The 69004-nt window shown below is 53.1% G+C and overlaps 3 protein-coding genes and 2 non-coding genes across 7 annotated transcripts in view; 3 read left to right on the top strand and 2 right to left on the bottom strand.

Annotated features, from left to right (window-relative positions):
* The first annotated feature begins 19058 nt into the window (after positions 1-19058).
* On the top strand, positions 19059-21203 carry LRRN2 (leucine rich repeat neuronal 2). The gene has a single exon (XM_074163364.1). It carries the CDS (start codon positions 19059-19061, stop codon positions 21201-21203), a length of 2145 nt encoding a protein of 714 aa, XP_074019465.1.
* Positions 21204-30072: 8869 nt separating this feature from the next.
* Positions 30073-55470, bottom strand: MDM4 (MDM4 regulator of p53). Of its 2 annotated transcripts, XM_074163112.1 has the most exons (11): positions 55321-55470; positions 49482-49588; positions 46679-46753; positions 45095-45228; positions 43817-43866; positions 40872-40933; positions 40008-40104; positions 38490-38650; positions 37844-37978; positions 37007-37087; positions 30073-35493 (listed from the first exon to the last, which is right to left on the bottom strand). In XM_074163112.1, exons 2-11 carry the CDS (start codon positions 49554-49556, stop codon positions 34939-34941), a joined length of 1425 nt encoding a protein of 474 aa, XP_074019213.1. In that variant the 5' UTR covers positions 49557-49588; positions 55321-55470; the 3' UTR covers positions 30073-34938. The 2 variants fall into 2 exon arrangements, with proteins under 2 accessions (XP_074019213.1, XP_074019214.1); XM_074163113.1 differs by lacking the exons at positions 37844-37978; positions 38490-38650; positions 40008-40104; ... (2 more) ...; positions 45095-45228; positions 55321-55470 and having other exon boundaries at positions 49482-49556.
* Positions 55471-55933: 463 nt separating this feature from the next.
* Positions 55934-56006, top strand: TRNAK-UUU (transfer RNA lysine (anticodon UUU)). The gene has a single exon. It is a non-coding gene; the product is annotated as a tRNA-Lys (tRNA).
* Positions 56007-56209: 203 nt separating this feature from the next.
* On the bottom strand, positions 56210-56282 carry TRNAK-UUU (transfer RNA lysine (anticodon UUU)). Its single transcript has one exon. It is a non-coding gene; the product is annotated as a tRNA-Lys (tRNA).
* A 10553-nt stretch (positions 56283-66835) lies between these two features.
* The window catches only part of PIK3C2B (phosphatidylinositol-4-phosphate 3-kinase catalytic subunit type 2 beta), a 16492-nt gene continuing 14323 nt past the window's right edge, over positions 66836-69004 (top strand). For both annotated transcript variants that reach the window (XM_074163512.1, XM_074163513.1), the window contains exon 1: positions 66836-67747. In XM_074163512.1, coding sequence (XP_074019613.1) covers positions 66836-67747 — 912 coding nt within the window. The remainder of the gene's footprint in view (positions 67748-69004) is intronic.

A 69004-nucleotide genomic window follows, 5' to 3' on the forward strand; every position in this document is an offset into this window, starting at 1 on the left:
AGATACGAGCATCCCTCTTCACTCCCAGCTCCGATGCAGCACTGGCTTGATTTTTCAAAAGGACTCAGCGTCCAGAGTTTCAGAGCTGTCTGCATCATTTAGACGGGCGCAGGGGAGATGAGCCCTTTGAAAATCTTGTCCCAAATGGTTAACGGGGAGCCGTTTTCCCCCACAGGCTGGCGGCCTTTCCTCCCTCCCTAACGATCCAGGGGGTCTTTCCCTGTATCTGCAACGTTACGAGGGAGGGAAACGGTATGTCACGGACATATATATCATAATTTCCTGGCATGCACCTGTCTCTCCGAGCGCACAAACTGCTGTGAGGCACAAACACACACTTGTGCGGATTATGAGCCGCTATTGCTGTCATGTTGTCGCAGCTCAACAGGCGCGTAGAGCCACAGGAGTTATCGCATCCCGGTGCCCGGCTGCTGTCAGCCCCTGGCAGCCGCCCCGCTCCTCGCTCCGTGCCGACAGCATCCCTGGGGCTCCAGGGGAGATGTCTGCGTCTCAGATCTGCAGGGAGGGGAGGGTGGGGAGGGGACAGGACACCCCCCCACAAGGCTCGCAGGGACCCAGCGTGGAGCCTCTCTGCAGGGAGAGGAGCTGCAGGCTGTGGGAGATGCTTTAGATGTGAATTGCCGGGGTGGCACCGGGCTTGCCGAGATGCCAGCCCTGCCTTGCTGCTGAGAGAGCGCGGTGGCAGCACGGGAGGGAAATCAGGCTGAGCTCTCCCTCACAGCTAATTAGCAGCCTGGGGAGATGGAGAGGGAAAAGGTCCATCCGCTGGGGCACTGCCTGATGGAGAGGGGATCGCAGAGTCCCAACAGGTGCCTTCCCACGGGAGAGCCCACGCTGCGATCCGGCCTGCGTCCCCCAGACACGGGGCCGATGCCAGCCCAGGCTCCATAGCCCCCGGCAGAGCTGGCTCCCACGCAGCGAGCGTCGTGGCCGGGGAGCCTGCCAGAAACCCAGGAGGTGGGAGAGCCAGAGAGAAGGCAGGAGCTGGAGGTCTCTGTTTCCGCTGAAATCTGGCACCTTCCCCCTCTCTGGCAGCCCCGTTAGAAGCTATAATTATATCCGAGTGCTCACAACACCCTTTTCCTGAGCACCCTGGGGATAACAATCAAGAAGGATGCTCTGAAGGGGGAGGCTTGATTGATGGGAGCTGGGCTTGACGCTCCAGGCTCGGCGCCGGATGGGTGATGGAGCAGCGGTGACAAGTCCCAGCGTGAAGGGAGCTCCCTCCCGGCTGGGTGGGGAGAGAGGGGGGGTTGCAGGCAGGTCCTCCACCCGAGGACAACGGGTGCTCCCGTTGTGGAGGCAGCAGGTCCCAGTGCTGCCATCCCATACAGTCAGGAGGTCCGGTCCTTAACGCAGGGTGCTCTGCTCCAGGAGCTAAAGCTGGAGGCAGCGAGGGGCTTTGGGGGTTCTGCCAGTTCCCCCCGGAGCTCTACAGCCTGGCTGGAGACCCCCAGCAATGCTGCCTGCTCTCCTACCAGCCTCAGGGATGATGTCCTGCAGGCAGCATCGCCAGCAGGAGCTCTGCTTCTTCAGCAGGGTTCAAAGCCAACCCACCTGGGACTGCGAACAATTAATTTTCCCAATCTGCACAACGATCAGCTTCTGAGGAGAACAATTAGCCGGTCACAAATTGTAATTGTCATCTCACTTCTGATTTTAATTTGGCCTAATGAAGGCTAAGTGATTCCGTCTCGCTCCTCCTCTCCTGGCCCCACAGCCCCTCCGGCATCCCCGGCTGCAGCGGGGCCACCGGGGGAGGCAGATCCCGGCCCGCAGCCTTGGCCCTCCCCAGGATGGGGAGTGCTGGGAGAGGCTGGGGAAAACCATTAATCCCCATTGCAGGCTGCTTGTTTTCAGATATCATGGCCAATAAAAGTTTTATTTAAGGGAATTGGCTGCCTGTGTCCATGCATTCTGGTTTGTCACAGCCTGTTAGCCTCTCGCGCTTGCCCTTTGAAGCAAGGGCTGTCATTTAATCTTCATCTAAAATAATGCACTGATTTTTTTCCCCTCCTTTTCTGATTTTAACACGCTGCTGTTTCTCTGTTTCTGTCTGTGCCCTGCCCATCCCCACCTTCCTGATGCATTATCATCTGCAGCACCCTTTGGATCTAGCTATGTTTTCTAATGAATTCACGGTCTCACTGAATTGCCTTTCACTTTAATACTTAATTTAGATGGAAGAAGGTGGCTGTCAGGTCTCGAATACCAAGTCAGTCCATGCTGTAGCTTTGGCTGGAAGTTGCATGGTGCCCGATGGGTTCGGGATGAGCAAAGCAGTCTGAGTTTGGTGAACTTTGAGTAATCACTTTGCTTTCTGAGCCTGGCAGCCTCCCTTCTCCTCCAAAGGAAGGGCAATGAAGCTGGTAACGGATCTGGAGCACAAGGAAAAGGGTCTGGAGAACTTCCGAGGAGTGGTTGAGGGAGCTGGGGTTGTTCAGCCTGGAGAAAAGGAGGCTGAGGGGAGACCTTCTCGCTCTCTACAACTCCCTGAAAAGAGGGTGTAGCCGGGGGGCAGTTGGTCTCTTCTCCCAAGTAACAGGCGATGGAGCAAGAGGAAATGGCCTCAAGTTGCACCAGGGGAGGTTTAGGATGGATATTTGGAAAAATTCCTTCATGGAAATGGTTATCAAGCCTTAGAACAGGCTGCCCAGGGAAGTGGTGGAGTCACCATCCCTGGAGGTATCTAAAAGCTGGGCAGACACGGTGCTGAGGGACATGGGTCAGGAATGGTTTGGGCAGTGTTGCGTTGACAGTTGGACTTGATGATCTGAGAGGTCCCTTCCCACACAGACCAGTCTATGAGTCTATGAGTCCCTGATCTGTTCGCACGTCACATCATCCATCTCCGAGAAGGCTGACCCCGGCCCCCTCCCGCTCTGCAGCTTCTGCGCATCCTTTAACGGGGGCGAAGCGGCAGCAAAGCGCTGCTGAGCCAGGGAGCGGGCACTCTGCCACACGCTGACTCTCCCCAGCCCCAAGTGCCATAACTTTAACCCGAGCACTAAGGCGAGGGCTCCTTCATCCTGAGAGAGAGACCGAGCCTCTTCTGGGGTGAAGCATTTGCAGCTCTTTAATAGCACCAATTAAAACTGCGGAGGGAATGAGGCGTTGGCAGGCGGTAATCACCCGGACTGGAATATAGCCTGAGCATGACTTTTAATAGCTTCACTTTAAAGGGAAAAACATACTTTCCGTGACCCTTGGATGAACAGAAACCTGGTTTCTGAGCTTCTCTGGAGCCTGGGAGGTTGAGTCTCAGCATGGCCTGGAGCCCTGTGCTGGGACAGGGCTGCCCCACGGCATCCAGTAGCCCCCCTGCCCTGGCCCATTAAAAGCAGCAAGCGGCAAGTTGTGAGGAGGAGCAGGGCGAAGGGGAGAGGAGAAATGGGTAATATTAGCCAGATGAAGATCAAATGGCAGCGACAGAAGCTGATTTCTCAGGGAAAAAATGTTATCTCCAGTTTGTGGCAGGGCAGGGGGAGTTGCAATGAACTTGTGATTAAGATGAAATGTCTTTCGGGGCCAGTTAAAGTGAGTGAAATCGTTCCCTGCTCACCCCCTTCTGCAGCCCGACAGCGTCCCGCAGGCACCCTGGACAACTTGCCAGGGCAGCCTGGCAGACCCTGCCTGGTGCTGCCACCAGCTCAATGTGCTTCCCCGTTTCTTTGTGCCACCTGGGGAGGATTTAGGGGTTGTCCTGCCCCAGCCGTGCCCCCGACTCGCTCCGCAGCCCTCGCCCGGAGTTACGGCTAATGTGCCCTGCAGACATCCTGGGCTCAGTTCTGGCTGATGCGGTTAGCCGTTAGCACAATTGAGGTCAAAGCTCATCTTGTCTGAAGCTAAAAACAATTAAAATCACTCCTGGAAGGCCCTAAGCACGGACTCGGCTGTTGGCAGCGCAGCGTCCCTTTGGCCACAGCTCCCTCCTTGCCCCGTGGCACCTTGTCGGGGCTGTAGGGAGCTCGTTTCCCTGCTCAGCCCCGAGTATCCAGCAGGATCCAGCCCTCCTTACATTCCCAGTTGGACCAGCCCAGCTTCAGGGACCACCAAGTGTCCCCTAAGCTGAGCGAAGCAGCCTTGCGGCGATGCCCACCCAGCCCCAGCGCAGCCTTCTCGGGTGCCATCATCTCTGGCTGCTGCTGTCACCAGGAAGGTGACGGTTGCTGAAGCCTCCAGCTGGGGTTGGCAGCAATCACCTAATGATGGGGTCTCGTTAGGGCCAGGAGAACCCCATTAGAGCCATCCGGAGCTGCCTATTTAATTGGGCAGGGGGTGATAAGTGGTGCTGCTTTGCTGGGGAGGTTGGAGGTGCAGGAGTTGGGCTCTGTGCTCATTAACCCCTGCTCTGAAGGGGCTCATCACGCGTATTTTGTAGCCAGTGGGGTGGTCTCGGTGGCTGTGGATGAGCCTTTCCTGTGCTATTCCTGCCATGGTTTGATTTCCGAGAGCCTCAGGGATGTCAACCTACACCTTTGTGCAACTTTGGAGAAGCCTGGCCCAAAATTTGGCCCCTCAATGGTGTGTTTGAGCTTTTCCTTCCTCTCCCTGCCGTGGCTGGTGTAAATACCCTGGAGGTGGCTGCAGAGGAGGCTTTGGAAAGGTAAAGTCCTTTATGTTGTTGTGCATTATTTAGAAGAACAACTTGGCGTGTTGCTGCCACTGTAGGTTTTTTTTGCTTGAAAATGGCTCTGGAATTTCTTTTTGCTCTTAATACATGTATACATCCTGTGTCAGGTTTATCTTTTTCCACAGCCCTTCTAAACCTGTAATGACACATCTGAAAGTTCCTCCAAAAACAGCCCCTCTCCCTCCTTCTGCGACACGAATGGATGAAGATCTGCTCAGAGCTCAGTCATGCGGAGAGTTGCTTCGGTGGTGGTTGGTTTTTTTTTTGAAAACAATATTTTTTGTCAGTTCCTCTGAAGACAAGTTGATGATGGGCTGTCTCTCCCCACCCCGTGACTCCCTGCCCAGCTCCTGGATGCTCTGGCTGCAGCAGCACCCACCCAGGGGGGATGCACCCACCTTGAGGGGATTCACCTACTCAGGGGATGCACCCACTAACTCTATATGTGCTCCTGGGGGTCCTGCAGCCACAGTCCTGCTGGCTGCAAGGCGAAGGGGCTGGCTGGGAGTGGGCTTGCAGCCCAGCACTGCGCTAGCCACCCCTGGCATGGGGGATACTGCATGTCCAGGCTCTCGGTGCTGGGGTTGGGAGCTGCCCCATCGCCTGCAGGAAGGCTCTCCCCATGGCAAAGCATCACGTCCAGCCCTGGAATCTCTTTCCTTCACCCCTCTGCACTCCCGAGGAAATGCCTCCCTGGGCTCCCGAGCCTGTGGGCAGGATTTCATCGGCTCCCAGCCACAGGAGCCAGGGCAATATCGCTGACATAGCCCTGGGTTTTCAACAGGGACTCTGTATCCTTTGCAAATTTTCCTCTCCAGAAGAGCAATTATACACTGTGATATTATTTTAAGCAATTCGAGTGTATGCACAGTGCCCAGTGGAAAAGGCAAGGAGACACAGCAACAGGCTCCAGCGTGGCAGTGGCGGCACAGACCTGGGCACCAACAGCGCTGGTCTGATGTACAACATCTGCACAGAGACTTCCAGTGGACAACACCTTGACGTGAGCATCAGAGGAGACACAACCGGGTGTCCCATGGACACACGTTGGGATGCTGAGCAGCTCTGGCACCCCGAAGGAGCCGGCTGCGGTCCATGCCTCCCGTGCCTGGCAAGGTTAACCACCCACCGAACCCTTCCGTGGCCGCTTATTTTCATAAAACTTGTATCTGCCTCATTATCTTTGAAATCGGAGAGTTTAAAAGCCATTTGAAGGAAAGGCGATGGGCACACATGCCCCCACGTGCTGGCTGCGTGACCCTCCTCCCCCCTCCGCTAGCAATTTTGGGCAGCCCCTAGGGTGGCCGCATCCTGCCCCGCTGCGCGGATGAGGGTGCTGGGGCCGTCTGTCCCCCTGCACCCTGGCTGTGGGTTGGGTCTGGGAGGGACATTCAGGCTGTGACTGAGCCTCGGCAAAGTCTCTGTGCGTGTCCTTCCTTGCCGATGCTCTACACCAAATTGTCCTGCTGCCAAGCTGGGAATCCTTAAATAGGTGGGACAGAGGCGGCAAATGTTTTCCATTTCTCTTCCTGCTCCTATCTGGGATTTTTATTATTATTATTATTTTATTTTAGATCCCCTTTGAATGACAACTTTATCAAAACAGCTCATTTGGAAATGTCAGGTCCATTCTTGATAAGTCATCAGTCATCGTGATTGGTGCTGACAGACGCCCTGCAACAGTGCTGTGGTATCTAATATACTGTGCTGCAGTCTTGTAATATCACGTTATTTTATTTATTCAGTATGGCATGAAATCTCTCCTTTAGGAAAGGGAATGGCAGGGTGGGGGGGGGAGATTAACCCTTCTAGCGATGCTTCCATTTCTGGATACTCCATGCGGCAAGTAGCAGAAATCAGACTTTGACGTGGCATTCGGGTAGTTTAAAGCTCATAGTGTCACTGGAGACGAGGGAGATCCTGGATCAGAGTCTGCTTCGGTCCAATGAGACCTGATACTGGATTCCACACGTGTCCTGAGTGGGTGCAGCCCACAGCACCCTTCTCCCCCCATTGCCCATGGGGAGAAAGAGGACACACCATTCGAGTGCCACTGTTTGCTCCATCAGGGTGATGACGGGAGCTGCTGCATCCCACCCGGCTTGTGGCTGTGCCTGCTGCCCACAAGTGGGACAGCCACAGGCTTTATCCCCTGGGCCGGCAGCGAGATGCCTGCTGGCCCCTCCTCCGTGCTTGAAATACATGGCAGGAGCAGGGGTGGTGATTTAGGCTCCCCCTTCGCCTCCCCTTGTATTTATGCCGTGCTTGGCTGCATGAAAAATACAGCTCCCTGGTGTCTTTCCTCCTCTTGCTCTTGGGGAAGCAGCCTCAGCACCGCGCTGGTCCCTTCCCCAGCCCTGGGGATGATTTTGGGGAGCTCCAGCCTGCCCGGTCTCCTCCCCAGCCCCACGGTGCTGCCCTCCAAAGCAGCCTTTCAACCTCATGGAGCTGCTGTAAGGCAGAGCCCGGCCGTGGTCCCCGGGATGCTCCGGGGGTGTTTCCCAGGAGTAGGATGGCAAAGCCCAGTGGCTGGGCTGGCTGGTGGCCACCCTGGGAGCTGCTTTCCTGCATCCCTTAATCTGCATCGTGGAGCCTTTGTTTGCTCTCATTAACGTGTCTGCGAAGTGCCTGACGTGTGAAATATCCTTTTTATTAGCTGGAATTGGTGGGGCCATCTGGGACTCATGTCTGCTGCGCTTTCAAGGCCAGGACTCTCCAGACAAGCCCGTGTTGGTCTTGCTCAGTTCCTGGCTCACAGCAAGTGAAGGGCTCAGGCTTGTTCTCCGCTCACAGGAGTTCTCCTCCACCCAGAAGCCACAAGTGGGACAAGCCACGGTGTCACCCGTAGGTGTACCCACCCCTGAGGTCCTGCTGGAAACAGGACAAGAGTGAAGTGGGTAGAATGGTCTGCTCGAGCAGAGCTGGGGCTGGTGCCTCCAGAGATGGGGATCCCCTGGATTTTCCTGCCTTCAGGGATTAATCTGCTTTTCCTGGAGCCCCCTCAGACGATGGGGACTGTCCCCAGAGTGCAGAGGAGCTCAGAAGCTGTGGGAAATTTCCCCCTGAGATGAAAGTTGGGTGGGAATTCGGGCAGTGAGAGCAGCTCAGCACAGTCCATAGCCCACGGGGCATCTCTCCATCTCCCTCTTTTTACCCACCACTTTCTTCCCATGTGCGTTTTCAGCCTCTGTCACTCCTGTACCCTCAGAGCAGCAGCACAAACCGCTACTGACAGGCATCAGGCTCTGCTTCCGCAGGCTTAACCTGCTCGCAGGAGGTTGCCAAGCAAACATTAAACCTTGCGTTTGTAGTCAGCCTCAGTGAGACCGAATCCTCCCTCCCAAGAAGATGCACATGTTGGCCCATGTCCCTACCCTGCTCCTCCTTCCTCCTCCTCCTGTCCCCAATGCTCCAAAGACCCCTGGGGAGTCTTGTTGCAGCAGCCGTGTCTGTCATCGGAGCCTGCCACCAAGAGCCAGAAAATGCCAGGCAATAGGAGCACAAGGGCCCTGCTAATGGCATGAGTGACATTATTGTGTGATCCCTCAGCAGTGCCCCTCTCCTGCCCCCCCCCTGCCGGGCTGGGGGACGTGGCTGGACTCTGCCCAGGGCACTGCGGGGCTTGGCAGGAGGGAAAGGGGATGCTGGTGGGAGAAAATGAGGGGACACAGGGAAATAACAGGGGTGCAGGGCTTGATCCAAGGCTTTCTGGGCACTGGTCTGGAGCTGTTGGTGCTTGTGGGGTCCGGTGTGGCTCCCCCCGGCCACCCTTGCTTTGGGGATGGGGTGAGCCTGTGCCCTGCTGTGCCAGAGAGCTCCGTGCAATATCCCGGTACCCAGGCTTGGATGATGCTGAAAGGATTTGGCTTTGAAATCGCCACCAGAGTCCATGTCTCCATGGGGGGGGCTTTCCTCCAGGTTTTGTTCTCTGTTGCGTTGCCCGTCTCTGGCCTTTTTGCATCTGCCTGGCTTTGGCACTGCCGCTTGTGCTTCCTGGTCCTTTGTGGCCACCGATGCGGCTCCTTCTCTGCTTTGCACCAGCCGGGACATGGCCCAGCCACCTGTGAGATGCTCGTGGTGCTGCATGCGTGGCCCACCAATTTGGGGACCCGCCATCTGGCCCTGCCACCGCGTTCAGGGACAGGGTGGTCACCGGTGCTCAGCTGGTGTCTGTGTGTTGGTGGAGGGACCGGCTCTCTCGGCTCCTCTCTAGCCTTGGACGGCGGGTCCGTAGCGAGCTCATTAGGAAAGACCTGGAGGTGTTTTCCAGGCAGTTCAGGAGCTCGCCTGAATTATTTAAGACGCCGCTCCACAGCACGGCGGGGAGGAGGAACTGGGGGAGCTCATTACCGGGCTGGAGCTGTTTGTTTCTCGGCCATGGCATGGCAGTGCCAGGGACAGGCTGCGCCTGCGGCACGGCTCCCTGCGGCCGGGCAGTGCTTGCCAATGCCAGGCACGCCGGTTCGGGGAAAGGACCACCACTTTCTGCCTCTGACCCGGGCAGGCTGGAGCTGTGCTTTGCCAGGAAGGTTCTGGAGCAAGCTGGGGGTCACTGTGGGGCTGGAAGGTGGGAATTGAGCGCAGCAGAGGGGAAGGATGAGGGTTTCAAATGGGCTCGGGATGCTCGGGGGAATCCTGGCAGGCTGGGTGCTGCCTGGGGGTGCCGGGGTTGGGGCACGCAGCTCCCCACCTGCCGGGAACTGGGAGCTGTGTTGATCACAGATCGCATTTTCTAAAGCCTCGGGGTGATTAAGGAGGCAAATGGCATTTGAAACCCTGCGCCAGGCTCTCAGAGGCTCAGTGATGGCTTTTACAGGCTGAAGGGCTCTAAATTAGCTCTTGCCACTCAGGAAGAAGATCGTGGAGATAGCTCTGGAAACAGAGACACAGTGCAGCAGCCGTCAGAAAGGGCAAATGGCAGACGAGGGATTATTAGGGAATAAATAAAGCAGCAGAGCAAAACCAGTGATCCGGCTGCCGTCCGAGCAGAGCCTGTGGGTTCTCCTGCCCGGATGGGAAGGGTCTGGGCAGGGAAACGGCGATGGCCAGAGCTGTGAAACGGGCCCCGTGTGAAAAGCAAAATGGGCCAGGGCAGATTGCAAAAGAGATGGTGGCAGAGGGTGCGATAGGTGCCTAAAACACCAGGCATGGCAGCCCTCCTGCTTTCACCGAGGGCACCGGCACTGCCTGATCCCCCTCCCCACCTTCTCCAAACCGTTTCTGCCCGGGATGTTCTTAACTTGGACACTTGAAAGGGGACCGCGGGGGTGCAGGGTCTGGCCATGCGGATCAGAGATCAGCTCCTGCTGCAGCCCCGAGACCGTGCCAGTCGTTAGAGACGCTTCCAAAAATGCAGCGAGCTGCAGCCCAATGCGGTGTGGGTTTTGTTAAATGACACAAATTTTACAGAGTAAAGGACAATTCAGCCACGAGCTGAGACTGAAGCTCCATCTTCCCAGCCTCTTGTTTCTTCAGGCAATCCGGAGCGGAGATCAGCCAGATTTTCCAGTTGGCTTTTGCAAGACATTTACAAATGCACCAGTTAACCCCACAGCCTGGAGACCAGCCCTTGTGATTCTCCTGGATAAAATGAGATGCTCCCAGGGCTGCCCGGCCAAAAAGGGATGGATTTGAGGCTTCCCAGAGATGTGAACATGCTGCACACAGGACACGGGAGGAGAACTGCTGCCTTTCTATAATTCGATGATTCTTTAGAGCTGGGGCCACCAGCTCAGCACCCCCAAAGCCACCTTCCCAAGCAGGCAGGGCAGAGCAGATGGATTTAACTCCCGGCCCCACTAAGGAGCCCGGTTGTGGCTCTGAGTGTCACAGGTGCCATCTCAGCATCCGTCCCCACCACTCTGCACGGCCACCTGGCCCTGACGCTCCTCCACAACAAGGTCTCATGGTCCCAACTTTTGCAATCAAAGAGGATGAAGGGCAGGGAAGGGCCCTGGTGATTCGCTCCAAGCGGAATAAACCTTCAGAAAGCCTGAATGCAGGTGGGCCATGTTTTGGAGAAGCAGCTCTGCAGAGACCCCCAGCACAGCCCAGGGACCCCAGCTCCTCCCTGAGCATCTCCCCGTACCAGGTCTCTCCGCATCCCAGTGGGGTGGGATCTTGCTTATCCCCAGGCAATGAGTGTGGGACCAAAAGCAGCTCTGGGATGTCCTCAGCGCTGCGTGGGCATTTTGTGGCTGAATGGGACCAAATCCTGCAGCGCTCCAGGCTGGAGGCTGTGCCTGAAGCTGCCAGCAGCATCCCAGGGAAGCCAGAGGGACCTGTGGGAGCGTTTGGGAGGCAGGCAGAGCCACCGCAACCCTTCCAGAGCCTGAAAGCAAAAGGAGAAGAACAACAGGCTTATTTCCCAGCCCTCCTCATTAAAAAACATCCGAAGTGGAGGCAGAGAAGCATTCAGATAAGAAGCGGGGACCGCTCCTGCCCACCGGCTCCTGGCGCATCGGCGCGATAGCGAGATGCAGGCAGCCGAGCGGTTTGCTCTGCACGCTCCCGGCAGCTTTTTATCTCCCAGACAAGCAGAAATAACGCTATCGCCCTCCCTGCCAGGAGAGATGCAGGAGAAGGCCTACAAACAGCATCCCTGGGTCCCTCCGCACGCAACAAGGCTTAACCAAGGAAAGAAACCAGCAGAAAAGCTGGCAGAGCAGCAGCCCAGAGCTGCTGGGGTTGGGGGGGGTGTCTGTCCCCTGTCTCATGTTAATGATTTTCAGGGGATAACGAGCTAAAAATCACCGCTCGAGGCTGGAGCACGGCTTTGCTGCCGTGGTCCCGTGCGTGGGTTCAGAGAGCACACAAGGTGGGATGCAGGGACCGGTTTGGGGGTTCCCTGTGCCCCCCACGTTGCCCAGGTTGGTTTATTTGCTTCAGGCGGGGGCGAAGCGGCAGAAAAGCCGGGGCGGGAGCATCCTCCCATCCCTCGAACCAGACAGCAGCGACGCAGAGCTGCATAATACGCCGGAATTTAATAAAACGCCTCAAACAGACAAAGTTTTTCCTTTTGCCAGCTGCTTAATTAAATTGCCTAATGCTGTTTGCGATGGCAGCACAAACTCCTGTGTTTAAAGACCACGGTGTTGCCATGGTGCTCACCCGGCGGATGGTGCGGGGCTGTGACGGAGCATACAGATGAGGGAGGCTGCCGTGGATGCTGGGGGGAGCGGTTGCCACGTTACGGGGTAAGGGGAGGGGGGGGAGGGGGGGGGGGAAGATTTGGTGTCTTTTCTTTCTTTATTATTTATTTGTTTGTTTTCTGACCTGGCGGTAAAATCCCTGCCAGGGTTGATGTCGGGATCTTTGCTCTGAGCAGAGCAGCTGCTTTCCCACTCCAGGGCTTCGAAGATGCTTGCTCGGAGATACGAGCTCCCCGGCAGCGTCGCTGAAACATCCCAGCCCCCTTTTACCAGCCAGAGGGAGGGGATGGATTCGGCTTCCAAAGACACCCAGCTCTTGCTTTGCCATTGCCTTGCCTGCCGGGTTTGGAAGGACACAGAACTTGGGAAGCCTGAACTGGTTTTGTCACTGTCCCAGCGCGGGTCCGAGATGGGGACTGAGCCCAGAAATCCTGACCCACAGCGTGGGGGGGTTACCGTCTACACGAAGGAATTTCCCATCAGCAACAGGAGCAAATTAATGCCCAGGACACAGAGGAGCCGAGCTCAGCTGAGGCTCCACCAAGGTCCCCATTGGACCCCCTGGTGCTCCTTTCCCTGGGTGTGAAGTTTTCCTTCTCACTTTTCCTTTCCTTTCTCGCCAGTTCTGGCTGGTGGAACCACTGGGACACGCTGGAGGTCTCTGGGAAGGAAAACGAAACCTGGCCAGGGGCTTTGGGCTCTGTGGCCATGGGTGAGGTGAGGAGACCTGCCAGCCAAGGCTGGCTGACTTGGAGAAATTCTTGCTTCCTGCGACAAAAGGAAACTTTGGGTGGACGCTGGGCCATGGTGCTTGAAAAGGTTTCCTTGCTCGAGCGTCAGGTATCTCACACAGCGATTTCTGCCATTTCCTATCCCTGTATCGGCTGCAGTGAACCCAAGCTGCCTGCAGAGGCGTCCCTCCAGCTGCCTGCCTGGTTCTCACCCACCGTTCCATCCCCCTGATGGTGCAAATGGAGAAAATCCCTAGAAACCCATCAGCAGCAGGGCTTTCTCTGCTGGGATGGGGTTTGTGGGGCTCCCTCTGCTCCCGTCACATGGGGATGCTCAGCTCGGGGCTCATCCCACCTCCTGGAGCCACCTCATCGCTGCTCCATCCCTCGTAGTGCCCGACGGCACCGGCTAGTCCCGACACCAGAAAAACCTTTCGAGAGCCTGTATAATACTTGAAGGATATATTTCCTTTTCCTGTTATCCAGAGTTACGTCTCTGCATCATCCCTGCCACCATTAGCCCCGGATAATGAGTTGACCTCTGCAGCTTAACCGAGATTTAATACGTCAGTTATTGTATGTTAAACAGGGGATCATTAAAAACATTTTTTCAAGATTAACAGCTATCTAATAGATACCATTAGTATGACAGTTGGAGAAGTGGTTAATCCAGAATGCGTGCCTTTTGATGATCCCTTGGGATGGATTTGCCATGCTGTAACTGGGGTTTTAGACCTAGACTCCGGTTGGCCTGATCCTGGGCTCCGTGGTGGGGACGAGCAGCGACAGGGTGGTGTGCGAGCTCCCCGGGCAGGGCTGCCCCAGCCGCTGGTCCAGGGTAGATGGATCCATGAAGTGCCAGTGTTTGTGCTCACTTCCCAGAAGACACGAGCTACCCAGGGGGGAGGAAAGAGCTTGTTTTGCATTTGCACTAAGGCTTTTACTGCTATAAAAGCGTCATAAATAAGTCACGCTCCCCGTTGGCATCGCGATGGCAGCAGGGGCAGGGCTGGGGACCACGGAGTCCACGCGATCCCTCTTGTCTCTCCCCCCAGCCTGGATTTTGACCTATGAACAGCTGCTTCCAGCCACCAGGCACGATGTGGGTGCTCAGCGCAGCTGAAAATAGGAGGTCGCTGAAAATAGAAGGTCCCGAGGAGTTTTTATCTGGCAAGGGTGGAGGTTTGGAGGATACTGTGCCAGGACAAGGGATGGTGACAGCCCTGGAGACAGCAAGACCCCAGAGCCAGCCTCATAAATCTGGCCATTACAGCAAAGCCCTGCAGGATTTAATACAGCATCTCCTTCCAGACAGAAAAAGTGATACAGGAGTGTTTCGGATAACAGCAGGGTACCCTATTTCTACAAGTAATTGGTACAGAACCCTGTTTAATTCTTGCTGGTTTTACCACAAATAAAAATGAAGCTTTTATAAAGAGATGAAACAGGGGATATAAGATATATTAAAGATACAAACAGAGGAGATGTGACCTCAGCCTGAGGGGACAAACTTTGCTGGGTGTCACTGCAGAAAGCCCTGAGCCCAGAGCAGCCAGGGCTGAAAGCTGGGCCAGGTGATATGCCAAAAAAAAAAAAATATATCCCTTTTCTGGGGGTGAGGTGGGGCTGTGCAGCTTGGTTTGATGGTACCTGAGTGTGCAGAGAGGCTGGACCAGGCTGGACCGGCAGTGTGGGCACATCTCCGGCTACAGACCCATCCCCATCCTCCCCGTGGCACCCTCTCCCCAGGGCTGGCTGCGGATCTGAATCGCGCCATCGGAAAGAGCAAAAGGCAGCGGGGACGGGCCGGGGAGGAAGGATTTTCCCACAGCATCCGACTGCCACTTCTCATCTGCCTCCGCCGGGAGCTGGCAGGGCCGGTGACAGGGACGTGAAGGCTTAGCAGCCGCCGAAGTGCAGCGGGGCTGGAAAGCTTGGAGAGCGATGGCCGTGTCGCAGGCTGCCATGTGCCCTGCTTGCTTAAAGCCATCACCCAGAAAAGACAGGGGCTTGGCAGGAGCTCGCAGTCCCCGGGGAGACGCAGCGAGGGCTGGGGCACCTGCTACCCCTTGGGGACAGAGCTGCTCCTGCAGAGAGGGGCTGCGGGATCAGCGCGGCCCCGCTCCCAGCTTTTCCTGGCCAAGGGACCCCGGGAGATGTCGGGGTCCTCCCTGTCCCCCTCGGGGTGCAGGTGCTGTCCATCTCCCCCCCCAGCAGCCCGCTGGGGGAAGCGTGGGGCTGTTGTGGCTGCGGTAAAGGAGAGGGACGGGCAGGAGAGCCCAGGGCTCAGCTGCAGCCATTTATCTCCCGAAGCCGGGCTATTAGACAGATGACAGAGGGAGAGAGGCAGCCGGTGCAAGCACTGAGACCAAGGCTCCTTCTACTGGGTGATTTATCTCCTGGCTTCATCCAGCAAACTTGCTGATGAAAAGACTCTTCCCTTCTCTGTGCCTCATCAATTCTCATTCTCATTGCTTTTCTTTTTTTTTTTTTCTTTCCCTTTCCTTGGGCTTCTGCCTCCTGTTCATGCAGCCGCGCTCCCCAGCGCTGCACACCCCCTCTCTCCTCCGCTCCCCGTCTCGTCTCCCTCTCCAGCCTCATTCTCTGATGGTCTCTTTGTCCCAGTCTCATTCTCTGATGGTCTCTTTGTCCCTTTCCTTCTCCTTTTCACCTCTGGTTCTCCTTCTTTGTCTCCCTGTGGCGCTTTCATTCCCCCTTAGTCCTTCTCCTTCCATATTTCTCCGCTGGATCCCCCTCTCCATCCCTGAGCATGCTTGGCTGGGATGGAAATGGATTCCCTGAGCCCCCCATCAGTGACACCACAGATGATGTCGTGGGCTTGTGCCAAATTCAGGCCAGCGCCATGTGGGGCAGGGACACGGACCCCCTGCCTGGCCCTGGCACTTTGTGTCTCATTCCCTTGGGGACCCCCTCTGGATAAAATCCTTACCAAAGGCAACCAGGGCTCCAGCTTCTTTGCAATCAGGCTCACAGGTTGCTGTGGGGAAGGGGAGATGGACATCTATACCTGGGAGAAATCCTGCCTTGGAGGCAGAAGGCACAGAAATGCCTTAGGGAGATGGAGGAACTGAGTAAATTCTGGGAAACTATGGAAAAGGCAAGCAGCCTCCCCAGTGTGGGGACTGGGCTTGAATCCTGCTTGGGAAAAAAAGGAAACTGGGGGTATTTTCCATTTCCCAGTGTGCCGGGGCACTGCAGCAAATGTTTCACCCCTCCCTTGGCTCTACATTTTTGGAAAAAAACAAACTCTGAGCAGAAACGTCACCCGGCTCCCTGCTGTCACCCTCGCCGTGCTGCAGCCCACGCCGAGGAAGAGCCCAAAATAGCAGCCGGGGGCTGGTGGGGAGCTGGGCGGGGGGCATGGCCTCACCGGAGCCCAGCCTGGCTGCGGAGGGGGTCCCAGTCCCCAGCAAGACGCTCCAGCACCCCAGGTCCCCGCTCCTCCTTGCTCCCCATTCCTCTCTCTGGTTTCACCAAGGCTCCCGTTATCCCGGGCAGCATCTTCCCACCGCCTGGAAAAGCAGCGAATCAGTCTGTCTTGGAGAGGAGATGAAATCTGGGCTCCCTGGGACACACCACTTAGCCTGGCAACCTCGGCCACGTCTCCAGCCTGATCTCTCTATTTGTTAGCTTCAAACCCAGGGTGCCTCCACTTTTTCTGTCTTATTCTGTGCCCTGAGCCTGTCTGGGGGGAAAACAAGGGATTTGGGGGCTTGATCAGTGCTTTGGTGTTGCCAGGGAGTCACAGATGGATGAGGTGGGTGGGAATTTGGGGTACGTGTGTGTGTACATGAACCACAGCAAAGATGCACATGGGGAATCAACCCCATGTGAGCCCCTCAAAGACCCCCATCCCCAACCGCCTCCCGCAGTGACCCCCCAGGGAGGGGCGCAGCTCCACAGGGGGAGGATTTCGAACCCAAATGTTAAACCCATACAATTAAAACGGTGGCCATGGGAGCTGTGGGACTGCCCCAGTCCCCACCATCCATCTCTGGTGCGGCGCAATAAGAGGCTGAACGAGTTTGCGTGCTACCTGCAGGCTTCTTCGGTGCCTAATTAATAATGAGCCTGACTTCACCGGGTAACGGATAAAACACAACCAGCGGGCTCCTGCCCTCTCCTTCCCCGTCTCCTCATCGCCCATGGCTGAACTGAAGGATGGTGCAGGTCCCCGGGGTATCACCAGGCAGAGGGGGGTCATCTCCATCTCCTACCAGGACTGTCCCCCCCAGGTTCGTACCCCGCAGCAGGGACCACGCGCTGCCGATGCTCTCCCTGTTCGGTTTGCTCCATGCCATTTGAAACCACAAAGCGTGAAGTTCAGAATACAGAATTTCCAAAAAAAATGACAATTTTCTGCAAGCTCTGATCTCATTCCTCATCCAAACACCCGGACTGTTACGGCATCATCCTGTATGCGAGGCTTTCCGTGGCCATCAGTGCCACAACGCTGTCCTGTGCCGGGAAAAGTGATAAAACCTGGTTAGAGACACAAACCCCGTAGAGACATCACCCAACAGCAGAGCTGGGGAGTCTTCCCTGTAAAATGGGGTTTGAAATCAGGTACTTTTTCTGGACTCTCCTTCACAGCCTTAAGGAAATAAAAAAAAAACAAAACAAAACAAAACAAAAAAACCCCAAACCATTCCTCCGTATTATTTTTTTAAGGAGAAAAGATGCTATAATATTTTAATGGCTGGAGAGATTTATAGTCACAGAAATGTCTATGCACTTAAAAAGAAAGATGAGGGTCCACCAGAAGGATGCAGAAATCAATAGAACCTTCCTCTCCTTTAATGCTGTTTCTCCGGGAGATGGTTTAAAAGCCGATGCCCTCGCAGCAGGCAAGGAGGGAAGTGCGCGGGATCAATTCTGGCGCAAGGCTTGGATGAGTCAATGCTGAATAAACTTTGGTTGGAAGCCCTTTACGGGGAGAACAAGGGGGTGATAAAATAGAGCTGCTCGGAGAGAAACTTTCTTTTTCCCACTCTGGCTGCTTTTTAATGGTTTTTTTGTTGGTTTTTTTTTCCTGCTGTGTGAGTCTTTTAAGACGGGAGAAGCTTTGGGGCTCGGTGTGATTTGTGTCAGCGTGGGTCAGGAGAGCTGCAGCCAACCAAAAAATCAAAGGTGGAGTGATGGCTGGCTCCTCCAGACCTCACAGCTGGACCAGGAGAGGGGCAGGGAGGTACTGGGGGGCTCACTTTCATCACAACCCCGCAATGAATGCCCCACTGAGGAATCCCAACCCTTTTTCCCCAGAAAGGGTGCAAGGCAAGGGGCCGAGGACAGGGTCCAGCATGGGTGACCCTGCATGGAGGTCCAGCATGGAGGGGGTTAAGGGGCTTCTGCATTGCCCCAGGAGCTTCTAATGACCCTAATCAAGGTTTCTTGCTCCCAGAAAATTGCTACCACCCTAGGATAGTGCTTTAAAAGGAGCTGGGGGGGGTTGTTATCCTGGGAGGGAGGTTTGTACAGAGGTCTATGAGGCTGCTCTGGATGCTGCAGCTCCATCGTTCAGGGGGCTGTGCTCGCTTCTGTACTGCTCTTTCCCAAAAAACTTGCCAATTCTGCTCAGCATCAGCCCTCAGGGCCACCAGCTTCCCCCAGTACAGGCTAATTTAAGCCTTGTAGCCCAAGTTTGTCCAGAGGTAGGTGTGCTTACTGGTTTCCTAGTGTAGAAGTAAAAGGGATGAGGTGGGTCTGGGATAATCTGTCCCCGTGCAAAGCAAACTGAGCTCTGAGCTGGTGGTCCCTGGGCTGCTACAGGGCTTCTGCTAGAGACAGCAAGGAAAAGGTCTGCTTGGAGGCACGTTTCTTCCATAAACCCACCAAGAAAAAAAACGTTAGGGCTCTGCAAATAGGGCTGGGAGCTCCTGGATGTGGGGAGGAAAATGGGCAGAAAGTAGAGTCCTCAGAGCCCGGAGGAAAGTTGTCCCTGTGGAGATTTTCTCTTCCCAGCATCTGCAGCTCTGGCTCTGCTCAGGGGGAAGCCTTTGGTCCATGGGCTGCTGGTGGCCCTGGGAAGAGCATCCGTGGGCTAATTACACTCAAAACCTCTTGGGATGGGAGAGCACAGTTAATGCTATGGATATAAAACAGATTAAATGGTTGCATTGGTCTGTCTTGACCACCTGGTCAAGACCACTTGTTTTGACCACTGTGCGTGAGGCTCTGCCTCTCCAGCCTCTTTATTCTCTCGTTTGCCATATGCAGGAGGTCTCCTCTAACACAACTTCTTGTCTGGCTTCTTTCAGGAATGACCTTGAGGAGGGACCCGAAAGATGCAGCCGAGCGCAAAAATGAATCATTTGGGGAGGAAGAAAAGGGGAAGCTCTGACTGAAGGCACCAGCCCTGGTCCTGGGTGTTATGTGCTCTCACCAGCGGGGACCAGGCAGGGCAGCCGGCAGCAGGGGCTGATCGGTGCCAGGGGCTCTCATGGAGCATCTTCTCCCACGGATGCTGTCCCCACCCAGCTGTCACCCCGTGCTCTGCTCCAGATGCTCCCTGTGAGCCTTTCCTGCCTGGGAGGAAGCTGGTCCCACCGGCCGAAAATGAGACGCTTCCAAACCAGCTCGCTTCTGCTCTGCGTGGTGGCCGCCACCGCCATCCCCATCGTGCCCTGGAAGGTCAAATGCCCCCCGCAGTGCGTCTGCCAGATCAGGCCGTGGTACACCCCCCGCTCGGTGTACCGAGAGGCTGCCACGGTGGACTGCAATGACCTGTTCATCTCCGCCGTGCCCGAAGACCTGCCGGAGGGGACCCAGACCCTGCTGTTGCAAAGCAACAACATCGCCAGGCTGGAGCAGAGCGAGCTGGACTATCTCAGAAACCTCTCGGAGCTGGACCTGTCGCAGAACAGCTTCTCTGACGTCTGGGACTTTGGCCTGAAGAGCATGCCCCAGCTTCTCAGCCTGCACCTGGAGGAGAACCAGCTTTCTGAGTTGCCCGATGGCAGCTTCCCTGGGCTGGGCAACCTGCAGGAGCTCTACCTGAACCACAACCAGCTCCGCAGGATCGCTCCCCGTGCCTTCTCCGGCCTCAGCAGTCTGCTACGCCTCCACCTCAACTCCAACCTGCTGAGGATGGTCGACAGCCGCTGGTTCCAGATGCTCCCCAGCCTGGAGATCCTCATGATCGGGGGCAACAGGGTGGATGCAATCTTGGATATGAATTTCAGGCCCCTGTTGAACCTGCGGAGTTTGGTTTTAGCTGGGATGAACCTGAGGGAGATCTCAGACTATGCTCTGGAAGGGCTGCGGAGCCTGGAGAGTCTCTCTTTCTACGACAACAAGCTCGTGAACGTCCCCAAGCGGGCACTGCAGCAAGTTCCTGGCCTCAAGTTCCTGGATCTGAACAAAAACCCATTGCAGAGGGTCAAGCAAAGCGACTTCACGAACATGCTGCACCTCAAAGAGCTGGGGCTCAACAACATGGAGGAACTGGTGTCCATAGACCAGTTTGCCTTGATCAACCTCCCTGAGCTGACCAAGCTAGATGTGACCAACAACCCCAAGCTGTCCTTCATCCACCCCAACGCATTCCACCACCTTCCCCAACTGGAAACCCTCATGCTCAACAACAATGCCCTAAGTGCCTTGCATAAGCAGACGGTCAAGTCCCTGCCCAACCTGCAGGAGATCAGCATCCACAGCAACCCCATCCGCTGCGACTGCGTCATCCGCTGGGTCAACAGCACAGAAAACCACATCCGCTTCATCGAACCCCAGTCCACGCTGTGCGCCGAGCCCCCTGACCTCAAGAGGAGACACATTCGGGATGTCCCCTTCCGGGAGATGACGGACCGGTGCCTGCCTCTCATCTCCACCAAGAGCTTCCCCTCCCACTTAGAGGTGGCGGATGGTGACAATATCTCTTTGCATTGCCGAGCCCTGGCAGAACCAGACCCAGAGATCTACTGGGTCACTCCTTCAGGAGTGAAGCTGATCCCTTATGCAGAAGATGGGCAGTACAAGGTGCACCCCGAAGGGACGCTGGAGATTCATGGGATCTCGGCTCGGGAGGCTGGGCTCTACACCTGCGTGGCTCACAACCTCCTCGGGGCAGACACCAAGAGCGTCAGCGTGGTGGTCAACCACTCCTTCCCTCTCAGCGAGGACAGCCTGGAGCTGGTGGTGGCAGATGTCCAGACCTACCACATCCTGGTTGCCTGGAAGCCGCACCTCAACACCGTCTCCTCCAACCTCACCTGGTCCAGTTTCTTGCTCAGCTCCAACTTGGACATGACCAACGTGGCCCGCATCCCCATGGGGACCCACACGTACAACATCACCCGGCTCCACCAGGACACGGAGTACTGGGCTTGCCTCCACGTGGCCTTTGTAGACTTGCAGGCCAAAGTAGCTTGTGTGAACGCCAGGACTAAAGAGGCTTCCCACCGCTACTGGCTCCTGGAGGGCAGGCAGAGCCTCCTGACAGTGCTGGTCCTCTGTCTCCTGCTTCTTGCTGCCAGCCTGGTGGCTCGCTACGGCATCGGGGCAGAGCCCAGGAGGGCCAGGGAGCTGCTGCGGGGTGCCACGGCCATACGTGTGGTCTATCCCCCCCTCACCCAGCCCTGGGCTTGGGGGCAGCGCGGGGGGCAGCTCCTGACCGTGGAGGTGCAAGCAGCCCCCCTGGACTGCTGAAGGTTGATGTGGTGGGGGGGCTGACTGTGGGGTGGGGTCGTTTGGGGTGGGGAGGGAGAAACTTTTTTTTTTTTTTACCAAAAAAAGAAACCCAACAACAAAACTGAACAACAAAAAACAACAAAAAAAAAAAAATAAGGAATTTCATGGACTTGACCACGAGTTGAAGTGGTGTGGCGGATGGAGAGGAGCAGAGGTGGCCACGGGGCTTGCAGAGCCTCTTCGTGGTCCTGGCAAGGGTCTGGACCCGTGTGTAGGGTCTGGATCTGTGCATGGCTCCCAAAAGTACCCGCCGTGCAGCCGGGAGGGCTCAGAGGGGCCAGAGCCCGAGGGGGACGATGCCCCGAGCGGTCGAAGAGCCATAGAGATGATCAGCAGATCACCCCTTCCCCACCTCCCCCTGGCACCACGAGGCACCCCAGTGGTGTCTCTTCCTTCGCTGGACACTCCCTGGTTTGGAAATACAAAAAAAGGCCTTTCCCTTTGGGATACATGTTTTTTTTGTTTGTTTTCTTTCTTTTTTTGTTGTTGTTGTTTTTGTTTATTTTGAGCACTCAGATAATCAGCCACAAACCCATCCCCAGCACCTTCCCGCTGCCCTGGGGTTTGCTCGCTGCCGTCGGCTGGAGGGAAGCAGAGGGGAAAAGAGGGGACTTTGGGCAAAAGAAACGGGAATGACGATGGTGACACATCTCTTAATTGGCATCCCTGCGGGGCTGGCCGGCTTCTGCCGGCGTTGATTGGATCCTGTATCCCGCAAGCGTAATCTCAAGGCTATTTTGTAAACTTTTGTGGATAATGTTAAAAACAAAAAGAGGGGAAAATGGGAAGAAAGGGGGAGGGGAAGAAGTTCTTGCTTTACTGTTTTTGTATAAAAAAAAAAAAAAGAAGAAAAAGGAAAAAAAAAAAAAAAGGAATTCCTTTGTATACTGGTGTGCAGCTGGAGGGCTCCATGGTAGGAACCCCTTGCTTCAGATGCAGGGGGATCCTGGGGGGCCTCTGCAGGACAGTCCCTGTGTAAGAGCAGCCCCTGCACCCTGTGTGTGTGCGGGAGGTGAAGGTGGGGGGTGCGAAACCTGCTCTTCTCCGATCAGCAATTAAAATGGCAAATGAAATGGAGTGGTGGGCAGCACCAGCCCCCCTGGGGTGCTGCCAAACCAAGGGACGCAGCGAACCCAGACCAGTGAGGCTGAAGGAGCCCTTCCCCTCGATGGGCAGTGCTGCTGCAGGTGATGTTCCCCTCCCTGGTACACGTGAACAAGCCACCCCTTTGCTTGGGTCTAAACCCAACCCCTGCCTGTCAGAGGGGAGGGCTTTGGGGTCGGTTTTATCCCAATCCTAAACAAAATGTGCCTTTACCGACACACACGGCCCCTGGAGATCCCGGTGCAGCCCAGGGTGGGGGCATGGGTGCATCCAGAGCCTGGCCAGCACCTCGTTTGGGGGTCTTTCCATGGGAAAGACTAAGAAAAACCACCCCAGCCAGACCTGGGGGGCTGATGTACCCCAGGAGGTGACATCTCCCCGCACTCATGGTGTCCCCTCGGGCACAGCCGGTTGTGCCGGCGCGGTCGCTGCCTACACAGACAGGGCTTTGAAGGGACCAGAAAAACCTTGACACAGTAAAAAGCTGTTTGAACTTCTCATTCATCTTCCAGCCAAGGCGCGATGGTTCCCCGCTGGATAAGCTCCGCTCAGTCGGGCACGGGAAACGGCTCCCGCGCCTTTGCCGGGTAATTATTGTGGAGGATAATGGCTCTCCCCGGTCCCCGTTCCACACACCAGCATGTGTTCAGGACCCAGCGAGACCTCTGGGCTCCCCCTGCCCCTGAGCACAAGCTACAAGTTAAGTGCAGGCTTAAATACTTTGCTGAATTAGAATCATGATCCGCTTTGGATATTCGGCTGCGGAGCCCCGGCCCCGGCTCCGCTCAGGTGTGTGACCATCCATGTTTGCAGACTCAGGGCCCAAACCAGCCTTTTTGTACAGCGGGGGAAACTTAAATGCGAAATATATTCCTCGTGGTTCAGCTAAATTGGTGCTGGAACATGTTGGAAATAGTTGTTGAGAAATTTCCCTGGTGTAAACGCGTCCCTGATTTCATCCCGCTCGTCCCTGCGATGCACGGGCTGAGCGACGGTGGCTCCCGTCCCCTCCGCCGTCCCACTCCCTGCCAAAAATATCCCCAGTTCCCAAACAAAGTAAGGACCGAGTCCCTTAAAAGCTGTAATTTTGTAGGTGTAAGAGAAAAAGCCTCTTTGATGACGGTTCTGGTGGCTGCTGCCGCCACGCTGGGATGGGAGGTAAAGGTTCAGCTGCTGCCTGAATTGTCGGCTCTGATCTAAAAGCGATGCCTGGAAACCAGAGATTAAAATGCAAGATACGTGCAATTAATTTGATTTCCTGTGAAACCGGAGTGACCCGAGGAGCTCTATGCAGTGAGAGAGAGGCACCCACCGCCGCAGGACTCATTGCTCAGCGGGTCCCTTGCCCTGAGTGTCCCCAGGTGGGTGACACTCAGCCAGCCCAGGCTCCCCATGGGATGGGGGGTGGCCAAATCACCCCCCTAAAATGCCCCAAACCAGGAGATTTGCTGTGACCCACTCCCACCCCCTCCCTTCCTCCGAGGACATCGGCTGAGAGCCGCATACACTATTTATTGTTGTCATTATTATTAAAGCACCAACCAGCCTTTCCCGGGCATTGTGCTGGAGGAAATGCTCCATAAACTGGTCCCTGTCCCCCGTGTCCAAGCCTGGATGGGGCACATCGGGGGGGCAGAGCCTCACCAGCATCATCCAGGTGGACAAGGTCCCTTCTGCTCGAGACCCTTCCTCCTACAGAGGCCACAACCCAGTGCGCCCAAGGCAGGCAGCTGAATTAAAGCCAGTCCTTGCTGGGGGAGACCCCAAAGCCTTGTACCAGCCCCACAGCATGTTTCACCCTCCGCATCGTGCAGCTTCCAGCCCCGGCTGTCGCCTGCCGCACGGCACCGAGCCCCCCACGCAGGGGAGCGATGCTCACGCTCCTCATCGGGAGGGATGTGGCCAGAACTGAACCTCACCGGGTGAATTATAGAGGCTGCAAAGTTTTACAGGGTGCATCATCAGGACTTAGAGCTCATCCTCAGCCTAGAGGCTGGATTCTGCACCTGGGGAGGCTTTGGGAGGTACATGAGGGTTATTTTGGGGTGCCAGGCAGGGGGAAGGGGGCTTTTTAGGCACAGCAAAAGCTAATTGCATCTGAAGTTCCCTTCAAGAGGGAGCACTCCCCGGGTGCCCCGGCGGGCTCATCTGCCAGCCCGGAGAGCAAGGATGTGGCAGGAACCAGAGATGCTTCAGAAAAGGGGGAAAATAGTATCTGACCCAGGATGCTCTCGACTAGAGGGCTCTTCAATCTGCCCCCCCAAAGGCACGGCAAGAGGCAGGGCAACTTGAATTAGAAACAAGACGTCGTGGTTTTTTATCAGCAGCAGAAGTAATTAACTCCTGAAACAGCTTTACGGGTGGCAGGGGACAGCGGTCTCCACTTCCGAGCACCAAGGCAGGGATGCAGCTCTCAAAGAGATGCTCCAGTGAAGAGGTTCCCACATTCCTCAAGCCCAAGGAGACTTTCACCAACACCTGACAGCCCTCCTGGCTGAAGCCAGCCCAGCCAAGGGGTGCTGGGGGCTCAAAGGGACCGGGGGCAGGGTGAGCAGGGGTGGCCTTCATGTCCTCCCCCTCCAGCCATCAAAGTTTCTCCTCCAGCCTGTCCCATCAGGTGTCACCCCCGGGCACTAGTTTCCCCCCCGTAAACTGCTCTTCCTTAGCTGTTCGTCAGGTTTAATTTCTCCTTTGCTTTTTTTTTTTTTTTTATTACCTTCACTTTGAGGATAGCACTAAAAGTCCTCATTTCTGCCTCTTCTGCCCTCTCCCCCTCCTCCTCCTCCTCCTGCTTCTCCTCCTCTTCCTCAGTGCAAACAGCATCGTGGATCTCATATGCAACCGAGCTTCTCTCCACAAAAGCCAGCCGAGAACATTGCGTGCCAGGCTCTATTTTAAGCACCTAATAAAACTGATTTTTGGAGCGGCTCCATCACTGTGTCCTTCTTTCGCAGAGCCCTTGTACCTGCCACAGCGGAGATGCCCCGTTCTCAGCGCCCATTGCCGGGCGTCAGGGCTGCCTGCCTCTCCCTGCCTGCACCAAAGGTGCTCAGGCTGGCGTGTGACAGGCAGGTATTTATTAGTTCGTTAGGGAATTAAAGCAGGCCTCTCCTCCTCTCTCCAGCACTTCCTCCAAAAATGATTTAAATTAAAACACGCGACCTCCCTGGGAAATGTCAGCGCTGTTATCCATATGCATGATGCCGTTACAACGAAGCAGGTGCAGCTTTCAAAACCTTCTGGAAAACCGACCTGTCAATCTCCAGGGCGAGCAGCTCTCCTGCCACGTGCCTCAGCGCTTCTCCCCCTCCCTCCTTTACCGCCGCCGGGGAAACCGAGGCAGGGAAACCACTTAGTGACTTGTGGTCTTCTGTCCCTTTTCCCCCTCCAAGCACACGCTGGGGTCGGGACACAAGTGCTTCTTTGGCCTTTCCACCCAGAGGTCACCAAAGAAAGGAAGAAGAGGTGATGGCAGGAGTCAGGGAAGAGAAATGATTGCAGTTCATTTACTTCCCGTTGCCTTTTCCAGCCTTTCAGAGCTGAAGCAGCTCCTGCCCCCTGCCAGAACAGCCCGGCCCCAGTAAATGGATTCAGCTGCTTTCAAGTGGGCAATTGAGGCTAAAATCAGGCTGATGGAGAGCAGCAGGGCAGGAGAGGTGGCAGGAGGTCACTTTGGAGCTGGTTGAGGCTAGAAAAGTGCTGACCTGGCTGCAATTAGTTGCCTTCCTAGCCCCGGCTGGCTGCTCCCAGCTCTCCCCTTCCCTTTCCACCAGGCAGTGTTTTGGGAAATCCAGGTTCCTTCCTGGCACTGGCTCTTCCCATGGCCGAGCCATCTGCAGGGGATGCTGTCGTGGCTGAGGCTGTGGCTTGGATTTGCCCCACGGCGTGGGGGTCTCCGGGGGAGCGAGGACCAGGGATGCACGGCTGCAGCACCACAGGAGGCACCGGTGCTGCCAACGGACCACGGATGCTGCGGGTCCTGGTGAGAGTCGGGTTCTCGCTGCTGGCCACAGGGTCTGCTCGTGCTGCCGGTGCCAGGCAGGCTTAAATAATTAATTAAGAAACTGGTGTGCACCCGGGTGGCACTTTGGGGTGTTTGGGGTCTGACCCCACAGTGGGTGAGGGTGTGGGAGGCTGTGGCCACCCCAGGGCGAGGGGCAGAGCAACCCACTCCCATCCTGGGGTCTGCAGCCTTGGTACCCTCCCTGTCCCTGAGTCGTCCTGAAACAGGATTAAATCTTAACTGGGGGGGGGGGAGGGAGAGAATTGATTTTGGATTTGCACGTGGCTAAACGGGAAGGGAGCCGGGGCGGAGGAGGAAAGCAGGGCTCGGGCTGATGGGGAATGAATATTAATAGGGAATAACAAGCCAGAGCCCAGCCCGGTGGCGGCAGGAGCAGGCAGTGATTGGGGGACCCGGGGGGGGGCCATCGTGGGACAAGCAGGACCCCTCTCAAAGCAACTCATGGTGGGGGGGGGCTCTGCCCAGGGCTGGATGAGGCCCTGAGGAATATAATAAGGTTTTGGGGGCTCAGCTGTGGCAGCAGGACATGGGGAGACACAGAGGGGGGCAAAATCTCCCACCTCAGCAATGAGATGGAGAAAATGGTTAAAAGCAACAGCAAAAATAACCAAATATAAAGGGGGGGGGGGGGGTGGGGTTTGTCACCGTCATCTGTGTGTTGGGATCCTGTGGGAAACCTCCGGAGAGCTGGTGGTTCCTGGTGCGAATACCCAACAGCTTTGATCTTTGCCAATCCTGTCTAAATCTTGAGCGGTGTCTTGTAAATCTTTAATTACAAGAAAATTGCAACCTTAACAGTGAACACACAAACTGCGCCGATAAATATTTAAAATGGCCACAGCGACAGATCTGAGGGGATTAAGAGAAGATATATTGGAGTGACAGTTATTAAACACCAGATCCCAGCAAATGTTACCGAGCAGATAAATAATGCAGGTCCCCAACAGCTGCTGAAGGGGGGGGAAAGCGGATGATTTTGGGGGAGGAGGGGGGAGGCTGGTGATGCTGAGCCCCTGGGTCTTCCCAAAAAGCCCAGGTGGTGGTAGGGGGAGGAAAAAGGGGTAAAAGCACTTTTTCTTGGGACCTGCAGCTCCTTCCCCAGCATCACTGCATCCCTCCGGTGTCCCCACTGCCAAAGCCACCCGGGTCCGGCTTGGTCCCTCAGCCTGTCACTTTGTTCCTCTGTGTGGCCCCGTCCTCCTCCCTCACCTTTTTCTGTCAGTTTTGAGGTCACAGACTAAATTTCCGTTATTAAATTTCCAGCCAGCGTTAAAGATTCATTAGCTCGCTGAAGGTAACTAGCTAAAAAAGTTCATTATTCCTAATAGCCCGGGCTTTGCTCGCGGGGAGGGAAGATGCTCGAAGCGTGAATTGCCCCAGCAACCTTCCCAATAAAATATTGATCTTAAAAAGCAGGTTAATTATAAATATTACAGCAGAGTGATGAGAGAGGGCCTCGTTTCTGCCTGGTTTGGGGGAAGGTGCCTTCTTTTAACGTGGCCTGAGGATGGGCACGGGGTCTGCCTGGCAGATCACCGCCCTCCGTCTCGGAGTAGAGCGGTATCTGGCCCAGCATCACCGTGTCCCTGCCATGGGGCTGTCCCCACTTGTCCCCCCCGGTACCCCCAGCACCCTGGGGGGAAGCCAGAGCCCCCTCCAGAGCCATTCACCCACCCCACTGAAGCCGGGGGTTGCGGGGTGAGTCTGTGCCTGCCGGTGTGTTTTTTAAATCTAATTTACGGTGTGCTCTGCTGAACTATGATAATGAAGCACTTAAAAACCTAACGAGGGAGGGGGTGGGCGGGTGGGGGGCCAGGTTTGTTGGCCTTGGAGAAGTGCTGATGCCCACCTAATAAATCTTTAATTGAAAGGGGAAGGGAACTGGGAGGCTCACCAGTAGAGAGAAAACAGTAAATATTTAATTTGGGCACAGTGATTACACAAACAAGGTTAAGGGAAAGGGGGGAGAAGACATAAAAGTGGCACCTACAGAACATTAAGTCTGGACAAAGTCACTGAGGAGATAAATAAAATATCTCCTTCCAGCAAAAGCAGGAATAAACTGCTTCCTGTGGGGAGCGGAGCTGGGGCAGTGCCAGCTCTGTGTCCTGGCACCAGGGGCCACCGAGGGCTGAAACGTCTCAAAAATAGGAGTTTGCAGCTGGGGGTTCAGCTCGGCACCACGGTGGGGTTGGGGGGGAAGCCCCTTGCAGAGCCTGGTACGGCTCAGTGGGGTGGGAGTGGGTGAGCAGGGTTCCAGCAAGGACACCCAGTGGGAGCCCCCCACGCTTCCCAACTTGCCAGATAAAGCCCCACTTTAGGGTAAAACCACCCTTTGGGGACAAGCAGGTACTTGAAATCGCATGCCGGGTGCAGCTTGGATCCGGGACACCAGCCCTACCTAAAGCTGCTGGAGAAACACTGGCAGGGGACAAGGAGGGGGCAGGACCATAAATACAACCAGCTCCGTCCCCTCCCCGTGTCAGGGCTGGGGGAACCGGCCCTGGTTTGGTTCTGACACCACAGGTGGAGTTTTATCATTTTCCCACAAAGCGATCAAGATGCTCTTGGTTACGAAGCAGCATCTCCTCCGCGGTGAGCAGCTCGTGATACATCACTGCCGGGCGCGCACGGGGCTGGTTGACAACCCAGAAGAGCAGAGTGGGATCATCGGTTTTCCTCCTGATTTCCTACAGCCGGCTGGTCTCCAACCAGTAAATCCAGAGGCAAATACAGGAAGAGAAAGCCCTGCCACGGGATTCGTGTCCCCGGGCAGAAGGTGTCTGTGCAGGCTGGAGGGAGACGGGAGCTGCCATCCTCCCGCTCCGTGCCATGCGTGGCCGGCGGGTGCCCTCTAGTGAACCACCTGCCCGGGGAGCCCCTGCCTTCCCCAGGGCTGCTTCCACCTCCCCAACACAGAAAACTGCGTTAAAAACAGCTGGAAAAGGGCTAAACCACCTCCTGGCACCGCCACAAGCAAACACCATCCTTTTCCCTTCTCGGCGGTGCCCGATGACAGGGCCAGAGGCAACTGTCACACACTGAAACGCAGGAGGTTCCCTCTGAACACCAAGAAACATTTTTTTTCACCGTGAAGGTAAAAAACAGGCTGTTTTTCAACCTGGCACAGGTTGTCCAGAGAGGCTGTGGAGTCTCCCACCTTGGCAATACTCAAAAGCTGTCTGGAAATGGACCTGGGCAACCTGCTTTAGGTGGTCGAGCAGGGAGGTTGGACCATTTGACCTCCAGAGGTCTCTTCCAACCTCAACCACTCTGTGATGCTACTATAGAAATGTTCAAATTTAGATGTCTACAACCTGTATTTGGATCCCACCTTGTGTTTCTACTAGGTGGTTGCCCTTCCTGGGAAACCTGGACTGTTTTGGAAAACCACCCACTGCCAGTGGCCATGGGACTGTGGAACTAGCTTAAAAACACCCCAGGAAGTATTTTTCCAGGTTTCAGGAGATGAAGCTTGAGCTGTTCCCAATCCTGCTGGTTTCTGCCAACACATGGTGTGCTACAGCCTCCCCTCCCAGCTGTGAGACCCTGGGAGGGACGGGAGGGCTCTCCCTCCCTGGGAAGGCAGCCACACACGGAGATCACAATCTCCTGAACTGGCAACAGCTCTTTACTTGAAAGGTTTTCCCCAAAAACACAGTACAAATGAAAAAAAAATAATGAACCCACGCTATCATAGAACACTCTCAATTTAATTAAATTCATTACGTGCAGGACACAAAAGCAGGTTATCAATTTTGTGATACGTTGCCATTTTGGTTTGGTTTTTTTTTCCAATAGTGCAAACACGCAGATGTTGTTCAGCGAGTGCTCCTGCTTGTTACTGCGGTGACTGCGTGGGTGGATGCGGAGACGCGGAGTTTTTCTAAACAAGAAAAATAAATCTGGGAACAACGGGCTGCAGGGAAGGGTGCTGGGGAGAGCCGGCAGGAAATCGTTCTTTCCAGAACGGCAAATCAATTTTATCTTTGCCAGAGGTACAACGTGTTCCTGCTGTCTTTGTGTGTCTTCTCAGATTGGTGATGTCTTCTAGGAGTCGGAGACCGTTGACCAGTTTGGTGGCTGGGTCACCCCAAAGAGCGTGGGGTGTCCACACGGCCGCGTGGGCAGCAAGTGCACGTCGCCGAGGTAAAACAGCACAGAAACCCCAGGGCTGCAATCACAGCAGCTGCTTCTATTCGTCAGAATAAGGTGCAGAGAGTGAGCTTATGGGACCTGTAACCCCACTGGTGGCAGCCGGACCTGTCTACTGGCCAGACACTACCTGTGGTCACAAGGGTCTCACTTGTTTCCAAAGGGCAAGGGAAATTCCAGCCGTTGTGGGCAGATAACCGAAGGAAGAGCAGAAAAGCTGCCACAGGAAGGTCTTTGTGCTTCCAGAGCTTTTCCAAACGCACAGTTTATCACCCCTGTACCATTTGTGGGTTTCATTCCTGCTCTTGATAGAACAGCGTTGCGGTGTCTCCTTTTCAAGGATCCTGAGGCTACTTGCCCATGTCCAGGCGGCCAAAGATCAAGCACAGGACCTGAGGAGCTCCTCGCTCAGCTTGTGGACAAAGATAGAGTGGAGACAGGTGCCCTGGCTCTTTCTTCAGTCACTTGATCGTGGCATCTTCCAAACTGGTCAGCCTTCACTGAAGGCCTCTGGGGAGAACGTTTTGGTTTTCCTTCCAGGACTCGGAAGATGAAGTTCGGGACAGGCAGAGCCTGAGCAGGCGAAAGCGAGCTGCCCCCATGGGTTTTGAGACGCTCAATTTCCACTCCGTTTCCATTTGTCCAACAGCCACTTCTTCTCTGCACGGACAACTTCTCGGCAGCAGATACAATCCATGTTGGACGCAGAAGGATGGAGCAGACCCAGGCAAGCTGCGGTATGGTTTCCATCAGTCAGGCATCGTAATAAATAGGTAACACAGGCAGAAAGTTCATAGCTGTCTTTGTGGAAACACCCACAGTTCAGAAGAAACAAGTACCCTGGGGGGTCGCTCCAAAAGATCTTTGTAATTCATGTAGCGGCTTTTGTTTCGGCTAAATTGGCTCAATAATACACCTCAGCAGAGGAGGGATGCTGAGATTTTTTTTGAAGGGAGCGCTGCAGAAGAGGCTGATGTGCTGAGCACGTCAGGAAACGAGTCACTGAGTAACCGAGAAGAGGCACTTAAACTGGAAACCCCTTCAGGAGTCGATGCAGCGTGTGTACCTCTGGCTGCCAGTACAGAGTTTATATAGACATATACGTACAGTTTCGAGCTGCAGAGCACTATAATGTGCTGAACGGCACTATACAGTCGCGAGCCTCGTGACTCTCACGCTGTATTTAAATACCCAACAAGGTAAGAAATCTGCTGGTTTTGGGGATAACCAGTGCCAAAACTTCTGGCTGAAAAGCTGAGGGATTTGGGAAACGAAACCTGCCCTATAGGTACGTACATTGCGTTGGGGAGACTTCAGCAGGTTCCTGAGGAGCAGCAACCAATGTCACTGAAGGGAAAAAAAGCAGGATAAAGGATAAAACTTTCTAGTCTGGGCATGGAAGGACAGTTGCGATGGATGCTTCTCCTACCAGACATGCAGCAAAGACTTTTAATTACCAAGGGGGTCTTCTCTCATATTGCACTTCATAGTAAAACCACTGTAAGAGAGAAGAACCGTCACCCGCTATGAGACACCAAGGACGCGTTCAGAGAACCCGAATTCACACCCATCTCGGGTAAATGCTGGGCTCCTCCAAAAAATGAGTCTCTGAATTAGGATTCCTCATGAACTGTTGCGTCTGTGGAGAAGGTAAGTAATACCCTGCCTGCCCTGCAACCTTAGCATTGTACGCGAGTGCCTTGAGCGAGTTCTTCAACCCATACCTCAAGCCTGCACCTCCTAAAGAACGTCAGAAGAGCAGTTCTTGAGAAATTGCTACTTATTTAGATTAAAGTTAAAACAGTAAAAACATTCTTCTCCCCTTCTCCTGCACTAAAACTCCCCACCCCTCCAAGCCCCGGCCACAACCCGGGCAGTTACAGCCACACGCAACGTGCTCGCCCTGCAATAGCTTATTCTTCTTATAGGAAGGAAAATCAGCTGTAACATTGTGGTTCTTCTGTCCACCAACTATTTCAGTTAAAAAGAATTAAGGACTTGACAAATGCAATTTGTAAACACCGTGGTTATACTGAACAAGTCACAGATAAAAAGACCGTCACACTGAAAGCTACTCTGCAGATTTGCTTTTTAACCCAAAATGCCACAATGACAATTTTCATTTAATAATGGGAGCTGCACACAGAGCTCAGCAGGATTTTGGGAGGGATGTTCAACCCCGTTACTGGTATTTAAACTCTCCTGACTTTTTTTTTTTTGTCAATACAAACTACGTCCTTTTCAGTGTGGCCAGATCTGACCAATTCAGTAAAACTGCTCGTAGCAAAACGTTTGGTTCTTAGAAGCCATCGGGGGAATTCACAGCATTCAGAAGTGCCACAAAGTGCCACAAGGGCACCCTGCTGAACCCGACAGCCTTAACCTCCAAAGGGAAGAAACAACCTGAAATGGGAAGAAACAACCTGAAAAGGGAAGAAACAACCTGACGTGAACTCCCTCCTATGATTCCAGGCGGTAACGCTGCTGATCGTAGCATGGTTAAAGTGCATCACCAGCAATTTAACAGCCCTTTAGTTAAGGGAGCAATAAATCAGCTTTTCCCCGTGGATTGATTTCCATGGACATACAGATAGTGCACCAAAACTCCACCCCGTTATCCTCCCATTTTTAAAATACAACTGGAAGTAACAGCCAACAGTAATAGTCTAAATTACAGCCGACACAGAAATAATCACAATACTATGCAAAATATAATAAAGTAGATCTGACTTTTGGCAGTGATTACATATAGCACCTACTCCTGATATCAAACATCGACTTGGACATCGCAGTTCGCTGGGACCTTTTGCTGGGCAGGTTCTGGGGCCTCCCACCTGACGCCCGACCTGCTGGGGCTGGACCAGGACAAGGAGTGTGGAAAACGAGGGGGAAAGAGCCCAGAGAAGCACCAAGGTATGAGCACCACCTTCCTTTTTTTTTTTTTTTTTTTTTTCCTAATCTTTAGAACTACTTCTTAGATTAGAGAGGGAATTCTAGAGAAGATGAGAAAAGAGGGTTTATTCTACGCGCTGTACTAAATTCAGATGCCTGTTTACCCCAGAGGTGAAGGCACTGTTGCTACTGCTGCCTGATGCAGAACTTCCAAAGCCCTGGAGAAGAGGAAGGCTGAGGAAGATCTGAGCACGCTCTAGGATACGATCCCAGAAAAGGGTTAGAGGTTTTTAAACGGCAAGTTCTAGCTGAGGTTTAACAGCCAGTAGAGCAACCATGCATAGCTTTGAGGAACAACATAAAAACAGATCTGAAGCATTAAATCACAGGGAAAGAAAATCAGTGGAGAAAATTAAAACAAACTAACACCAGGCACAGCCCAAAGACTAACCAGCTGCAAGCAGTGCTTTACAGGAATTACTTTTTTTTCCTCAAAGGCCCATATCCTGTCTTTAGAGCCACATCGCGCTCTAAAGTGAGCATCTTCCATTTAGACTGGCCTGCTGGGATGAGGCAGGGAGAAGCCGCGATGGAGCTGTAAGCACAAAGCTGTGAGAACATCCCAAGACACGGAGAGCTGTTAGAACTGAATCCAGCTGGCAGAGCAGATTCTGAGCTAACGCTGGACAGGTTTCCTCAAAGCCATGCACAGATGACATAGAACTGCGTTTAAATGGGAAAAGAAAAGAATCAATAGAAATCAAAAGATCCAATAACAAAGCGAAGTATAACATTCCACTCTTTCACTGTCTGATATGTGACCTGAGATAGCTATGGATTAAAAGTGTAGGAGGACTTATTTCAATTCTGGCATCAAGAGGACCTTCACTTTATCTAACAAACCTACATGAAACAAACAACAACAAAAAAAATAAAATCAGAAACCAAGTTATTTACTTCTCACTGCTCTCAGGAGAACTGATCCTTGGAGAAATGGCTTATCTAAATTGCAAATGCCATGGTCTACCCTTCTCTCCCGCCCTTTCCCACCCCTGCCCAAGCCTGCATACATATATATATATATATATATATCTCTCTACTATATATCTCTGTCTCAGATGCAGACCCCCCATAGAAGGCATTGCACAGGTCTGACTGACTGGAGAACATCTCTCCAACAGCCAAAGTTATAACTCTTTCTGAAACTTGCTTTCTGCAAGGACCAGTTGTCAGAACAAAGAATCCCAGTGACACCACTGAGCTGAAATTAGAAGATTTAGACAATTTCAAAGCTGGGGCATTGATACCAATGTGCCGGTCACTCCCTGTGGGCTTTGATTTAAAGGGACGTTGAAAAGTGGATGCCGCTTCGTTTCATACCGAGGATTCCTCAGTGTTCTTGGTCAGATTTGAATCTCAATTCTCTTTGGTATTCACCAGTGGAGTTCTGAAGTTGGGATCTGTGGGAGTGCAAGAAAACCTGTGTGCTCTCTTTTGGCGAAGGACGGAACGGCACAACTACCCCATAAAGATCCTGATCACCATCTCAATCTCCTTCCTGCACACTGGACAAGGTGATCTCCTTTTCTTCAGCATCTTTGCACACTTGAAACAGGCCACAAGGTGAGCAGTCCTTCCATGGACAATATTGCCATCCCGTGGTCTATGATGACATAAGAAGCAAGGATTCAGTAATTTTTTTATACTCTCTAAAGACTGTATTTCTTCCTCCTTTTTATGCTCAGTGAAATGCAGCAGAGACTCTTTGCTTTCACATTCTCGTGCCAAATCCAAAGACTCAATGGAGCTGCAGGGATCTACGTGTGGTTTGTTTTCTACCACGTACAGGTCTTTGGGTTGGCCAACGGGAGCAGAAATAGTCCTTCGGCAGTCCGGGACGTCTATCCCTTCATCATCGGGTTTGTTTTGCATAGCATCAATGTTGGACAGAGAAAGAGAATGAGCCAGTTTGGGACAATCTGAGTACCAGTCCTTCCGTAAGGCCCAGCAGCGGTAACAGTACCGTTTGCCCGGAGAGTTAAATTTCTTGCATTTGGTACATTGCCAGCAGTCCTGAGGAACGATGGAGGCAGAGAAAAACAGCAGAAAATTAGTGTATTCTTGGGTACGACTCGTTTCCTCTACGTAGGAAAAGCAGCAAAGCAGTTTCAGCAAAAAAAAAAAAAGGACATTTATTACGGGGTATAAGCTCATGAATGCAGGATCGCTAGTTTGATTATCAGGTCTGAAACCAGGACACAGCACCTCAGAAAGCCTAAGGAGAATTTGACCACCCCTGTGCATTCTACAGATGCAAATTTCTTCTTAAGCATTAAAGTCTGCCCGTCCTTCCTCCCAGCCTCTGGAAGAATAAGTTCTCAAGCTGTGCAGTTTATTGAATTTTCAGTATCTCACTCTAAATTCAAGGGTAGAGCTCCTGGAATCAGTCAGGAATGTACTTCCCAGACTCACTAATCACTCAGCATCTGTTGAATCTGCACAACTTAAAAGCAGCTCACTTGATTACCCCACGCAGCAAGGGCAAGAGCTGCCCAAGTTCAGAGCTATGATTCAGCTGTCCAATGCCAGGGACATCCCAATTTTTCACTCATGCAGAGTCTAGAAAATTATGCTAAAAAATGTCGGTGCCACCAGCTGCAAAGAGTATTGTGATATACTTTTGCTGATTTACAACAAAGCCTTAAAAGAACACAAACTTGATGTCCCTCAGTATCTGTCACGAGGGAATTCAGAAGAGGAATGGGATACTGGGGAGGAGTGACAACCCAGTAATTACTCCTTACTCTCTTTCCACCTTGTTTTTTCATTAAAACAGGTAAATGAGCCCTGGTCTGTCCTTAGAGAGGCACTGGGAGGACAAAGACGTTGCACCAGCAGGCACGCAGGCTCTCCTCCTGACAAAGGCCATGCAGGTATCTCAGAAATATGGGGCGAGACGGTAGGAGGATTCTCTTGTCATCCTAGAGACTATCACAAAACAAGTGACAGCTTCAGAGCTGGCCCGGACACCCAGGACTCAGTGGAATCCTGATCCTGACACAGAAATTTCCACTAATAAGTTTTTTTTTTTTAAGTATGAGCACTACAGTGATTACAAAGTGCCTGCTTTAGATTTCCAAATCTCTGCCAAGGACTACACTCCAGATTTCTTTTCAGAGGACCATAAAGAATTAACCTTATTAAAACACAGACAGATATTGTTAATACTAATTTCATATAGCATTAGGCTGACCACGCTGGAAACTGAGGGCCTAATCTTCAGTCATTCCCTGGGTGTGTGAAGGGACGAGTTAAATCACGAATAAAAAGCCAGTGGCTGCTTATGCTGACACTACATTACCCTGCACAAAAGGGATGAACGATGTAGAAACATGAAATAGTGGCCAAAATCACATAAATTCCAGGACTGCTCTGGCCAGGAGAGACGCTCGGTGTCTTTAGACTGGGTAGATCAGAGGATTCATGGGCTGCCAGCGCTCAGTGCCCATCCCAGTCAGGATTTAGCAGAGCCCTGCTAGGATGCAGCCCACTCCAAGCAAGGAAGGCTAAGCTGAAGGCTGCCTACCTCAGAAGTAGCTTCTGTATCCGTGTCATCGCTTAAGCACTGAGAATCCTCCAAGTCATGCAAACATGCATCCTCGGTCACCTGCAGAGGGTGGAAACATTGTTAGAGGGGTGCAATAATCTCTATTTATGATGTGCCTGGCACTGTACGCTAAAACTAAAATGACTATGTAATTGCCATAATTAAGCCATTTCTATAAGTGAATGAAAAGCTGGTTTTTGTACAGTATCTATTCCAGTTGTCAACAACTACCCCTGGGCGATATTCCTTTGGTCAACTCAGACCTCTCTCTGATGCACACAAGAATCATACAAATACAAATACACCTGAGCAGTCCTACTGATTTCCACAGAAAAAAATCATTAACTCAATCCTTTTAACACACACTTGATTGATTAATCACTTTTGTGACCAATCTTACTCCCACCTCAGGCAGCAGACTCAGGCCAGCCTACCTAATGCTGAATGCTAACAAAGCATCAACTGAGATCTTCCTCTTCCGAGCCTTTTCATTTATTAGTCTTGCAGAAATATTGGCTGGAAATATAGTGAAGTTGCTGCTTGAGTTTTAATTAATTTTAAATTAATTTTGTGCCTTGAAAATACATGCATTTAAATGAAGACCCAAGCAGATTGACTGGAAAACTATCACTCCATGTATGGAATGGTGACAGCCTTTTTTAAATAGTGTAAACTCTGGTTTGGAAGATCAGGCTCCTCCCAAGACAGCACAGCACTAAAAGGCAGATGAAAAGCAACGGATTTTGCACTTCCATGAGATCAATTAAACAAGGCCAACCCATAGAACACACACACTGGGGCTGTTTGAAGAAGTACCTTTTGGTCACCTTCTTTCACTTCCTCACAGTCACCCGTTTCCCCCTTGACTGCGGCGCTGCTCTGATCCGACGGGCACTCGTTGAGGAACCACAAGTCATCAGTAGTATCTGAGACAACGGCAGTGTCTATGTCCTGTTGGAGAAGAAGAGACCACTCAGAGCTCAGGTTATCTGGAGTACCAGCACCGCAGCCATCGCCACAGTGAATTCCTCTCCCCTTTTCCTCACTAACAGCCTTCTCCAGTCACCCCTGGGAGAGAACGGGGCAGCTCACTACTCTCAGACACCCCTTTTTGCAAGCAGAGCCCTGCTTGTCCCCTTGCTGGCCGTCAGGCTACAGCCACGTGCATCGTGTAACAACTTTCAACCCAGAAAAGGGGCAACTCTTGAAATACAACCAATGCTCTGGAGCGCAGACTTTCCTCCAACGGCTGAACACAGCCTTCAGAGAGCCCCTAGTTTATTTGAGAACACTAAAGGTAACCAACCACCTGGTGTGAAAGGCTGGGACAGGAACACACAAGGGAGAGGCTGAAAGTCCTGGAGTGGGAAGGGGAAAGAAAGAAGAAGAATATTTTATTTATTTGGAACCCAGAAGAGGAGAGGAAGAGAATACAGTGCGCCTATTTAAAATGTCTACACACCTGGTTAGTCTGAATATCTGTTGATCCATTACTTCTGGACTTGTAATTGCTTCTGAGGTTGCCTAAAAACCACCATGGAAGACCAGCTACATCCCATTCCTCAAACACTAGGTCCAGTTTAGGCTTCTTGCTTTTAGAGAGGTTTTCTATTAAGTCTTTGTCTGTAAGAGCCAAGTAGAATCTAAGTCATGCCACACCTACATTACTTCAGAGACTAGCAGAGAAAAATTCGGCCCCATCCGATTTTAGAAAGCTTTTTTGCTCCTTCTTACAGCCAGTTCCTGCAAAGAGCTATTGGGTTTGTATGAGTGTATGGGGATGTTAGTCACATCTGCCACACATCTGTACTCATGTATCTACCCGAGCAAACCTGGCAAAATAGTCACCGCGCGGCCAGCAGAGCTCAGAGAAGCATCCCAGTGTTACCAGTATCTCTATAGCTTTTCTTCAGCATTACCTTGCTTTTAAGATACAGAAACACGAACGCTTCTTTCAGAGCTCTGCCCAAGTCAGCACTGAGTACATTTCTCAAGTGACTTAAGATGCAGAAAGAAACTGCTTCGAATTTGGTTCAAATTTCAGTGATGGGAGCTCCTGAATTCTGAAACCAGGCTCCAAATGGGAAGCAGGAAGGTAAGAATCCATCCTCCATAACCCCATGCTTCAGCCTCCTTTGTAGCCTCTGCAATTTAGTCTGTGATCCTAAACTCAGCAGTCAGAATTTCAATATAACCTTGAATCTATCTCTCTTCAGTGCCAAGAGTTTCAAAGGACAAGGACTGTTTCTACCTCCTTTGTACATGCAGCCAGGAAAATGTCTCCTGCTCTCAATTGATCTGGAAATACCCACACTTGCAAAGAAGATCTGGTTTTACAAATTAGGTTCCTTGATATGAGGACGACACGAGAATAGAAAGTAGAAAACCAGGAAAATTGTTTCCGTAACATCACAAATCCATGAGTGAACCAGCAAGAAATCCCCAGACATTTAAACAAAGGAAATGTCTACATATGAAGGAGCTGTATTACACTTAAGTTGGATAGAAAAAATATGCCATTGTTATTCAGTTCCCTGATTGGTTTGCAGGTAATGACTGCGGACGGCTCAGGCTGTGTTCTCTGTAATCAGAGGAGAGAGTCCCTTGGGGAGACAAATAGACACAAGTATAATTTCAGCATTTAAAATACCCTTCAGCAAGGTCTGTAAGATTTTTCATGACATTGTTTAGTGATAGATGTTCTTTTGGGGCTTAACCTGCCATTTTAGTTTGTTTATTTATGAGACCAAACATCCAAGCTCAAAAATACATCTATCATGAAATACCTTTGGCGAACATTTGCAGTTCTCTCTATCTTTAATGCAAGACGATGATTTTTAAAGACTATATTCCACAACAGGTTTTTTATTAGTCTCTCAACCCTCCTCCTGCGCTTTGCTGATGCAGAGCTCAATGTGTCACACCGGAGAAGGAGCGGGGCTTGTACACAACATGTTACTGCAGAAAAGCTGGCACTCACCTTCGTAATTCTCACATTTTTGCTCTGAGGTAGACAAAGCAGAAGCATTGCTTTCGCCCTCCATGACGCCAGGGTCAGAACCTTCTTGCCGGCTAAACTGTATGAAGGAAGGAAAAAACCCATGTTAGTCCATCAGAGCTTACAGGGACAAGGGGATGTAGCACTTCCATTCCGAGTCACCAGCTGCAGTGCGAGAGCAAGAAGTTACGAAGAGAAATAAAAGTCTCTGACCAAAAACTACACACTATTAACCCTTTAAGAAGGCTAATGCATCTGGAATCAGCACAAACAATATTCTGGCAACCTAGGAAAAATCTTAAGATTGGCAAAAGTCCAAAAGTTGCCATCTTTAATGCAGTAATTCTGTGATCTTTGTGACTCTGTGGCCCCCAATGTGAACAGACACCTCCCAGATCCGACCACCTTAATCCCAAAATACACCTGGAAACAAGTTTGAATGTGCAAAAGATTTTTCCTAGGTTTCAGATTCTGCCTGAAAGCTTCTGAAAACAAACCTACTAAACACAAAACTTGGTCACACACTTTAGAAAGCTTAATTATTTGGCAATTCCTACTCAGAGAGGGGATGGGAGAGAGGGGAGAAAGGCATGAAGATACAGAGCACGCTGGAGGAACTGAGGACTAGAAGTGCTACACCCCAGAGAAACGCGCTCAGAGACTGGTACTCTGTTATGAAGAGAACAGAGAAGGGTCACTCTGTCCCTGCTCTGTGGACTCCAAGAACTTTTCAGGAAGGTGAGGACCTGGCAGCCAAGCAGCACAAAGTTCTGGCAGTCCACCATGCACAGGTACAGAGAAGGGGCACTCTGTACAACAAAAGAAACCACCAGGCAGTGGGTTTACCTTCAGCTGGTCTTGGCTTGGCTTATCGACGCTCTGTTCCTTTGGGAGATTCTGTGCAGCATCTAGATGGCAGGTAAAACAAAAGAAAAAACCTTCCCTGGTAATAACCATTCTCACAACACAGAGGGTCTTCAGCAAGCAACCAACGAAGCCAGGCTTGGCAGACCTCTACATAACCCTTTACGAGAAAGAGAACCCTTTCTTCCTTAGAGAGCTGGCCATTTCCTCAAGACGGATCGCTCCAGAATTCCCTGGACTTTGCTAGGTACGTATGGGGGCATTACCCTATGGAGCAGAGAGTCTGTGCCCCCTCAGAGGTGAAGCTTGATGAAATGAAACCTCACAGCATGTTAAGAACCTTTTTCAAATATGAATAACTATTCTTTTTCCTGCAGGCTGTCTGCCCATCACAAGTTCTAGGTGCTTTACACAAGAGCTTTGCACGGAGGCAGAACCCTAGAGCAATAGCAGAGGGGGGGTCTCCCACTTAAAGGCTGGATCAGATCTATGCTGAAGGAGGTGAACACAGAAGAGTAAGATTTTTATAAATACCTGAGGACACCATCTCTTTCAGCTTATGCTGAACCAGGAAAAACATCTTTTTTAAAGGGTGTGGGCACAAAGAACCATGACTAGACTAAAGAAGGGAAAATTCCATGCACAGCAAGCTCTTCCTGGGTAACTGTGCACACATCCATAGCACAATTTAATCCAGATGATTATCCTGGCCCCAAGAGTTAATTAAAAGGCCAACCTAAATAGCAAGAACAATCAAATTAACAGAAATCTTTCTACATAATAGGAGAGCTGCACTTAGGACATCTACCCTTTAAAGAGAATGACTTGCTAGAGAATGAAAGATCCAAGGATGGCTCCTGCTTCCTCCTCTTTCAATTTAGGAGGGAAATTCCCTGCGGAACGGCAGGCAGACACGGAACAGTCCGATTCACACCATGAATCCTGGCACTGGTACGAAGACACTGAGAATTGCTGCTACAGGCAGAAAAGTGGACCACAAAGTGGTCCATAAAATGAGCCAAAACATGGGACCACAAAATGACATGGCTCTATCCCATGAGTATTCTCTGCCCTCCATGCGTTAGCTCAGCTTTCCTTTCTTCCCCTCCATCGCCCTGCAGCTCTGGGGTTCAAAAAACCTGTTGAAATTTTCTGCAGTGACTGATTATTTAATACCTGAAGGAAAACAGAAGCCAGTTGGCTCATCCCTAATTGCTTTGGTTCTGTGGGGGCATTAGAAGAGGTGAAGACCTACCCTCCTAACGCTTTACAAACACTGCAAACTAGCCTTAAACACGGTGTGAAAGGACACTCCGCTTACTGGAAGGCCTCCTTTTTTGAAGCCAACTACACAAAATACCCTCTAAAGTGAGGTATTCCCAAATACACCCCAAGTCAGCCACACTCAGTGAAAGCCAGCCAAGTAAGGACACCATCTGATAAAGAGCATTATGCAAGAGCTGAGTCTTTATTATCAAGATGTACTGCAGTCCCTTTTCTTTCTCCAAGTGTACTTTAAAAGAAGTGGCCCAGATAATCTGCAGAATGATGTGCTGATAAGCACTAATTTGGGTAATGAATACAAGCAGCTATCACAAAACATGATACCTGAAGACCTCTTTAAGCCCTACAGCACTTCTACTTCTTCCTGTGTTGCGACGTATTTGTCAAAGGTCTGGTCTGCCAAGCGTGTTTCGTTTTATAGTCACACACACACACACGCAGACACGGTGGTATAACTCAGTGATCACCCCCTAAAGGAACAGTATTTCCTTCGGCAGGTTTAAAAATAGTTACACCATGACTGGACCATACAGGCAGACGGAGCCACACGCACACAGTGACACACTCACAGTGACACACACACACACCAAGAAGGAGGGGACGGGGCAGCAGAGGAGAGAGTGTTTCGCTGGGATCCTTTGCTCTCCACATACAGTGCCGCTAGGGAAGGGGCCAGGGCATCACCAGGCAGGGAAACCACACTCACACAGTTATTCTGTAGATGACGTGTTTAGGCAAGAGTCCACTTAGGAAGATTCTTCCTCATCAACAGAGAAAGGAGGGGGACCTCAGAGGCACCAAGACATGGCTCAAAGCAGAGGACTAAGCAGTTTAGGGCCATGTTTTCTCAGTTTCTACATTTGCACAAGCTTTTATGTACGTGTGCAAAAATAGACTAAGAACTAAGTCCATATTATCTGCTTAGAGACCCCAGGAAGTACGGCACAAGACTCCACAACCCTCCTGGTGCAGCTCCCTCGGGATTTGCACACTTGTACTTTCATCAGAAGGTTTTTTTTTTTTCAAACTAACATTACCAGCCATACAACTGGGACTGGCTGCCATCAGCTGAGATTAATTTAAGAATAAATTTTAATTTATGACTGAAGGACTTTTGATGTAGATTGATTTGGTTTCTCTTATGAGCTGGGAAAGTAACAGTGACCTTGAAAGGTTCAAGTGTTCAATTAAAGTCCAGACCTCTTTGGCCTGCAGAACCAGGCTGGGTTTCCAGCACTCTCATATTCAGTCTCAAGAGTATTGAAGTATAAAATGAGGTGAGAGGGAGAAGTCGCAGCATGCTATGAAACTGAGAAAAGACTGAGAAATCACTACTGATATGGATGGGATACTTCAGCCACGTTGATTTTAGCTCTGTCAGCTTCCAGAGCGTGCCTGCTGCTCCGAAGTCTGGCCATTGGGTTATAGGCAGCCACGTTACTCAAACAACTGATTTCTTATCACAGCTACTGATGGTGGACACACAGAAAAGACACATACTCCAAGAGATCATCTTGTCAAAGCCTTCATTAGCAGTTTGTTCAAACTTCAGCAACACTTCTCTCTTCTGAATATCGTTACTTACCCAAGTTATATCATCAACACTACATTGAATATACTTGCCCACACTGTGACAAACCTACCTGTCATGGCAGCAGAAGTCAGGTTCCGTTTCAACATGTCATAGACTGGGCTGTGGGAAAGAAGGCGACGGTTGAATACACTCACAAAACCAAACAGCATTACCCTCTGGAACCAGGGATGGAAATTCTCTTTTATTATTGTCCCGGTTTGAAGTAAAACCGAACCAATTTTCTGTTCTGTAACTTTACATCCTAGCTAGGCCTCCTCTAACTCTCTGAAATTAACGGCATATTGTGGAGAAAACTGCTCGTTCTCAGAATGATAAGACCAATGTTTGTGCTCCGTGCCAAGGAACGGTGTGCAGGGAGGCCCTTGCTTATACTTATTGCTATAACAACCAAGGTCAGCCAATTTCGTTATTTGCCCCCTTAGAGGGTCGGAAACAGAAAAAATGTAGAGGGGTCACATCGGTGGGGAGGAGCGGACAGGACAGGTGACCCAAACCTGACCAACTGGGGTATTCCATCCCATCTGCCCCATGCCCAGTATAAAGGCTGAGGGATCAAAGGGTCAGTCCTTTTCCTGCGATGGCCGACGTCCAGAGAGGACTCTGTCTGTTCATCTGCCTTTGATCCCGATCCGTGTGTTCCTGACTCCAGAGCTGGAATCCAGTTCCCATTCGTCACTGAGTCCAGTCTGGGACTTCCCCAGTGCCTGCCGGTGATGTGACTGTCATCCTGGGAGCTTGATACGGTTTTGTATATATTGTATCTATTTCATTATTTTCTTCTTTATTTTTTATTTTAATATTAATTCTTCATTAAAGTAGTTTAGCTCATTCTAAACTTCTGAATCGCCTTATCTCTTTCTCCTCCTCTCTCCTCTTTTAGGGGGGGGAAGGGGAGGGGGAAGGGCCATCTGCCGGTCCAGTTTTGGTAAATTCAGCCAAAACCACGACAATTATCCAGAGACACTGAAAACTGCAGGACAACTTCAGATTGCCACTCCTAAATGCTTGCTACAGTCTAGCTCAGAACTTAACTGATGGGTGCAGACTTTAGCTTAAGTCTGAGATCAAAGGCTTGAGAAGATGCAGAAATAAAAGGAGGAAAAGCTGTCACCTCAAGCAGCTCACTGCCTGGACAGTTCAGAACTGGCTCTTCAGAACAAAGGAGCCTCAAATCCAACTTGTCAAATGCATTACCAATAAGCCACCGAGCAGGGCCCTTGGTGCGCCCAGAGGTTTATGTGACAGCGAACAGAAACAGTGACACCAAGCATCCCTTGTCTTGGCAACCTCTATAATACAACATACGTTAAAGGTGACTTTTTCCTACCTTGGATCTTTTACAGAGAAGCTCTCCAGTCCCAGCAGTTCTCCCAGCTGATCTCCTCCGCAGTAGACCATGTGTTGCTGTCTTTTGTCATATAGCTGCCTCACCATGATATACTGTCCTAGGTAATGCATAACCTGTGGGTACATAACATAACATTAGCCTTATCTGCAGCTGAAACCAAACCCCCAAAGACCCTGGAAATTTGCTTTACTTTAGGATACTTGCCTCCTGCTACCCTGTACAGTGCGAGTCAAATAGTACCCGCTTTTTATGCCCATCTGCAATTCCTCGGTGCCTCCCAACTAAGGGCATTATGCTTTACCATACTGCTAGAAGGTTTGGACCTATTAACCCCTGACAAGAAGGAAAACTGAATCAAAGATGGACAAACAGCAGTCACTCTGCCACCCGACATGAGAATGAAACCCGACATGGGTAAGAACACTTTTATGTGGGCAGCCTCCCTCAGTGAAGCTGCAGATGGAGACTACTGGTGCTCAACTCAGAGCAAAGAGAAGGGAACGGGTGGGGAGGAGGCAGAAGTTATCCCCGGTTAAAAGCATAAACTATTACTAAAGGGTGAGCACATTTATAGCGCGGTTCCTCAGGACACAGTTCGCAAGATGCAAAAATAAGTGCATTAACATCACAAGGATGAAGGATTAGTATCAGAAGGATGGAGAGGAAACATCCTCTGCGAGTGAGGGGACACTGCCAGCTACAGTGAGGAATGCAGAGTACGAGAGGATAAAGCAAAGTGCATTAAGCACAAAATATGCAGGTTCAACCCCCCATTACCCACCAAAGTGACCCTCCTGAATGACAGCATCACCCAAAAGTTGCTAACGGTACTCCACTCGCCGCAGAAAAAACTGACTTTGACGGAGTTAAAATGTTCATCTATACAAGTAACCCGCATTTAATACTCAACTCTCCCCATTTAAACCATTCAATTTGTTTTTGCAAAAATTTTTAGAAGCTAAGTAAGTTATTTAAATGCATAAGTGTTTAAAATAAGTCACAGGGCTCTGCAGGAATATTTGACACATTCATAATGAAAACCCACTGCATTTAATTCTTTGCAGATAGGACACTCTTGTAAATCACAGTCAGTGTCATTTTTTTAATCTTGTACACATATTGCATTTTAATCTTAAAATAAATGAATTCACGGGGCCTCAGGTTTAGCTGACGAGCCATTTCAAAGGAAACTTAAAAGAAAAATACCAACCGGAATCCAATTTTTAAGGCTTTCGTGCATTGAGCAGAGAGCAAGACAATTGAATAGAATCTCCTACACTCTCTCAGGAATATCCCATCTCTCCTTTCTCCAAAGAGGTTTCTGATTTTCCAGAATAAATAATTTTCTTTACTATTTCCCACCCCTATTTCAATTCCTCCGAGGGCTTTTAAGACAATTTATGATCAAACCACAACAGCCCTACGGGTAAGGTATCCCTGTTTTGCAGACAGGGCTTCGAAGTATAGAAAAATTCATAGCCGGTCCCATCCCTGCCCCACAAAGAGCCACCCCCCAACCGAGCAGGGACAGGCCTGGTTTCAGTGATCACAAACAGAGCCCACCTCCTTCAGGGTGAAGGTTTCCCCTTGGGCGCCCGCAGCCTGCAGAATCTTCAGAAGCGGCAGTTTGGGTCTCACCTAAAACACAAAGCGCAGAGTTTTGTTTGAACGACTGGAAGCAGCGCCCTGCTGAGATAGAAAATCACCCTGGCACGCACGCCTGGGTATCGCAGCTAACAAACCTAACAAACCCACGTTACCCACATCAACCAGTGTCAGACTCAGGCCAAGCCCGGAGCTGACAACCCCGCTATGAGCTGGAGGTCATGGGGGAACACTGCCGGCCTCAGGCCAACCTGCTGAAGGCTGCTATTCTTTTCTACAAGTAATCTGCACAGACTTAATGCTTAAAAAGAAGTTAGAAGGACTGGAAATCCGCACAATCATTCTGACTCAAGTGCGAGACACAAAAAAAGCCAAGGAACTCGGGCAGCCAGCTCTAAAGGCTTTAATCGCTCACATTGTCCCATTAACTTTGATGTCATTCATCCTGGGAGGGCAGAGTGGAAACTCAGACCCTTGGTATGGAGTCCCAGGCAGCGACTAACCAAATCTACCGAGTCATGTATTAAGGAGCAATGATGGTGCATTCAGATGGCCACTTCCAGAGCAACACGCCTGAATTTCCTCAATTAGTGCAGTGAACAAACGGGGTCTGCTCTGCACAGACCTTTGGGAGCATGTAATTATTAGGGTCCATGAACAGACACATAATAATAAGACCGCATTAAACACAAGGTGTGGTTGATTAACACCAAGGATCAGAAGCTGTATTTTCTGTGGATCTCACTCATCAACCAAAATCTCTCTTATATAAAATATAAAGCGCCCTGGGAACGATGCAACTGCTCCACAACCCCTTTAGGTTTCACCCACACGCCCAAGCAGCTTCGAGTAGCAGATGAGGCAGATGATGCTATATAAAACAGCAGCAAGTTTTAAATAGCTGCTTCCCCCCTACGTTGCTACTTCATCTATTCCAAAAGAATTTTAGCAGTTCCTAGGAGAGTGCTGCCACACGATCTGATGCCTTCTGTTCCCTAAAAACGTCAGAAAGCCCTCACTGTTCTCTGAACGCTACACAATATTGTACACTAACGCACGTTTCCCACTCTGAATCACTTCCTCTGTTCTCCTTGTCTATAAGATGCTACTACAACAAGATATTTCGATCTGTCCCAGCACAGAAAGACCAGTCCTCAGCGTACAATATTCATTGCTGTTTCCCCTTCGAGAAGGTTTATGCTTTCTCCAGGCATGTAATCCACGCTGGGTAGTAAAGGCCGTTACCTATCAATGTTAGGTGGGTTCAGCTGTGTCTCACACCCACCCCTCCCTCCTCCCTATATAAATCCCATTAAATCTCCCCTTCCCTTCCTAAGGAGCAGAGCCTGTTTGCAGCCTTGAGACATCTCAAGAGACAGCCTGAGCTACAGCATCATTTTCCCACACAAGGTAAGAGTGGGTTTTGGTTGGTTGTCACGACTGTGATTTGTCACTCAGCTATCAGACAGTATCTTGGCAGGGTATTTGTTCCACCTGTTTTCTAATATCAGAAAAAAAAATTACCTCCTCTGTAAATGTGTCTGGGCTGTCTGTTTTCTCGTTGTTGTGTTTGTTAAATGCATTTTCAAGCTCAAATGGAATAGCTTGTGTCCAGCCCTAAGTCTCCTCTCAAGAACAGCTTTTTCACTAGGAAAAAAAGCTCAGCACAACTCAAATAAGTGCTTCTATCAGCAAATGATTTTTAATAAGATGAAATTACGTGTTTGCATCCATTCATTTCTCTAATGACCACTCTCAAATAGATAGAAGAAACTTCTTATACATTTCTTTCTAATTAAAGAAGCAACCTAGTTAGCTTGATCATTTTAAAATGGGCCCTTAGCTACTACAGTGCAGCCAAAATGGAAGTGTTTATTCCACGCTGCCTGGGACACCGAATGTTGACAATCAATATTTTGCTACTAATATCAGAGCCTATTTACTTATTTTTTTTTGTGCAGAGTGAATTGAATAAATAAGCAAATACATCAGTTCTGCAGAGGACTTGGCTACATTTCAAAGCTTCTAAATTAAGCCTCAAATGGGTTCTAAATTAAGCCTCAAATGGGAGGCTCTCTCCACTTCCCATCAGCTTATTTTCCCCTCCTGCCACATCCCCTCATATTGCAGAGATGCTTTTTACAGTGAATTAGCTCTGGAAGGTTGGATGCCTGTCTCGGAGAAATCCTTCTGAATTTTTAGACCAGATTTTTACTGTTATTGTCTGCAAATTTCTCTCCTTTGCCTTGCTGTCAGCATGGTATCAAGCCATACTCAAACCTGCCACGTTGGCCTTGGCTCCCAGCTCCAAGTACCTTTTGTTCCAGGGACACTCCAGGAATAGTTGATAACAGGAGTACTCCGTTTTCAATACTTACCTAAGTTGACTCCAGAACAAGCATGGGGATGCATTACTGACTAGACAAAGTTCAGCATAGAAGGTTACAAAGCTCCAAAACAACTGCCTTCAAGAGTCCAGCACCAGGAGGAATTCTTCAAATATATGCCCAGTACAAAAATACGCATTATAAAGTTTCCTGTATGGCTGGTTCTAACTGCTTTTCCCCTTCCTCCTCCTTTAAAATGTTCATAAATCACTAATCTGATACTGAAAGCTAACACAATTCCCCAGGATAAAAGCCCTACTCCATCAGGCTAAATTCTTATTACTTAAATGTACTTGGTAGAGCTTTGATTTGATGGAAAAAATCACTGCTTCAGTGAGGAGAAAGCAGTGAAGATAAGTGGGAGAGATAATTACCTGGTTAACTTGTCCAAGTGTGATTCTGCAGGCATTCTCAGCTGCTGGATGCTGGGCAGAGCTTGAAGATGTCATTGTGGCAGTGATGAGCTGTTTATAGCGCAAACCTATAAAGTAGAAAAGCCATGGAACAATTAAGCAGAGAGACCAGGTCTTGAGTTTAACCACTTCCACTTCTTAGAAGCTTCAGGAAACCAGTGTTTAAAATTAGTCCTGCAGGTGTATCTTAAACCACTGCTGTAGAATGCTAATGTCACTGTGTCCCTCATCTGCTCTGTCCCACCTGGCTGCCCAGTGCCTGACCAACAGCCATGTGGGAACAACTGGGACATCTGCTGTGACCCTGAGGGTGCTGTGACTGCCCACCTCCAGGAGTGGCACAGCGTGGTGAGGGACTTGGGGACCTGCCAGTCTCCATCAGGCCACTGGCAAATTCATGGTGATATCGTTGAGTCAGAGGTGGGGGGGGGAAGAGAAGCTGAGTCACAATCAACCACAATGGAAAGCTCCTGAAGGCAGCAGCCCCCCCACTGCCCAAAAGGAGGAGTAATTAGTGCTGATGGCAATAATTAACACCTTCCCCACCCGTTCTGAAAACCTGCTAAAGCTGCTGCAGCCTTCATCCCAAATAACTAGATGCAGGCTATAAATTACCAGGTTTTTTTTACAGCGTTACTGGGTGAGCAGATGAAATGATCCTTTCCTGGAAAGGAACAAAAGGGGAAGTCCTGCAGCTATTTGAATTTGTCAAGCCCTATCGGTTTCAGGATCCACCCAAAGAGCCCAGCTTCATATGCAGAATGATCTGTAATGACTCATGTCCACAGCACAATCTAGTTTAATCTACCCCACACAACAGGTTTGAAAAGTTATTTAGATTTAAAGAGAAAGGACGGTGTAAATCTAACTTGTCACTGAAGGAAAAAAAAAAAGTAGTAACTTTGAACCTGCTGGAGAAGGAACTTTAGTCTTGACCTTGCAGTCGCAGCACTAAAGCTCAGAGCAATAGACATGTAAAACTGTCTCTCCCTGGACCCAGTTACAATAAAATCTCAATTTCAGTGTGAATCTGGTCGTGCTTCTGCAGGAAACACCGAAACAAGCCTGGCAACTGCCACCCTGGTAAACTTCAGGCTGGAGCATGAGATGAACTAAAAAGACCGGCTCCTGAACCTGCCCGCAGATATGCAACTTTAGGAAAGTTTTTACTGGAATCTGGAAGTGTCAACTTTTAACCCATGCAGTAGTTTAAATTAGATTTGAAAATGTGGAGCCAAAAACTTTCAAAGCAGTATCTTTTTTCCACCTTTCCAGATACAGCAAATGAATATTATTACTACATCAGCTGTAAAGAATGCGAGCCGGTACAACTAGCTACATTAAAAAGTGAATACCAGCAAAATAACCTGAGGAATGTAACCAAACATTTTAGATGCAGACAAAACAGACTCAACAACTCTGTAGCAGACAGTGCAGAAACCTCAGCAATGACACAAATCTCAGCTTTAGCACCAATTCGTTACTGACCACCCATCCCTCTCCAGCCCCAACGATTAAAACAACTTTCTTAGAGGCTTCTGATAGTTCTTAAAGTATTACATTTCTCTGAAGTGAGGCATTATCAGGAATAAAATCATTCCCAAAGATCAAACATATCTGTAAATAATTAGGGAAGCTTGATTAAAGCATTATCAAATGTTCCAAGTTTGGAAGATAACACTGCTAGTGACCAGACCTAGGTAGTAACTCAAAAATAAGTGACTTATAACAGCTCAAACAACTTCCATGTTATCAGCATCTTAAATTTTAACTAAGGTTTCCAGTTGATAATGCCAAGCACGTTGGAACACAAACTGCCCACTGGATCCTTTAGGTTTTACAAGCAGAGCTGTACTATGTCCTCGCTGCAGACACACTTACCGACCTTGAACTTCCCTGCTCTAAGGAGTATCTCCAGGAAGGGCCAGTCACCCCCCCAGCGGGGTCCCAGGCAGCCCCTCTGCTCCCCCCGGGAGGAATCTGCGGGTCCTTGTGCGGGAGAAGCAGCTCCAGTGGCGGCAGGGGGGGGCTCAGAGCAGCCTCCCCGGGAGCTCCCCACCCTGGCTGGGCTCCGGCTGATGCTCTGGGCTCTGAGTCGCTCTTTCAAAAACTGCTCCTGCCTCCAACTCCTCTGGTCAGGAGGGGGAGTCACTAATTACATCAGCTTCTGATAAGAGCTGGAGTCGGTGTGAAAAACGGACAAAAAGGAAGAAAGCAGTGGGTTTCCTCCCCACCCCATTCCTGGAAAGGGGCTCTGCCAGCCCTGGTTTAGGAGTCAACTCAAGATGACTTTAACCGTTTCAATTCTGTTCTTTTTTATTAGAGTAAGGCAGGCAAGTTAGTGCCTTGTCTCCAGTCTTCACAGATAAATTGTACTTTCAGTAAGTTTGATTCTTAGAAATACTAACTTCCTTTAATAAGAAATCAATCTTGAGATTACCAAATACCACTTTCCCATGCATGCAAACTCTAAAACGTGTCTAGGCTGGCAGATACCCAACAAGATTTATGGAGGCACCACCAGTCATCGTCTTGCCAAGACAGAAAATCTCATTTATGTGACCACCCTCTGTACCCAAACTGGCCAGAAACACGACGGGAGGAAATTCCTAGAGAACTGAGAAGCTTCTTGCTCAGTGAGCCCTATTTAACTTTCCCCTGAGACTCTATTTTCCCACCTATTTTATGCCAAGTATTTTACCCCACAACCCTTGAAGCCCCTAAATTATGAAGGAAGCACCAAGGAACTTACTGCTGTTCCCCTCTGGAGCTAGGTGTGTAAGAAAATCAGACTGGACCAGAGCAATGATTGGGAGGAAACCATGAATCACAAAGTAGTCATGAAGTAACAATTTTTTTCCATTTGAACACTTTATATGGTCATGCACGCTACAAGAACAAGTCATCTCCCTGGTTTGTGAGTAAAAATTCCTTCTTTTAAGAGATCAAAACCCCACTAGACCACAGCTTTTGATGCTTGCAGAAGGCAAGGCTTGAGACAAAAGATCTTACCAGCCCCAAAAGGGAGCGCAAGCACAGTGTGTCTGAAAAGTTGAAACTAAACTTGTAATTCAAGTTCAGTTTTCATTTTAAAGTCTCCTTCTTTTAAGGAAAGAATACAGCTTTAACTTCTGTGCAAAGTGAAAACACAGAGGGAGTGTAAACTAGATATTGTTCGGTGTATCTGCGGATGCTGTAATGGCTCACTTCAACAGAGGGTTAAGATCTGACATTTAAGTCTTATCCTCAGCATCATCCGTTTTCATGCTTTCAAATCACAATTTCTACTACTGCAAACGAACTTGCAGTCTCCTGTACAGTGTCCTGGAGAGAGCAGCCCTGCAGGGGAGGCATTAAATCAGCACTGATCTGACAATTGAATCAGGGCTAATTAGGTTTGTCCCTGTCGGTGTGAGTCCCTCTGAGTTTTCATGGCTGCAGGTCCTCCTGCCCACCCCTCTCACCCACCTTGTGACAGAAACACTATTACTCCTCCCTGTGAGCCATGCCCTGTGACATCCTCAGCTCTGTCACTGCTCTCACGGTGCTTCCACCTTGCTCTGGGCCGTATATTTCATTTGATCCCATCAGTGTCCCCAGTAAGCTCACACACGTCCCTTGAGAGCTGCATGGTGCCAGCAAAGGAGACATCAAAGCTGCCCTTCCACTGCCACCTCCCAACAAGGGCCACCTTGTCATGATTTTACTCCGTGAGACCTTGGAAGCGTTGCCTGGTTGTCTGGGGGCTTTTGGCTGGGAAGGGGCAGCAGGAGGAAAGAAAACTGGGCTGTGAATTACATGATTTAACAGATTTCACACTTTACAGAATGCTTGACTTCAACTTTTGCTGTCCCATGCTCAGTTAAGCGCTCTAATTCGTTGCTTTGATACTGACTTGGCAATTAATCAGGAAAAATATCCTCTGTTAGGAAAAGCATCCAGAGAAAAGCCCGATTTCACTACGGAAAAGTCCCTTAATGCATTACGTACAGCAACAAAAGGCAAGGCTACTATTTTTAATATTAAACACTGATTTTAGATTTCCTTTTTGGCAGCAGCTCTGGAGTAAAATCCACATCTTCTAATACAAAAAATTTAATTCTGAATTTCACCTTGCGTTTCGTTGCTGACACGATGCATCTGTGTGCTGCTCCCCACAGGTCTGCCAATAACGCACCAAAATTAGCCAACCTTTGATATATGTCAGTAGTTAACAAATACAAACGTTATGCAACGCTGGTTTTATTGCAAAACCAGTTAAGTAGGAGGAAAAACAAAACTGATAATTTGCCGGCGTGCCTTTTTTAACTGAAACTATGCTGCAAATCTCCCTAAATCAGGTGCTGCCGACAGTATTTGTTGCTGGTGGTGTCTGGAAGGGGGCAGAATTTCCACCCCCACCGTGCACCCCCCTTATTTTCATTTAGCTCTATTTTAACAGATGGAATTGGGCTTTTCTCGGAGTTGCTCTTCCCAATAGCGGAAACTTTCCTTAAGGGAATGTAAAATCGATATCACTATTTTAACACGTTCAGCCATGGAGCAAGAAGTAGTTAGATCATGAAAACAAGCTTCTTCATCAGATAAGGGCTGCATAATACCCTGCAGTGACTGCGCTGACTGCTCCTGTCACTGCAATCCACAGCTTCGCTGAAGATTCCTTTCCCTTCAGTGCTGAGCCAAGTACTTTAGAATTTATGAGTCAAACTGAAGCTAATAGCTAACTGTTTTTTGCAGTGGAAAAAGAGAAAAGCCCTCGTTTTAATCACATCTTCAGCAGAACTAGCTGCGTGATGTTTCACTAACGAGTTTACTGAACATCGAGGGGCTTTTGCTCTACCCCAAGCAGAGTTGCTAAATATATAGGCGTTCACTCGAAGCCCTATCGCATGTGTTTGGCACACAAGGTCCAAAGAACGTTTCTAAAGAAGCGGGCACTCGGGATATGAATTTTAACCCTTTTTCAATCAGTATGCCTGGCACCTGACCTTCGTGGCAGGAACAGTCCAGGCTACCCAGCTTGGAGCAGGGCCACCTACACTGGCTGTGTGGCCACTCAGAGCTGCTGGAGAGCATTAAATTAACAAATATCGCAGCAGAAACAAGTCTGAGTTCTCCTAACAGCACTGTGTTCGGATTTCAACGGCCCCTTCAACCTCTCGTTATCTCGTCTCTACAAGTTCATCATTCAATTCTGCTTCTGTCAAATTTAAGTCTTGGATAGTTGTAGGTTGATTTCAGCTCTTTTTAACCCTCCGAGTGTTACAGCCTTAAATTCTGCACCATCCCCAACAGGGTATGTCAGAACCGACCAGCCTAGGAACGAAGGATCATCTTTTAAAATCCATCCGTTTAATAAGCGTGAAACATTACACAGCTGCTCTTTTGAATTATTAATCCCTCCCTGAAAGTGCTCCCTTGTTGTTAATCCCGCACTTAGCAGAGCGGCTGCTTCCAACCGTTAAGCCGCCCGGCCTCTGGCACTGTTTTGCCCTGGAAAAGCCTGGCAGGATTTGAGGTAAAAGTCAGGGTGTGAGAGATGACACATGGCGAGAGCCCCCGCCAGCTCTCATGGCGTCCCTCAAGCTTTTACTCTAAATGCTGCCAAAAGTTATCAACGCTGCAGGTAACCAGCGAGTACGCAAAAGCTTAGAAAGCCAACAAGTGTGCTCCGGGAAAAGCCCTCGGCCCCTCAGCCGCCTTCATCCCCGGCCCCCGCCGCCCTCCCCGCTCCCCCCGGCCCTCTCGGCTCCGGAGCGCTGCGCCCCCGAGCCCCGGCCTCCCGCGGCGGCGGGCTCACCCTAGAGCTGCTCCATGGGCCCCAGGTCGCCCCGTAGGCCAGGTTCGGGGGGGGTGAGGGGGACGAACCCCTACGCCCCCCGAGGCCTCCTCTCCACCATCTTAGCGGGGCTCCGGGCCGCCACTTCCCCTCGCAGGCAACATGGCGGCCCGGCCCGGCAGGGCGGCGCCATAGAGCGCACCGGAAGCTGTCCCTAGAGGGGACGCGAGCCCTCCCCGACGAGGAGTGCGCACGCCCCCTTGCGGTGGAGGACCGAGCCGTAAGACGGAGCACGCATCACGGCGCGGTGTAACCCCCCCTCCCGGCTCGGTACAACCCCCCCCCGCCCGGTGCAAGCCCCCCCCACATACACACCCCCACACCCTCCTCTCCCCGGCTCGGCGGAAGCCCGCCACGCCGGAACCGCTTCATAAGGTACAGAGCTGCACCCTCCGCTCCTCCGGGAAACGGCAGCCTCCCGCGCAACCCAGCCCCCCCGCAACGGGCCGGTACGAGCACACACACCCCCCCCCGTGCCTCTCCGCAGCCCGGTACGAGTCCCTGTAACCGGGTGCGAACCCCCCCCCCGTGCTTCACACGCTGATAATAATGGCCCGGGCGGCGTTATTTCAGAGCCCGGATAGCTCAGTCGGTAGAGCATCAGACTTTTAATCTGAGGGTCCAGGGTTCAAGTCCCTGTTCGGGCGCAAATTCCCTTTTCTCTCCAATATTCATTTTGGTGTTTTTTTTATTTTTTTTATTTTCCGCATATGGGAGGGTCCGAGGGCGCAGCCGGGACCCTCCCCCCCGGCGGGACGAGCCGTCCCCACTGTGGGTGTAAAAAGCTTTTGAGGGGAAAAAAAAACAACCAATAGTTAGGAGAAAGCGGGGGAAAAAAAAAAACATTACTCGCCCGAACAGGGACTTGAACCCTGGACCCTCAGATTAAAAGTCTGATGCTCTACCGACTGAGCTATCCGGGCTCTGAAGGTTGGGTTTGCCCTGCCTCTACATCCCGCTACCCACGGGCTGCCCGCACCCTCCTGCCCGCACCCCCGCCAGCGCCCCCATCCCCGCGGACACCCCAGTGTGGGCTGTCGGCACGGATTCCCCTGCCGAGGAGGGGTGTCCCGTCCCCCTCAGGGGTCCCCCTTCCCCATAGCAAAGCTGGGAGGGCAGCGCTGGGGAAGGCTGCGTGGGGTGGGGGGGGGGGGGTGTCACAGGGGGTTAAGGCAAAGCGGGAAGAGAATGACTGGGAGTAGTCCGTCCCAGCACACGGGGATACTGGAGTGTGTTTAATTAGTGGGATTTCTCCAGCCGACCCCCAGCCCCGCATCCCGCACCGTGGGTGATGATTCCCTTGGAATGATGGGTGCAGCCCATGGGGTTTTGCACGTGGACGCGGTGCTGATTTGAGCCATTTTTTCCCATCGGGGCCTGGTGGCAGATGGGGACCCGGGGGGGGTGCCCAGCCACACGGGGGGGACCCCACAAGTCCCGGTTTCCCCCCCGTGACGGCGTGGTGAATCCTGCAACAACCTCCATCCTCCCGTCTCCTGGGGATCTGCGGGGAAGCAGGGATAATACTCTGTCACCACCAAACCCAAACCACAGGCCGTGACCCGCAGCCCTCCCAGCGCGGCGCTGGGGTTTTGGAGGTGACTATTACCCGCCCCCCCCCAATCCCTCCCCATCTGCGAGAGCCGTTGGTTTTTTTTTTGCAGGGCCAGCTGCCCGCAAAACCAAATTACAGCCGCCGCGGCCGTGGCTCCAGCACCTCTGTTGCCCACAACGTGTTTGTGCAGCCGCTTCTGCCCCTGCTCTCCCCCCGAGGCCACGAGCTGCGGCTGCGAGCGTGTCCCCACCGAACTGGGGGGGGGGGGGGAGGTCTCTGGGGACCAGCAGGAGCACCCCATCCGCAGTGGGGTGCTGTGGGGTGTCTCAGCACCTTCCTGCAGATCCCCGGAGTACCTGCACCCCTGGAGGCACCAGCCCAGTGGGAAGCAGAGGGAGGAGGGTGCTGATGTGGGACCCCAGGGATGTCCCCGAGGATGGGGCGTTTTGGGGAGGGGGCCGGCAAAGGAGCCGAAGTGGCTCATTGCCCACCAACCGTCCCGCCGGGGGATGTGGGACTGGGGGGGTGCGGGATGTGGGGGAAGCGGGATGGGGGGATGCAGGATGGGGCAGATGTGGGAAGGGGGGGACGCCGGACGGGTGGGGGGATGCAGGATGGGATTGCGGGATGGGGGGGGGGGGAAGTGCGATGGGGAAGAATGCGGGATGGGGTCAATGAGGGATGGGGGGGGGAAGCGGGATGGGGGAATGCAGGATGGGGCAGATAGATGTGGGAAGGGGGGGATGCGGGATGGGGTTGTGGGATGGGGGGGAAGTGCGATGGAGGGAAATGCGAGATGGGAAGGATGCGGTGAGCACCCCGGGCGAGCTGGGAGAATCCCGGGGACACATAAGGGGAAGCCGGGAGGGGGGATATGACCGGGGGGGGGGGGTCTCAGCCCCCGGCCCCCGGTGCCGTGCAATGCATCGGGCCGCCGGGAGATGGCCCCGCTCCGCGCTGTGCCCCTCCATTGTCCGCCGCCGCCGCCGTGCTCCCTCCCTCCCTCTTCCCTCCCTCCCTCCCGCCTCCCGCCGCCGCCGCCGCGGCGCGGCCCCGCCGCCGCCCGGCCCCAGCCCGGCCCGGCCCCGCCGCCGCCGCAGCCCGCTCGGAGCAGGTAGGGCTGAGCCCCCCCCCCCGCCCCGGGGAGGGAGGGTGGGTGTGTGTGGGGGGGTAAACGGGGCAACCACGGGTGCGGGGGGGACGGGATGGGGGGGATGTTGCAGGCCGGCTCCTCCAATGGGCGGCTCGTTCCGGGTTTTTCCCCTTAAAAAAATAAAAGATAATTAATATCTAGAGCAATAATTTCCCCTCCTGGGAGGAGAGGGGCGAGCTCCATCGGGTCGCCCAGGGGGCTCCTGCCGGTCGTTCCCCCCGCTCCAGCCCAGCCATGTGTTTTTTTCCACACCCCCAAAAGCCCTGGGGCGGCGGTGAGGGGGGGTCCCGGGGGCTGCACCCCCCAGGGGACGGTGCGGGGTCTGGGTCTCTTGAAATGCACCGTCTGGCGAGATGGAGGGGGGAGTGGGGATGGAGGGGGGTAGAAAGTTGGGTTATTTTTATGAGCAGAACAATGAAACGATTCCAAATTGCAAAGTTGCCCATCGGCAAAGTCGAGGGGCAGGGCTGGGGGTGCTGCTCCTTCCCATCGTGTCAGAGACACCCCCACACACCCCACACGCCCCTCCCACGCTGGGACAGGGATGGGGACAGGGACAGGGACAAGCCAGCGCTCGGGAAGGGTCACCTCGTCCCACCGAAGCCCCGGTGGAGGGGTGGGCTGTGGGTACGGTGCGTGGGGGCAGAAAGCAGTCCTGAGGATGCTGGGCGTGCTGCAGCGATGCTCCCTCTGCCCCTGCGGCACAGAGCTCTGCATCCTCAACTTGCAGAAACGCCCGTGCCTGTATTTAGCTGTAAACTCCAGAGATAACGCGAGTTATTACCCCTAAGCTAAGGAGATCTATTGACTCAACCACAGCTATTCATGTGTGTAAGGCCAAGCACGGATGTAATTGCTCCCAGGATCTGGGCCGGGCTGAACTAGCACCAGCGTGATCAAGGAAAATCAATCTTTTCCTCCCCAGGCGGGAGGGACGGGGTAGCGGGGAGATGTGGGGTGAGGGAAACCTGCCTGGGCACCCGGCTCTCCTGGGCTAACCACCCCGGCGAGGCGCTTGCCCCACCTCGCCTTGGGAGCACCCTCCCAAATACCAAGTGGTGCGAGGTCCGGGAGAGGATCCGCTGCCGGGAGCCGAAAGGAGCTGCTTTTCCAGCCCAGCAGCCAGGCACCAGCCCTCCCTGCCTGCTGCGGCGTTAAGTCGATGCTCCGTGTGTGTGTGTGTGTGTGTGCGTGTGAGCGTTGCCTGGATGCACACCAGGGATGTGTGTGCAGCCAGTGCACGCCAGCACTCCCGGGCTGTGGGGCAGGGGAGGTGTGTGCAAGGCTGGGGGGCTGGTGAGGCTGGGGGTCCCGCGGTCCTGAGCCATGGGAAAGGACCACCGGAGTTGCAGCAGCGGCAGCACCCACGGCCACATCCCAAGTGAGGTGTTTCCCTGCGTGTTGGGAGCTCTGGAGGGGCCGCGTGTATCCGGCCTGTGTCTACGGCGTGTCCTTGGGCTGGGGCTCTCTCCCACGGGATGGAAATCCTGTGGGAAGAGCAGGGCTGAGCAGCCCGAGGAGTTGGTTCCCATTGCAGCATCCCTGAGCTGGGTCTGCCCGGGCCCCCTGCACCCCAACAGGGTGCTGTGAGCAGGGGGGGCTGCACCCCAGCTGCTGCATGTCCTCGGTGGCCACTTCAGCTGCGGGAGCATCGGGATGAGAGCAGGGAACAGCCCTGTGGAGCGTGGGGCAGGGATACAGCTGCCATCGCAGCGGCAGGATCCATCCCCTGGGCTGCAGGGCAGAGGGCAGGGAGGGTGGTGGCTACTGCTTGCCAGCCCATCCCAGCCCATCCCAGCTCCGCCGTCCAGGCAGGACTCTTTCTGGGAGCTGCTGGTGCCAGCAGGATGCGCGGAGGAGGATGGGGAGGTGTTGTGCTTGACATCGCTCCGCTCTCCTTAGTGGGCTCCAGCCCCTCCATGCCTGACCGAGCCCCCGTGCAGGATCGTTCCCATCACCTCGGTGTGCAGCTGGGTGGCCCTATGCCCCTGCCATCGTGCCACTAGCCACACTATGCCAGGCGCTTGCCGTGGAGGAAGCCGAGATTTGCATAGGAACCGAGTGCCGGAGCTGCTGTGCCGGGGAGAACCTGACCACCAGCATCCCCCGGGGACGCCGAGCACCGAGAAAACCCTGCCCCGGGGGCGGGTGCCGGGTGCCGGAGCGGCGAGGGCTGAGTAATTCGGAAAGTCTGACCGGGGGTGTGCCCCCGGGGACGGGGAGCGGAGGAGGCACGGGGTGTCTTGTTGGCCCCGTTGTGGGAGCTGCCGCCTGAGAAGATGCAGCGGTGGGTGGCTTCGTGGAAAGGTCCCACCCGTGCTCCCCCCCGTGTCCCCATCGCTTTGCAGGTGCTGGGTGAGGTTCAGCATCTCCTGTGCGGCCAAGCATGCGGCTGTCACTGTAAAAGAGGGCTCTGACATCCCCCACCCACACCACCTCCCACCTACACCTGGCTGGGACACCCCCGTTGTCCCCTCCATTGTCCCCATTGCAGACTCAGCTCCCACCGTGCAGGTCTCTTGGGGGGGGTTCCTCTGCAGAGCTCCCTCCTTTGGCTGCCCCGAGGCGGGGGGCTTTCCTATCCCAAACCTGACCCATCATCCCGGGGCAGGATTTCCTCCCGAGGGTGGAAATACGTAGAAAAATGATGGAAGAGGCTTTGGCATCGGCCACCTTCACATCCTGCCTCCTCCGGAGGGCTTGGACCAGGCTGGGCTTTGCTCTGCTATTAATAGGAGACGTGTCGGCTTGAAGAGGAAGAAACTCCTCCTGCCGTAAGGCAACAGGTTGGAAACGAGTGGCCCTGGCTGATTCCAAGGCGTTTGCTCGTCCTGGTGTGTGCGGGACGGGTTCTATGTGCAGCTGCCGGGTTCTGTTTTGCTGCACGTAAGGAACCGGCCGGACCCCGCAGGTCTCCGCTTTGGAGGAGGAGGTCTCCGTGTCCTTTGTGCCCAGGGTGGCTCCTGGGCAGAGAAGTGGGGCTGGAGCCTGGCACGGGGACCCCGGCCGTGGGGCTGGATCCTGGGGGACAGGGATGAGCTCCAGGCCCTTCTGACCGCCCTGCCGAGAAATGGTGGGGGGAGCCAGCTCCAAACCCCCTCTGGAAACTCCAGGAGCACAGCCCCTCGGCTTTCAGGGTTCGGCTTTTTGTCTGCAAACTGGGGAAAACAAATAGAGTCACCTGAAAATGTCTGCTGGGATCAGTTTTGGGGATAAATCATGCCGGTTTTGCTGCGAGCGCTTTCGGAGCATTGGTTTTGCTGGTTTTGGGGTTGATGGGTGGTGTTTCGGCAGCCCCGAGTGTGGCTCCAGGAGTGAAACGCTCTGGGTTTCATTTTCATTTTTCAGTGGCCTTTGGGACCAGGTTCCCTTTCTGGAGCTCCAGTTCCAAACTGGGATTAAAATCTGGTGTTTTGCCTTGTCGAAACACCACCTGGAGACTCACCCAAAGGGTTTTCCTTGGTCATGACGTTGACCGAGAGGTCCCAAAAGGCCCCATTTCCCTCCCGTTTTGGGGTGCAAAAGGAGAATTGGCACCAGAGAGTGTTTTCTGGAGCAGGGGGATCTGGGTGCCCCTGCTCTGGGGGGGTGCTGGAGATGGTGGGGGGCCTTGGGAACCTGTCCCCTGATGCCACAAGCTGCGTAGGACGAGGAGCTGGCTCTGCCTCGAAGAAGTTGGAGCAACCTCAGTGCCGGAGGGTGGTCCCGGGGTCCAGTGCTTCTGGGGAGCTTTGTAACCCCACGATGTGCTGTGCCCTGCAGCGGGAGTGATGGCAGGAGGCTGTGACATGCTGTGTGGCTGGGGACACAGCTGGGTCCGTGTCCCCCAAAGCAGGGAAGCCATCGCCATCCTTCTGGCCGGGCAGGGGCCGCTCCGGCGGCTGGGAATGCAGCATCTCGCCCTGTTCAGCGGGAGAGGCAGGATGGATGGATGGACCCGCAGCCCCAGAGGTGAAAGCTGGTGCTTTATCCTTCTCACGGCCGCTCCTCCCTCCCCCGGATTATAAATGGGTGTGAATTGTCTCCCCTGATAGGCATAACCTCCATCCCCGGCTCCCACACCCTGGGGAGGTGCCCCTCCAAGGGCTGGCTTTGCTTCCTCGCCCTCAGATGTTTGATGTCTTCCCAGATGCTTCGGACCTTTCTATCTGCTCCCAACGCAGCTGCCTGCGAGGGGGAAGGGAGGGAGGGAGGGATGGGGAGAGCTGGGGGGTGCAGAACAAGCCCCCACCGGCCACAGAGACTCTGCCCTGGGCTCCCGTCCCCGGGCACGGGGAGGCAGGGCTGGCTGCGGGGTTTGCTCCACCGTGGGATCCCGTAGGATGATTTTCTGCTCGGTTTCCCTCGTCCCTCCCCGTGTCGAGCAGGTGCTGCTCAGCTGCCAGGAGCAGTGGGGATATGGGGGGAGGGGGGGGGCTGCAGGAGATGCTGAGCTTCCCCTAAGTCCCCCCCCAACCTGCCCCAACCTGATGCTCAGCTCTTCGCACGAGAGCTGGGATCGTCCCTCCCTGTCCCACCGATGCTGGGTGTGGGGACAGGGAAAGCCTGAGCATCCTTCACCCCGAAGTCCCGCAGAATGTCCCCAAGAGCCACCACAGAGCAGACTGCCTGGTGTGGGGGCGTTTTGAGGGGGGTAACGGAGCCCCTGAGCCCTGGTTGGGGGGGGACCTGACCGCTGCGGTTGGGCTGGGCTGGCTCCTGGGTGGATCCGACTGTTTTGGTATTTGAAAAATTAACTCTGCGGGATCTGCTGGAGTGAAAGCCTCAGCCCAAACCTCCCTTCCCTTCCCATCCCGGGAGGGTGCCCCGGGGGGTGCGGAGCCCGGGGGGTGTTGGCCGGGCTGGCAGGAAGGGTGCCGACACTGGGAGCTGGACAAGGGGCCACGCTTCGACCGGCAGATGCTCCGAAATAGTGTTTAAAAATGCAAGAGGTTCCCAAAAAGAGGATTTGGAGCTGGGTTTGGTCTCAGCGCTGATGTTCTCCAAGGGCTGTCCCCAAGAAGGGGTTGGCTTCGTGCCCTTGGGCAGCGCATCCATGGGGTCCCTCCGCTCTGCTGCTGTGGCCGCGCAGAGCAGAGCAGTGATTGCCGGCGGGTTACGCGAGGGATGTGGTGCTGCGTGTGGCTCCCTGCAAGGCTGCAGTGTCCCTTAAGGGGCCGTGCTGGTGCAAACCATGAAGAAAATTGCGTTAAACCATAATTTGGGGCTTAGGGCACAGGGTTTCCAGTGGCCGAGTGGTTTTCCCTCCCGCGTGCCTCCAGCCGAGCCCTGCGCGGCACCAGTAACTCCTCACAGCGAAGCGTTTCGCTGAAAGGTGGGATCCCAAGCGCTCGCTGGATGGGTCTCCTGAGGCTGACGTGACCGTGGCAGATGCCAGGAAATTTAAAGTCAGAAAATTACCCTTATGTTGTTAGCAGTAGTATTTTAAAGAGGAAAAAAATGTGCTTTTCTTTGCTCCGCTGGAATTCATCTCCCTCCTGGGGAGCTGCTGTGCTGAGACTTCACCCACAGCTCACAGTCCTGGGAAATTTGTGTAACTGGCTGCTGGGGAGAGGGACAAATTGGGTGGAAACGCAGGCGGCCACGCACCAAACCCCCAGGAGAAGGAGCCTGCAGCAGGTGGAGCTGGTTGGGCATCGGTCCGGCCCCCAGCCAAGGATTTGGAGGGTGACTGGGGGATTTTAGGGCTCTTCCACATGAGTTTGCATCACTTCAGTGCTGGCTCCGGAGGGAATGGGCTCCCCACCTGCTCAGGGATGCTCATGGTGTCCCCAGCCAAGGTGACATCCCCCAGGTTTTATGCAGCCCCCTCCCGTGTGGCTTTTCTCCGGCTGGTGTTGGCACCGTGGGGTTGCTGTGCCAAGAGTGGGCTGAGCCTGCCTTCCCATCCCCATCCCTGTGTCCCGGCCACTCCGACGGTGCCCACGAGGCTCACGGTGGAGACAGGACCAGGTTTGCTGATGCTGCCCGGGTGCGGGTCCTGCTGCATCCCACCCATCCATGTGGGAACCTCGGCTGGACCAGGCGGGAGCGTTTCTCCCCTCAAAACGTCAGCAAGATATGGATACTTCTCTTGGAGACGAGAAGGGGTTTGTGGCTTTGTCAGCCACAAAAATGGGTTTGATTTTATTGCTTTTGGGTTAAAAGCAGATTTTCTTTGTTCAGCTTCCAGAAGCCCAGGACTGCCAGCTTTTGGGATTTCTATTTTTCTGGGAAAAGCCCGTGGCTGCCGGCAGGGACCGAAATGCTGGGCAAGGGAGCATTTCCAGCCTGTCCCCAACCCAAGCCTGGTTTTCTAACTGGAAAAAAGCCATTTTTCCAGTTAGAAAGCACAGAGCGGCTGGTTGAGCGAGGTGCCCGGCCAGCCTGGTGCTGGGGGGCCGAGAGGGGACCCTTGTGGTCAAACCCACCTCGTTCACAGGAGATGTGTTTGCAGCAGACGAAGCCCGGGCCGGGCTAATTAGCAGCCATCTGGTCCCGAGGTCAGGAGGGCCCCGTTTGCGGGTGGGGAGGGGATGATGTCGGGGGGGGGCTGGGAGGGGACAGCGGGGACCAGCCTGGTGATGGTGGTGATGCTCCACGAGGTGCTGTGTGCTGGAGGAGGGTGGTCACCGGCATAGCCCAGGCTGGAGGTGGTTGCCCCATGCCATGGGGTGGGATGTGGGGGGCACGTATCGAGCCAGATGGGCTGCTCCATCGCTGGAGGGATCTGCCCGTCCTCCTCTCCCCGTAGTTAAGGACTTTCCTGTCGCGCAAGCAGAGGCTCCCGCGCCACGGGCACTAAGGGAGGGTGCCCGGGTTCAGCAATGCCCGCAGCCCCCGGCAGCGCTTTCCGGCAGAAACACTTTCAATTACCGGGAAGGAGCAATTTTGCACCCTTTTGCCCTAAATCAGAGCGTTAACCAGAGCCCTGTGTGGTGCAGAGCGAGCCGCGTGGGGCAGAGGAGAGCCCGGGGTGACAGCGGAGGTCTCGTGTCCTCCCCGTGCTGAGCCCTGGCCGCAGCCCGAAATCACTCAGCTGCCTCTCAGCTCTCAATATTTCAAGTGCTGGCCCTCTCCAGGGCTCCACTCTTCTGTTTAACATCCACTTGGTTATTTATTTTGCTAGGAAGGGAAGAGGAGGTGAAACATCCTTCCCCGGGGAACGCGGTGCTGGCAGAGCCCCCCCTGCGGTCACCGCCCTCGGCGGGTTTTGGTCGGGGGCCAGCGAGCCGTTTCCAGTCCGGCTGTTTCTCCTCTTTGCTCGTGCAGCTGAATTCTTGGAAAAAGCTGGATTTGGAGGCTGCTGAGAGGCTCGGAGGGACCCACGGGTCCATGGTTATGAGAGCAGAGCCCGATGCCTGGGTCCCCATCACCGTGCCTGGTGCCTGAAACAGCCCAGGCTGGTCAGTGCTGGGGAATAACAATGGGAACTGGTGAGCACTGGGCACTCCCAGCTTTCCCGGGCTGTGCCCAGTTCTCTCTGCTGAAATGGGGTTTGGGGACAGGATGCCATGGCCCTCAGATGGGGAGAGAGCAGGGTGCTGCCGGGTAAAACCCTCGGGGCCAGCCACGGGAGGATGGTGCCTCAGAATCACGGAATAGTGAGGGTTGGAAGGGACCTTTGGAGACCATCTAGTCCAAAGCAGGGTCACCTGGAGCAGGTTGGACAGGACCTGCATCCAGGCGGGTTTGGAGTTATCTCCAGCCTCGCTGCCCAGGCTGCTGCAAACTGAGTATCCTCTTCCCCGTGGGCATGGTGTGGGGCGAGAGGGGCGGCAGCACCTTGTCCCTTCCTTCCCCTTCTCACCTTTTCCTTTCTGCTTCAAAAAGCCTTGGTTTTGCTGCCTTTTTCTCAAGGCTGTGCTGGTGCCGAGACGAGCGAGGCACCTCAGAGCCACGTCCTGGGCACGTCACCGGAGCATCGCCACCGCTGCGGGGTTGCAGGTTGAGTCAGCCCCAGCTGCAGGCGCCGGCCCCCCTGCCCTCCCCGCTCTCTGCGTCTTATTTTGTCCTCGGGGAAATACGTTGGGCTCCAGCAATAGCCCCAGCAGCTGCCGTGGGGCCAGCCAGCCCTGCCTGTCTGGTGGCCGTGGGGTCCTGGGGTGGGGGGGGGCGGGAGGCAGCAAAATCTTTATTTAACCCCGTGGCATTGCTGAGCCGCTAAACATTTTGAATTTGGCAGTCATATTTTAGTCATTCGGCAGTACCGGTTTGGAGCAAATGCTGCAGCATACTCTGGACACAGGGCTAGAGAATTTCCCGTCTCAAACCCATAGAAAATCAAGAGGTTGAAGTTTAGAGGTTCAGGATTAATTCTCAGCTGCTGTTGTAGAGATCCATCCTTCTCTCTCTTCTACTGGAGTCTCTTGGGCAGAATAGAGTCTAAAAACAAAACCACCTATCTACTGTGATGCCCTTTTGTTAGAAACCCCGTTTGTCATCTTTGGGTCGGGCATTAGCTCTACTTCCTTAAAAGCCGGGTAGACGTAGAGCTTAGAGATGTGGTTAGTGATGGTTTTTGTCAGGGTTAGGTTGATGGTTGGGCTCGGTGATCTGAAAGGTCCCTTCCAACCTCGGCGATTCTATGATGCTATGATTTCCTTTTTTCCATGGTAGAGAGGAAGGGCTGGACCACTGGCTGCTGCCAGCCAGACCCTTGTTAGCCAACCTTCCTTCTGGTAGCCCGCCCAGCCTTAACCCTTGCCTTTCCCCTCCGCCCAGGTGGCCGGCGGTGCAGCATGCCTTTCTCCTGAGCCTGGGGGGAAGAGGTCCTGGTCCCCGGAGAGATGTCCTCCACGCGGGGCAATGGGGAGCACTGGAAGTCCCTGGAGTCGGTGGGCATCAGCCGGAAGGAGCTGGCGCTGGCGGAGGCTCTGCAGATGGAGTACGACGCGCTCTCCCGCCTGCGGCAGGACAAGGAGGAAAACCGGGCCAAGCAGCGGGGAGACCAGCCCCTCATCTCCTGGGATGACCCCCCCGAGAGGAACGGCTGTGACACCATCAAAGCGGCACGTGGCCTCTCCGGCTCCGACCCCACACTCAGCTACAACATCCCCGTGGTGCCCGAGGGTCCCCCCGTGCCCGGAACCCCCCCTGGACCCAGCCCTCCCCATCCAGACCCCCAGCCCTGGCTGAAGGGACCCCTGGCCGGGGACTACCTGTACATCTTTGAGGGGTCCGGGGGGGACTTCCTCAGGGAGCCGCTCAACGGCACCTCGCCCCACGATGATGGGAGCAGCTCCCCAAAAAAGCTCTCGCCGCCCCCGCTGCCCCCCCGGCACCCTCTCTGGAGCTCCCCTGAGGGGAGCCAGCGCTCGGGGAAGGGATCCCCCCCGTCCTCCAAAGGACCCCAGTCCAGGGACATCAACATGTTCTCGGTGGCCCACGAGCGGGCTCACGGCAAGCTGCTCGGCCGCCGCATCTCCGAGGAGGACCCCTACGGCATCGCCGACTACGGGGGCATCAATGACGCCATCACCTGCCTCAACCTGAAGTCCACCTACGAGTCGGAGGTACTGCGGGAAGCTGCCCGCGGCTGGAAGGAGGGCAGGAGCATCTTCGAGAAGGAATCCAGCGGCAAGCCGGTGGCACGGAGCAAGACCATGCCCCCCCAAGTTCCCCCACGGACGTACGTCTCCCGCTTCGGCAACCGCAAGAATCTGGCACCGAACAAGAACCGCAGGATCTCCATCGACCCGGTGAGAATCACAGAATGGTTTGGGTTGGAAGGGACCTTAAAGGCCATCCAGTCCCACCCCCTGCCCTGGGCAGGGACACCTCCCACCAGACCAGATTGCTCAAAGCCCCGTCCAACCTGGCCTTTCTGCCTTGGAAGTAGGGCTGGGATGGAGCCGAGATGCTGGGGAGAGCTGGAAATGCAGCATCAGGATGTGAATGGGGCCATGGGCTCCTGCAGCTTTGCTGGTTTTCCTTTACTCCAGGCTGGTTTTATTTGTCCCAACCCTGGGGCCCCTCAGAGTCTCGTTTGTGCATCACGGTCGGAGGCATCCGTGCCCTGACACGCTGTCCCTGGGGGTCAATAAGACCTTTCCAGATTGTGCGTGTCCCCGAGGGGTGTGGGATCATGTAGTCACAGCCAAAACCCTCCAGGGCTGGTGAACCGGAGCCAGGAAGCCAAGCAGAAGGGCAAGTCCCACCTGGTCATCATCCCATTGCCATCCATCCCATCCAGTCCCATCATCCCAGTCCCACCATCCCATCCAGTGGAACATCCTGAACATCCTCTGGCGGGATGTTCCATTCGCAGCAGCCCCGAGCGCTGCCTCATCTCCGCACCCTTGTGCCCAGAGACCTCTGGGGCTGCCCGCAGCCTCCGAGGGCACCCTGGCCATCACTGACACCCCACAGCCAAAGCCTGGTGGCCACAGGAGGGAACGGGCACATTGAGTGCCCTTGGAGGTGCTGCGCCGGGCACGCAAGCGCCGTGGTCTCCGGAGGTGACACTGCAGGTGGTTTGCAGCGGGCTCGTGTCCCCGCCAGCGTGCAAAATGTCACAAGATCCTCCGGAAAGAGCCGGGAGTCTCCTCCCGACAGCCGGGCGATCCCTTTCCTGTTCAGCTCACAACGTCCTTTCCTATCCTGGCTCCCTCCTTCCCTCCGGTGAGCGGTGAGCGGGATACCTCCCCTCTGCTCACGGAGGCACTGGGGGGTCTCTCTTGGGGCTGCCGGATCCCCTGTCTCCCCCGGGGTGCCCATTCTGGAGGCAGAGCCCTGGGTCTGGTGCGGCTCATCCCACCTCTGGCAAGAGGAGGAGATAAATAACCGGAGAAGTCACCCTCCTCGCAGGTTTCCCCCTCCCTGGGGAGCGAGGGATGCAGCTGGGGACCGCCGGCGGGGGCTACGTAAGTCACTCCCAGCTTTCTTGGTGCCAGAAACTAATTATAAAAGAGCATTAAAATTGTCTTTACCGGCTGCTGTGTTCTCTGCCTTTCTCT

Source organism: Numenius arquata, chromosome 24 (genome assembly GCF_964106895.1).
Source record: "Numenius arquata chromosome 24, bNumArq3.hap1.1, whole genome shotgun sequence".
NCBI lineage: Eukaryota > Metazoa > Chordata > Aves > Charadriiformes > Scolopacidae > Numenius > Numenius arquata.

Coding starts and splice junctions, on each gene's coding strand:
- LRRN2 (XM_074163364.1), top strand. CDS start 19,059: ATGCTCCCTGTGAGCCTTTCCTGCCTGGGAGGAAGCTGGTCCCACCGG.
- MDM4 (XM_074163112.1), bottom strand. CDS start 49,556: ATGACATCTTCAAGCTCTGCCCAGCATCCAGCAGCTGAGAATGCCTGC. Junction 38,651..40,007: donor AAAATGTGAGAATTACGAAG/GTGAGTGCCAGC, acceptor TGGCTCTTACAG/ACAAAGACTTAATAGAAAAC. Junction 37,979..38,489: donor CAGATATTCAGACTAACCAG/GTGTGTAGACAT, acceptor CTTCTCCAACAG/GACATAGACACTGCCGTTGT.